This window comes from Aulonocara stuartgranti (genome assembly GCF_965226115.1).
Source record: "Aulonocara stuartgranti genome assembly, chromosome: 6".
NCBI classification, from domain to species: Eukaryota; Metazoa; Chordata; class Actinopteri; order Cichliformes; family Cichlidae; genus Aulonocara; species Aulonocara stuartgranti.
The window spans coordinates 24,452,904-24,519,637 of NC_138944.1; the positions used below are offsets into that span (position 1 = coordinate 24,452,904).

The 66,734-nt window shown below is 39.6% G+C and overlaps 4 protein-coding genes across 8 annotated transcripts; 3 read left to right on the forward strand and 1 right to left on the reverse strand.

The window, feature by feature from the left end:
* Positions 1 to 5,787: 5,787 nt before the first annotated feature.
* Positions 5,788 to 27,866, reverse strand: papss1 (3'-phosphoadenosine 5'-phosphosulfate synthase 1). 2 transcript variants are annotated; one of them, XM_082535973.1, is made up of 12 exons: positions 27,624 to 27,866; positions 23,378 to 23,492; positions 23,044 to 23,279; positions 22,705 to 22,843; positions 21,202 to 21,320; positions 20,737 to 20,850; positions 20,503 to 20,614; positions 18,466 to 18,671; positions 14,509 to 14,644; positions 13,829 to 14,097; positions 10,915 to 11,144; positions 5,788 to 6,789 (listed from the first exon to the last, which is right to left on the reverse strand). In XM_082535973.1, the coding sequence occupies exons 1-12, from the start codon at positions 27,681 to 27,683 to the stop codon at positions 6,651 to 6,653; spliced, it is 1,875 nt and encodes a 624-aa protein (XP_082392099.1). In that variant the 5' UTR covers positions 27,684 to 27,866; the 3' UTR covers positions 5,788 to 6,650. The 2 variants fall into 2 exon arrangements, with proteins under 2 accessions (XP_082392099.1, XP_082392100.1); XM_082535974.1 differs by lacking the exon at positions 27,624 to 27,866 and adding an exon at positions 23,577 to 23,765.
* Positions 27,867 to 28,030: 164 nt separating this feature from the next.
* sgms2a (sphingomyelin synthase 2a) lies at positions 28,031 to 40,090 on the forward strand. 2 transcript variants are annotated; one of them, XM_082535984.1, is made up of 6 exons: positions 28,031 to 28,512; positions 34,307 to 34,810; positions 35,459 to 35,576; positions 37,302 to 37,455; positions 38,458 to 38,624; positions 39,307 to 40,090. In XM_082535984.1, the coding sequence occupies exons 2-6, from the start codon at positions 34,362 to 34,364 to the stop codon at positions 39,490 to 39,492; spliced, it is 1,074 nt and encodes a 357-aa protein (XP_082392110.1). In that variant the 5' UTR covers positions 28,031 to 28,512; positions 34,307 to 34,361; the 3' UTR covers positions 39,493 to 40,090. The 2 variants fall into 2 exon arrangements, with proteins under 2 accessions (XP_082392110.1, XP_082392109.1); XM_082535983.1 differs by having other exon boundaries at positions 28,031 to 28,516; positions 39,307 to 40,089.
* A 733-nt stretch (positions 40,091 to 40,823) lies between these two features.
* cyp2u1 (cytochrome P450, family 2, subfamily U, polypeptide 1) lies at positions 40,824 to 46,887 on the forward strand. Of its 2 annotated transcripts, none has more exons than XR_014277209.1 (6): positions 40,824 to 41,705; positions 42,393 to 43,043; positions 43,535 to 43,696; positions 43,851 to 44,018; positions 44,100 to 46,474; positions 46,699 to 46,887. XR_014277209.1 is itself a non-coding variant. In XM_082536020.1 (6 exons), exons 1-6 carry the CDS (start codon positions 41,309 to 41,311, stop codon positions 46,742 to 46,744), a joined length of 1,548 nt encoding a protein of 515 aa, XP_082392146.1. In that variant the 5' UTR covers positions 40,824 to 41,308; the 3' UTR covers positions 46,745 to 46,887. The 2 variants fall into 2 exon arrangements, 1 of the variants encoding a protein (XP_082392146.1); XM_082536020.1 differs by having other exon boundaries at positions 44,100 to 44,223.
* On the forward strand, positions 46,817 to 55,975 carry hadh (hydroxyacyl-CoA dehydrogenase; the record flags this gene model as incomplete). Of its 2 annotated transcripts, XM_082536022.1 has the most annotated exons (8): positions 46,817 to 46,933; positions 47,685 to 47,813; positions 47,911 to 48,068; positions 49,548 to 49,674; positions 50,085 to 50,174; positions 55,294 to 55,366; positions 55,466 to 55,582; positions 55,683 to 55,975. In XM_082536022.1, 8 exons carry the CDS (start codon positions 46,817 to 46,819, stop codon positions 55,799 to 55,801), a joined length of 930 nt encoding a protein of 309 aa, XP_082392148.1. In that variant the 3' UTR covers positions 55,802 to 55,975. The 2 variants fall into 2 exon arrangements, with proteins under 2 accessions (XP_082392148.1, XP_082392147.1); XM_082536021.1 differs by having other exon boundaries at positions 55,294 to 55,582.
* Positions 55,976 to 66,734: the final 10,759 nt, after the last annotated feature.

Genomic DNA, 66,734 nt, shown 5'->3' on the forward strand with positions numbered 1-66,734 from the left:
ATAGACTCTTACTTCCTCCATAGTCTATAATCAAATGCAGTCAGTTGGTCATCAGCAAGTGTGAGCTCTTGTAAAAAGCAGAGGTTTTGGCAGTTTGCTGGTCTCGTGCATACAGGGATGCCTGTATGCTCGATGCAAAGGAGGAAAGACATCAGTGATGATCTTAGAGAAACAATCTGGGAAGTGTTATAAGACTATTTCCAAATAAATTCGAAGTCCATCACTCTGTGAGAAAGAATATTCACACCATGTGGAAAAAATTCAGAACCAATCTTCCCAGGAGTGAACGTCCCAGCAAATTCACCCCAAGGTCAGACTGTGCAATGCTCAGAGAAACTGCAAAAACCCAAGAGCTGCATCTCAGACTCTACAGACTTCAGTTTGCATGCTAAATGTTAAAGTTCATGACAGATCAATGACAAAACGACTGAGCAAGTATGGCTTGTTTGGAAGGGTTCTTCCCTCTATAAAGAACATGACAGCACAGTTTGCAAACCTGTATCTGAACAAGACACTACACAGGCAAGACCATAGTGGAGATTTTTGGTTTCTGGTGAAACCATAACATAGCATATCAGCACATAACAGCCTCGTGCCAGCTGTCAAGCACGGTGGTGGAGGGGTGATAATCTGGGCCTGTTTTGCAGCCACTTGTAACTGAGCTCCAATAAACAGCTCTGTATATAAATTATTCTAGACTAAAATGTTAGGCCATCTGTCCAACAGCTAAAGTTTGGTTGAAACTGGGTCATGCAACAGGACAATGACCCCAGGCATAGGAGCTAATCTAACATAAACTAGCTAAACGAAAAATAATCAAGCTGCTAAAATGTCCCAGTTAAAGTCCAGACCTCAACCTGACTGAAATGGTGTGACATTAAGTCAGATGTGCATAAACAAATACCCACAAACCTCAATGAACTGAAGAAAAGCAGTACAGAGTGGGCCAAAATTCCTCGACAACCATGTGAGAGACTGATAAATTCTTACAGCACATTTCATTATTTGTTAAACAAATAATAAAATGGTGAAAATTGTTATGTGTTGTTTTACACCTGGTTAGATCTCTATTACTTTAGAAGCTGTTAAACGTCAGGTGACTTTTATTTATTTAATACCTCAGAAATGATAGAGTGTACTATGTGTATTCACAGTGTTGGGGAGTAAATGGAATACATGTACTGGTGTCGTGCCAAACTAGGTATCCCCGACAGAATTTGTTTCCCCTGTGTCGGGAGCATGAACTGGCCTTTCAAAATCATGGACAAATGGTATCCCACATTTGTGATTTTTAGTTCATACACACTTCTTATAATGACTGACTACTCCAGAAATTTTGGAGATGTTAGCTCTTCATACAGTAAAGTTACAGTGGGATACAATTAATATCAAGCTGATCCTGCCACACTTTGTTCCCCCTGTCCAAAGACTTATTGCTCCTAAAATTTTGGAGGTTTTAGCTCAGTACAGTTCTGTACAGCTACAGAAGGATACAAATAATGATCAAAATGTCATTGGTTTATTTAAATAATCCCGTCCGATGTTGTGCCAAGGTGCCAACGCAGGGGAAACAAATTCTGTGGGGGACACATAATTTGGCATGACACCGAAACCCGATGTATTAGCCAGAGGTCCCTTTACTACGGTTCGGAGCCGCGGACCTGCTTTATATACACGCGGAACAGTTTTCTATACGAGATCGCTGCTCAAAGCAGCCTTACCTAATGTCCACCCTACTGTTACTCGTTTTATATTAAGATTTAAAAATGTAGTTGGTATTGGTATGGCGAGTAACCTTGAGTAATAGTAATAAATCACACAGCAATAGTACAGTCATGTAGTTGTAAAAAGCATGACAGTATATTAAGCAATCCAAAGTATTCAGACTACATTACTCTCATTGTGTAATGTAACGGAATATGTTACGAAATAAATTTTGGGGCATGTATTCTGTAATCTGTAGTGGAATACATTTTAAAAGTAACCTTCCCAACACTGTGTATTCATTATGGCATCCTTGAACAGTGGGGCCCATGGTACGTTCCCACCATACAGATTAAACAGGTCAGTAATCCCAAGTGGAGGAGGAAGGAGACCACCACTATAGTAATCCCCATTAATAGTTATATAACCTGCCGTGCAGTCTACGTTATTGCACATATAGCATAAAAAGACTAAGTGAACTGGACATAAACAATGATTTAAAGAATCTTTACCTTGATTTTCCTGATTAGACTCAATCAACTGTGGCTTTACTGTTCCTGTTCATTGATCAAATTTTAATCTACCCTACCGTATTCATACAGTGGCTTAATTTAATAAACAAAACCTTTCTAGGAGCATCATAGTCCAGAAACATATTGCTCCTAAATACGAGAACAATGCAGGATGCTAACCACATGTGAGAACTTCCTAAAAACCCACTTCGTAAAACAATATGTGAGACAGCTCACTCCACTGTCATCATCACCATCCAGATGGTCATAAAAAAAAAGTGATTTCTGCCGATGATGACCGACAGCACACAGTCAGAGCCATCACTAAGGAACACGACTCTTGAGTTTTATAGTGCTGTATTGCTGTGTGACACTTTTCAAAGTAAAGCTTGTTTTTGTCAAAGCTGCCTTTGAATGAAACTCGAACCAGATGTATGTAAACTGGAGATGAATGCAGCTTGATTCTATATAAAAAACAGAACCTTTTGGTGGTATAGGATGACATGGTAATGATATTACTGCATGTATGTATGCACAGGAGAAAGACTACACTGGTACAGTCTCTTAAGGCAGAACCAAGAATTTATATGGTGTCAGTGTTCAGTTGTTGACGTATATCGAAAGTCTTAAAGACACAAAAAGTGATGAGAGTTTGTTTGTTGTGTTTTAACTGTGTAGGAAAAAGAGATTTGGAGGCTAACACTAACAGAAACTGAATGAATTAGTTTTCTTTAGTCATTTTTATTAGTTCCATCTGAAATACACTCACTTTATTAGATACACTTGTTCAGCTGCTTGTTAACGCAAATATCTCACCAGCCAGTCATGTGGCAGGAACTGGTTAATCTCAATCAGAAGAAGGTGATAAGAGGTGAAAGTGACTTTGAATGTGGTATGGTTGTTGGTGCCAGATGGACTGGTCGGAGGATTTCAGAACCTGTTGATCTATACTGCCATTTTCCCACAGTAACCATGTGGAGTGTTTCCAGAGAATGGTCTGAAAAAGAGAAAACATCCAGTGAGCGGCAGTTCTCCGCGAGACAATACCTTGCTATTGCCAGAGGTTAGAAGAGAATGCACAGACTGCTTCAAGCTGTTGCATCCAAGGTATGCAGAAGAGCATCTCTGAATGCTCTACACGTCAGACCTTGAAGCAGAACACCACACAAGGTATCACCCAGGAACATGGAGCTGATGCTACAATTCACACAAACCAAAAGATGACAATAGAAATATGTTTACTGGTCTGAAGAGATATTTTCGTGGGACACTTTGGGCCCCCTAGTACCAATTGAGCATCAACGCTATAGCCTGAGTGTTACTGCTGAGTGTGTCCAATCCTTCATCATTACAATGAACCCATCTTCTAATGGATGCTTCTACCAGGATAACACACCATGTCACAAAGCTCAAATCATCTCAAACTGCTTTCTTGAACATCATAAAGACTTCACTGTACTCTAATGGCCTCCACAGTCACCAGATCTTAATGCAGCAGAGCACCTTTGGGACGTGGTGAAACTGGAGATTCACATCATGAGAGAAACTATCAGGACATTTGCACTTACTGGTACTGATTCCCTCCAAAACAGTAGAAACAATTCAGTTGTCATCTTTGTCCCAGATCTTAGTTCTAAGCAATACATCAAACATGCAGCTAAGTCTGAATTTTAATCACTGGGAGAATATTGCCAGAGTACAACAGTTTCTCTCTTGAGCCAATGCAGAGACATTGTTACACATTTTTATTTCCTTAGGATTGATTCGACGCCAGCTACCCCAATAGTCAGCTGCATGGGTTCTGACCAAGGCCATAAAGAGAGCACATGTAATACCAGCTTTAGAGTCTCTGCACTGGTTTCCTGTCGGAATAGATTTTAAGATTCTTATACCGGTTTTTAAGGCTCTTAATGGTTTTAATCCTGACTATTTATCGGAACTGCTTTTTAATTATGAGCTTATTAGAAACCCCAGGTCCCAAAAGGCAGAACTAAAACTTACGGTGAGACAACTATCCATGATTGTGGCCCACGTCTGTGCACCTAAGGACAGCAGACTAAAGCCAAACCAAAGACCCACATCTTTGAAACAGCTTTTATTTTAAATGATTTCCCCCTTTTACTTCTGCTCACACCTTTTATCTTGGTTTGTTTTTTATCCTTTATTCTGCTTTTATTGTGCTTTTTTGTTTTTTTAAAACATTGTTTAATTTATACATTGTGCTTCCATATTTCATGTATTTGTTTAACATTTTTCATTGGTGCTTTTTGGTCATTGATAGTGCTTCCTCATTTGAGTTTTTAATGTTTTGTATGTGTTGTTCTCAGTTTTTTCAGCAGTAATTTAAGAACATTTAGTGTTGTGAACCTTTATACATGTAAAATAGTTTTGGCATATTAAAAACTGCTGAAATGATACAACCATACATGATCACTACACTGCAAACATATTTCATATTTACACAGCAGTGAAAATGCTTACCTCGATTCAAAAGAATATATTAAAGTATGCTTTAGCACATTAAACATAAGTGTACATATTGCAAAATCTACACCTCCTTTGAAGATGACACTAAATGTGTGGTTTAAAAAAAAAAAAAAAAAGTTGTACAATAGTCCTTCAAGTCATACGAACAGCAAGTCACTCTGACAGTTTGCCATGTAGTAACACACCTTCAAAAGGGTGAAAAATTTCAAAGCAAGATCTGATTATGGTGCAAGCAAGGTGAAAATGGACCCAGAAGTAAAATACACTGAGCATGCTACAACTGAGATAACATCAAGAGGTTATAGATACACACAGTAACAGACACCTGCATCACCCAGAGAGCACTGATCCTCTCCAGACAGTTAAAAGGACAACAGAAATCATAAGCCAATCTCCTTAAGAGAGGGGGGAAAAAAATCATTTGATCATTTTCCGTGTGAAAAAATAGCTCTGCTTTTGAAGTTGCCCCAAAGTCCCAGCTTGATTACCATTTGAGATTAAACAAGATCTGGTGAAAGGTGGAAAAATTTGCTGCTGACAGGTCTCTTCATTACATCTTGGAGCTGGGTTAGATGAAATATCCAGGGTCTCTCTGACAGATCTACTCTTCCCAGGTCTGGACTTAACCCTGCAGGTTCCACTTTCACTGCATCTGGGAGCCAGCTGCAGATCATTGTATACAGCGTGGAAGTGTGTTTAAGTTTGATTGGGGTCACTAGAAGGTCTGTCTTATTCAATATACAGCTCAATATACATAATGACCAACTGGGGGGTGAACTGACGTTCCAGCAGACAATGCTCACTAAGGCAGAGAAATGTAAATCTCCAGAGTTCATTGTTCATTCAGATGACCGAGTCGATTGAAAGCAAGTGAACGCATTTAGCTGCCAAAATATAAACAGCCACCGTGAGATAACAGTTAATTTCTAGAATAAACCAAATTCCTAGCTGTCAATTAAAAAAAAAAAAAGAAGAAGAAATCTTTGAGAATATTTTATGTATATAAATCTCTTTGGTGTGCCTTAAGACGTGTTCCTTAATGTATCTAACAACTTAAGTTTAGAGAAAGAAAAAGGTACACAAATTGTTCTTTTGGCTAAAAATGATTTATTGGACAAGGAAAGATTACAAATCTGATCCCATGGTAAAGCACAATAAAATATTAGCAATACATGACATGGGAGAAAAAAAGTAAATAGATCTCAAAGCAGCAACGCTACAAACACAACACACAAAAAAGCAAAATTAAAATGGAGTGATACGTTTTTCTACAAGTTTAAGAAAGACTGCACTATACGGTAAAAACAAACAAACAAAAAAAACATAACCGCTGATCTGTTTTTCACAATTTTCTTGACATACTGGACCATTTCAATGTAAAAATACAACCAGTGATAGAAGAGGCAGGTGTCCAACTTCAATGTGAACATGTGAACTGACTTTGAGGACCAAGGCACTCAATTTTTACTTTAAACACTTGTGTACAGTAACATTTGAGCCACTACCACACCTGCGTGTATGCATACAGTAAAGAAGGAACAGCGTTAAGTCGACTCTAGTGAGTTGAGTAACATTTTAAATACTAGGACAAATTGTAACAACTTCTCCTGAATATTTGAGTACTGGTCAACAGTGACTCTTCATCATCATTTGGATGTTTAAAAACAACACTCTTAACCACTGATCAGAACTTACAGTTGTCATGTTAGTAAAGAATATCTTCTTAGTATACTGACCTGTGCTTCTACATTTCATAGTCAGAGGAGAGGTTTAGTTAAATAAAGCACATACAGCTAAAACACAGATAAGACTAAAACCATGACAGAAGCCAGAGTGAGTGAAGTTTGTGATAGAAATGAGTGAGTGGTCCCAAACCTCAGTAGAAACCACCACTGTGTTCCCATGTTTTTTGTCACGTTTTTCCTCCCCCCAGCTGAGACCTGACCTTTAGGCCTTCTCCAGTGACTTGTAGTACTCTTTCAACACGGCCCAGGCTTTGGGCGCCATGAAGCCGTCGGGAGGGTTCTCTCCCTCGCGAGCCATTTTACGCATGCGTGTGCCTGAGATGAAATCGTAATCTTGATGGCTGTAATTAAAAACAAAAAGACAGAGAGTGTGAGAGAGACACACACAAAAAGCAGGGGAGCTTTGAATAACAGATCTACTTCAATCAGTGAAAAGATGCCGATCAACGGCACGCCCAACAGAGCCAGCTGCTCTTTTACAATCAGTTGGATCAAGGAGCAGGCCAGTTAACATTTCTGCAAACCAAAAATGAAGCTTTTATGACACTCTCTTGTGACACATCCCACCCTGTGAAATTTGACATGATGATTGTTTGCATATGAGAATATATTTATGAATGACATTTCATATGCTGACCATTTCTCACAGCATGACATTCCTGCAAAATCACTCTGTGGCAGGAGAGATAATGTCACACGATCCGGCAAGCACCAGCATGCCATAGCAGTGGTGGCTGGAAAAGGAGGCCAGTGCAGCTGACTGTCAACATGTTGCGCTGTGATTTATGCGCCTGTGTTGTGCTGCTATCTGCCTCACGATAGCTGTTGCTGCAAACCATGACGAAGTGAGAGAATCTGCATTTCTTTAATCCTGGGTTTAAACTGGAAAAAGGCAGCTATGTTGGGGAAGCTTTGCAGAAAATACCAACATATAATCGCAGCTGCTTGATAACAGCAGTAACTGAGAAACGCTGGCTTTTATTTGGAGTCATATTTGTGTCCGCCTGGCCCATTGTGTTCATCGGCTAGACGATCTGATATTTGCAGTTAAGCCAGTTACAGTGAAAACAGTGGTTTTCTACAGTGAAAAAGCTCCATATGAGAGCAGAGAGAATGAATAAAAACAGCTGAAACCAGGAGGAACTGGTGGGACCTCTCTTGACTAGTGTATGGACAAATGCCGTGCGTTCGCAGGGGAAACATTTTGTATTTTATAATCAGATTTGATAGACCCTGTATTTGTGATCATGCAACATTCTTCAATGATTTGATTTTAATTGAAGCATCTTCTGAGTGAACTCACAGACCTCAAATGCATTTCCCACTGTTGCAGGGCAAACTGTGCTTACTGAGGTTCTAGAGCTAGATGCTACATGAACAGTATTAACAGTGTTTCCCCTGAGACCGCCTTGAAGGGAAGCACTGCATAAAACCTGCAAAAAGCCTAAATAAACAGGTATGTCAGTAAGCTGGATATATAAGGAAGTCTGGGTGTTAACCTAACTTGCATGTTTTGGACTTTTAGAGGAAAATGGAGTATCCTGAGAGAACCCACACAGAAAGATCCCAGTCGGCTGGCGGACTTAATTCAGAAACCCTTTTGTTGGTTTGTTCTTCCCATTCAAGAGCAAAAGGTTTAGTTTTTTTTAAAACAACACTGTCAAGAAAACGTTTTATGGTTTATATTATGATTTTGTTATTAGTTTAAACATTTTTTTTTATTTCGTTTTGACTTCTATCTTTTTAATTCAGTCAAGTTTCCAGAGTGCATTTTACTGTTGCAGTTCAGTTTTTATTCTTTAGAAAAAGTTTGGTTTTAGTGTTGTTTTCATTAGTTTCAGCACTAGTTTTAGTTTTTTTTTTAAATAGTTATTGTTGCAGGTTATATGTCAGAGGCAAGATGTACATAAAAACTAACCGTTTTACCTCAATAATTTTATTGGAGTCTTCCAAGTTCACAAAATCATTTTTAATCTTTTTCAGTAGTCAAGTTTTTCTTTTTCTTTTAGTTAGCTAAAATGATTTTTTTTCTCTCCTAGTTTTAGTTTCAATTAACTACAATAACCATGATTTGTGGCACCTTAAAATGACAGTTATTAAACTTTTACGGTTTAATGCAACCTTGACTGATTCTAATACAGATTTAAATTATTACAATTAAAGAAAAATAGTCTTTGGTCCTGGAATCCAGAGCCTGCTTAAGCATTCCCGTATTTCAGTCCAAAGACTGTTATGCATGTTAGGGTGACTCTAAATTGGCTGTAGGTATGAACACTGACAGACTGACAGCCAGTCCAGGGTGTAGCCCTTCTTTTGCCCGATCACAGTTGGGATAAGCTCGAGTCCCCTCAGGACCCTGAATTGGACGAGCGGTTAAGAAAATGGATGGATAATATAAAATAAGCATCACCACTTTTGGGTAACACACAATACAATCAAACTGTCAGACTCACTGTCTGCACGAAGGAAATGCTTTCTAATATTGAGACTGAATTCTCCTCTCCAAACGTTTTTTTAAGTATCTTTCACACGTTCTGAGATCCTCTCCTTTATATTTTTATGATTGATGGTTTCTCGCTGCACATTTGAGGTCACATGAAAAGTTCTGAACAGCGCTGTGTGAAGCAGTCAGCCAAAGACCATCTTAGACCAGTGCTTAGACCAGTGCTAAGTGTAGCCCAGGCTATCCTCATTTATAAATTACTCTGAGGGATAATCAAGACTTTAAACATCTTGTTAGCAGACATTCACACTTATCTGAAGTGGGCTCACATTCAGAGAGGGTCAAAGTTGTGCTATTTAAAACGCTAAATTGTTATCACATGAAAGCGCACATCTTGAGGCTCTGAAACATTAAGAAACAGTGAAAGTAAGGTAAAAGAGCTCCAGGCAAATTCTTCAGAGAACAAGTTAATTATACAGTGTCAAATTAGAAACAGCCTTCCGTGGTCTGAGCCATTGTGCTTCAGAGAAAGACTGAGGGGTGTTGTGATTAAAATGAGCGCCCATATTAAACCTAAAATGTGGCAAGGGCACCGTGCTTGAAAGAGTAGAAGATCATAAATCTAACTGAGTGATGACTGCAGATTTTAGAAGCTGAGTTGTGTTGAATGTCTGGCATTAGCATTAATATAAAAATGGACAAAATATAAAATATGAGGTAATATTTTGAAAAAATAAAATAAAATAAAGCCCGTTTGCTCGAGGCTTCAGAGAACAGTCAGCAGTATGGTTGCTGGAGGTTCCTGACAGTCATCAGGTAAAAATGCACTGTGTAAACAAATACACAGTGCTACTCCAAAAACCTCCTTGTCCTTGCACTGCTCGCTAACAGTTTGCTGCAGTACCACATAGTTTGCATGGAAGATGCACACGTTTCTGCAAACACCCACCAGCTACTCACTGAGCAGAAAGTGCAATACAAACAGTTCCTTCAAAGTAAAAGTTCCACATTACAGAAAGTGCAATTTTTCTGCAGACAGCGTCAAAGTCTGCAGCAAACTTTGACACGCTATGATGCGTACGGAATTGTTTCCATACATGTTCATTTAACAATATGTGGCAAGTTATTTTTTTCCCTTTGGTTTTTTTCTGTTTAGGTTATAATATAAACTGTCAGATGCTTAAAATAATTCAAGCACACATTCCATTTTAACACAAAACCTCACATTCTATTTATATAATCAGACAACAGAAATTTTCTGTCAAGTAAATGTTTCACATGCAGAGCACCAAGCCAGTGGTGTCACTTCAAAGCCAACGATTGCTTAACGAAATCTGCTGATAACATTTTAAAACAAACTATTTCAAGGAGGCAGCGTACTTCGAAGAAGAACTAGATGTGCCTGATCGGCACTTCACTTTGGACTTTACATCATAAACATGCATCATGGAAAACAAAGGCAATCTTTTGATTAGTGCTGCAATATTTAGTTTTAACGCTGCTGGCTGAACACAACCCAAGTTGCACAACCTGATGGAACAGGCTGCATCAGACTGCAGGAAAGCCAAATAAATTGCATGATTGTTGTTAGTCACAACGTGCAGTGTCCATATACAGACTGTAATTAATGGCAGGTCTCTGTAATTTTGAGCAACATCAAAGCCCGTAGTGTTGCACAAAAGCTTTTAACTGTATACGAATGAAAAACAATTGCTGTTATTCTTGGCTCAGCTTTTTAGGGCACAGAGAGAAGAAGAAAGCAAGAAAGAAAAATGAGGATTTTTTTTTTCTGCATACAAGACAGACCTAATGAGTAATTAATTTAAGGAATATAATTTCTGTTTAGGCTGCTCACTCTAATTGACCTAAATGTGAAGTATTACTCTGGACAAAATCTACAAATGTAATTTAATGTGAGTGAGCGCTGCCTGTGAACCATCTCTGTAATAAATTGATTTAAAACAAAGGAAACAAAATGGAAAAGTTTTTTCTTAAATGAAAAAGCTTCAACAAAAGTACTCACTTTTTTGGATCATAAAAATCCATTGCCCTTTTGACCTTGTTGTAAGCAGCAACCTTAAATGGAACAATTTCGAGGGTGATGAGGCCCGGAGCCATGGTGAGCACCTTGGCTCCGTGAGTGGGCTCGTACAGGTCCTTTCCTGTGGCAGGGTGAGGCATGCCTGCAGGGTCACGACCAACAATGTAGAAATTGGCCCCGGCCACCATTCGTGCTCTGCAATGCCACTGAACCTGACAGAGAGAACAAAGAAAATGCTATAGCTGTGAAACTAACACTGCTCCACTTGTGTGGGATTTATAAAGACACACAATATGTCTTTATGTGTGCAAGACTGTACTAAAACACAGCAATCTGGGTAATGAAAGCAGCAACAATGACACTGTTAATAGCTCAATCACACTAGAGTCAAAATAGCACAACAACCTTTCTGCAACTAGGAAAAACTGTTGGTTGCCAGGTGATTCTGGCAACCACAATCCTCCATCGCAAGGTGCGGGACGACTGGTTGGAGGACTGCAACATGTCTCCAAATGGTCTCAATCTGACAGAGACTGACTGCATTCACTCTCATGCAGGCTGATGAAGGTTTGCAAATATCTGCATTTATAAATGCAGACAGACTGCCAACACATTTCAATCCGAGTCAGTCTACACCAGGGGTCAGCAACCTTTAACACCCCAAGACCCGGTTTCCACGCAAAAGAAAACACTGGGAGCCGCAAATATCTTCATTTTAGATGTCAGAAAGTAACACTGTATATACTGTTTTTTACTTTTATGCTTTGTGTGAACAACTAAGGTGTGTTGCTTATGAAATCCTTGAAGTGCTACAGAGAAAGTTACATTTTATTTATGTAATTGACACATTTTGAACTCTTAATGAAATATAGCAAAAGGAAAGACACCCAGCTGAACTAAAATGATCCATGTAGCAAACAAAAAGTGTTGTGAGCCGCCACCCTTATATCGCCTTTGGGCTTTTGGAGCCTTGACCTGACTTTTAAAAAATAATTGGAAAAAAAGGACTATGCTGCTAAAAGATGAAAAATAGATATTTGCAAAATTCTGCCTAAATATGTATTTTACCTGGTTAATGTGTGTGGCGTGGCGTGGTCTGCAGCGCCGCTGCAGGGGAGGCGACGCACCTGAGCGGCACCTGCAATCAGGCCTCGCCGCCTTAATGTCTGTGCTCTCTATGCTGTTGTGTTGGTGTGTGTCGGGCTGTGAGCTGAAAAGCTACAGCCGGCTGTATGTGTACAGCAACCGTGTGTGAAAAGTGGTCAATAAAGAGATGCTGAAAAGCGTGTTCATGGAAACATCGTCGGGTCTGCCGTGATATGTTTACAATGGGACTTCTGCTCCTGAACCTCTGCGCACAGCGTCTGCAAATCGGGGCTGTACAAGTCACTTTCATCTTTACGCAGGACTGTAAGCTGTCATCTGTGAGGCGTGAGCGGTGTTTGTCTTTAACATAGTTCACGGTGGAGAAGAGCTGCTGACATAATGTAGATCCAAAGATCCATAATTGGCCTACCTGGGGTTGAAAGTCTCGATAAATGCACGGTGTTTCGGCAGGTATGCTGGCTTCCGCGAGTGTGACGCTTATTTCAACCAATGAAAAAAATAATAGAATATGATTTTATTTTTATATTTCAATATCACAATAATCTTCCAATTTAGAACTACAAGTTAAAAAAGAACATAAATAAAATAAAATACACTTCAGCTAAATACTTCTAATTTATTTTCCCAAACCACGCGGAGCCGCACTATAAGGACTAAAGGTTGCCGACCCCTGGTTTACACCAATAAGCACAACTCGACTCTCTTTGCTCTCGGGTGCTCAACTCAACTAGCTGCAGATTTTGATTATATTCTCATACAAAAGCAATGCTGCAGAGCACCATTTGGAGGAATTTCTAAATTATCATTTCAGAACTGTGAGGTTCTGGATTGACTCTGAACGTATCAAATGTCTGTGTATGTAGACAGCAACAATTGGTTGTTTTCACTGATTTATCATGCTTAATTGGTATATTATTATCACAAACAGATTGCATGTAATTGCCAACTTGACCCCATTCCCTAACTCACTGCACTGAAAGCAGACTGAGTGCAACACATTTTATTGCTGCCTTGATGCACCACAGTTACTTTGAAGGCAGCAACTGACTGCAAGTGATCACAAACCTGGTCCTTGTCTTCAAAGCAACCATTTCAAAGGTGATGGAACTGCACGTTTATTGCACACGGTCACATTAACTTTGGTTGTTGCTTTTCTCCTACGCTGTTGCTGTTTTTCATTATCAATAACATCAGAAACTGGACTTTTTGCCTTGAAAATTACTATTACTACTGCCATTAGGTTTCTACATGTTCTACATGATTTTTAGATAAGACTGAGGTAACAGCAAGCCTTTAATGGGCTAAAGAATACTTTGAAAATTGTATTAATGAAGAGGAGGTTCTACATCTCTGTGGAAAACCAAGTCAGAAAAACTATACTCAGGTTGCGACCGTGCATAGTTTTCAAAAATCTCCCTTTCAGAATTAGAAACTGATTAAATTCGCAGGCTGAGATCCACCATCCTGCAATCTGCTCTCAATAATTTGTAACATATCTTTCTGATTATCATAAATGAGTGATTAAAAGATTCTCAGCTACAATCAGTCACACACAGAGGTTTGTGTATGGCATGAAAACGTTAAACAGAGCGCCTCAAGACAACTGTAAATTTCCTTTCCTGCCATTTTTCACTCTCAGAAATTTGCAAAGAAATCATGCGACAGCCCACTTCCTTTTCTGCCTGTTGTTATTATTCAGAGCTGCAGCCACGCTTTTGTTCTCTATCACGTTTGAAGCGAACCTGATGCCTTGTTTGAAGAAACCTCAAACATTCTTGATAATCATTACCTCAGTTGGCCCTGCATACATCATGGGTGAGGGAAAAATGGCAACAATGGTAGATTCTGGATTCAGAACGCCCTCCTCCAGCACAGCAGCATGCTGCTTCATTCTCCAAGGCAGTGGCACGTCATCATCTTTGGTCCAACCTCCTAGTGGGTGGAGCAGCAGAACAGGCCGACGGTAGCCTCGCTCGATCAGACGCTTGTGGGTGTCCTGCATCAGGAGAGCATGCCCGTTGTGGACAGGGTTACGCAGCTGAAAGGCAAATACAGCATCTAGACAGAGAAAAAGGAGGAAACAAGTTTGTCAAACGGCAACCAAACACATCTGCAAAGCAAAAGCAAAGCAAACAAAAGAAAATCATCTACACACAGAAATCATCTAGCTGCTTCATGCACATGAACCACATACAGTCTGTGTATTACTGATGAAGTGTTGAATAACACTGTAGTCTTTTCTCTTGGGACCTTCCTACTGTGATGCTGTTATTTATTTACCAAATAAACAAACAAGTGAGTGGACTGAAGGCACCAGACTGCTTAAAGTTTTCCTCTTGTTTTAAAAGAGAAGGAAGGTAGCTGTTTATAAATACTGGGGCATTACCATCACTCTCCCTGGTTCAGAATGTCATCACTGGGTTAATTTAGCTCTGACAGAAAATAAACAAACAGATATTGTTCCAATACCTGCATTCATTTCTTTGAACTTCTGTTTGAGCTCAGTGGGTGTCAGTCGGTATTGGTCGAGACCGTCATTCCAACAGATCTTGTCCAGAACCTGCAGGTCACCACCGACCAGCCAGTCCCCGCTTTCCATCACCATCTGAAATAGGAGCCACAGTGATCGTGACGGTGAACGCAACACAAACATGAACCAGATTTAAGACACCGCTCTTTAAAAGTCTCACTCTGTTGGAACCACTCCAGGGTGAATTCAAATAAACCCCTCAGTTATTACCCAGTTGCAAAAGGACAAAATGAAATAAATCAAAGTCTTGGTGAGTTGTTAAACAGCCAACAAAACTCTGCTGTGCTTTCCCCTCAGCATTTGTTAATTTCAATAACAGACAAAATCAGATTGCATTCCGCAACGAAACCTGGGGATGAGCTCATGACCACAGCGCAGAGAAATTTTCCCCTCGTGAGATTCATCCAACAATGTCACCAAAGTGCTCAGGAAGGATCCAGGCAAAGGCTGCTATTGTTTCAGGCAATATCTTCCACCTGCTTCCTGTGGCACTTTTGAGACTGTAGCTAGAGTTACTGAAAGCACTGGCCTGCACATTGTTAATGTGATACAAAGTGACAAATTTCAGACCAAGCAGCAAACGCAGCACAGCTCCAGCATTTAGACTGTGAACTGAAATAAGACCAAAAATAAAAATGAAAACAATAAGTGGACAAAAAAAAAACCTGTCTGTCATTATTTTGTTGACATGTAATTTATCATCTGAGTACGCTTTGATATCCATACTTTACAAACACACTGATTCCAGTTTGAGCTGGCAAGCTATATATAGAAATCTGAATCTTGTCAGCACAGGAGTGTCTACGTGATGCGATCAATAACCACCTGCCCTCAAGTGCTCCAGCTTGTCTGCTGCTCACCCGATAAAAGTCACGACATACGCTTTACAGCACTGATAGCACTGAACAATAGGATAGGCAAATCACCACAGATTTTGCCAACATAAGTCAACAGAAAACAAAACGTCTACAAGGCTGTATGAAAGCAGGAGGTCTAAATCTGCGATGTTTACCCATTATAATTTCTCTATGACTTCATTTGTAAAAGGGGGCCCTAGCCAAATAAACCACACCATAGCTTCCAGTGCCGTGGATTTCATGTCTGAGTGACAGACAGGCAAACAGGAAGCGTGTGGATTAACAACATGTTCCGTGGAGCAGAAAAGAGCCTGGATCAGAACGTCGTAGTCATGAATGAAGGAGTGTGCTGACAGATTGGTTCTGGTGTTGGGAGTTAAACATTCACTCGTGTATACATACATACATTCTAATGAGTGAGAGCTTAATTAGAGCAGGCTGAACACATGATAAGTTAAAGTGGATAAAGAACGACGGTTCGGGAAACACAGAGCATGTGGCATGTGCCTAAATCCAGAAATGAGACATCAGGTGTTGACACTAAGGAGTCACGGCATCAATTCATGAAGCCTGCAGCTTCTAATACATCTTAAAACACATTACCATGCCAGACTCCATTATGAATAAAGTGAAAGAAGGAAATCTTTGAAAATTAAAAAAAAGAAAACTGCCAATAGTGGGGCGATATTAAGAGAGCTGTTAAGCCAGAGGTTAAAAGTAAGTCTGACCCAAGAGTGCAAAATCACTAGACACCACAAAGACTATTAATTTTGACTTAAACCTTTGCCAATAAGCAGACTGCACTAATCCACAAAACAGCCACTTTTAAAAGTTTACTAAGGTGAAATTAAAAACAAACTGTGTCACCAACACCAAAAATTTCTGCTGCTTTCCATCAACCCATTGACACTTTAAGCCAGATCATTTCAGGACATTAGCACACCAGAGCGTCTACCTGAGCCCCACAGCGCTTGATAAGAGACACATGGAAACAATTCCTCGATCTACTTGGAGATGGGCTGGGTGAGCAAAAAGGTGGAAGCTGGCAAATGAGCAGTACAATCTCAAACACATTTAGTTGAAGGCTGAGCAAGAGACTCTGGATCCAACTATAACACCTGCAATATGAGGGTGTACCAAAAAGATCAAGTGATTACACTGGGCGTCCTGACAGACTGAGAAAAACTCCACTCCTCCGCCTATTCAGTCTTTCCATAAGCAATGCGCAAAGGCCAGCTGGGATCTGTGTTCTATCAGTGCCGAATCCAGGGAGGCAGTTTGCTTTCACATGCAGCATGTTTATCACACAGTACTCTGAGACAGACAGTCTGGAGCTCTGCAGATGGTCTTCAGTAGTTTCGCCAAGGCTCAGCTTCTATACCATTTCTAACATTCTAGCCCATATTGTAAATTCAATCTTCCCAGCAGGAGAGAATTCATTTAAAAAAAATGTTTAAAAAGCCTGAACAGCCAAGGAATGATCTTTGCATTTGTGCCTTTTTTTTTTTTCATAAAACATGTACTAAATGTTATGTGTATGCATTTAATAGTTGAGTGGTTCATGGGGTGTGAAATAGTTCTGGATTGAATTATGAAAGTCTCTTCATCTCTAATATGAATAGTTACACACTAAAACTTACAGGATGGTTAGCCTACTGTAGAGCTCTCAGTCAGAATGCCTAGATTTTGCAGCCTATCATTCAATCCAGACGGACAGGCTAAAAAAAAAAAAAAAAAAAAAGACTGCACGCTAATCTGAGCTCTGTTTTTGTTTGTTGATGGGATATTACTTTTGGCTGTGAGATAAGAAACTGTGGACGTCAAGTGAACAGGGTGTGTATCCCACATTGTTCAGGCTACCCCTGCTGGAGAGCAAGTGCTAGCTGTCTATGGATATTTGGCTTATGTCTTCTTAAAACAAACTGAGGTCACCCTTGCTTTTTCTTGAAAGTGATGCCATCCCTTAGCTAAAGCACCTGGTAGTGACAACCCAAGCTTCATGGGGTAGCCTTTTTTCTTTTGACTGTGTGCAATATGAGGATACCTGCACGAATAGTACAGGTGCAGTCTATTGGCACAGGCCCTGGAAAATATCAACAGTTTTACAAATAGTGTAATATACACACGGTAAATGCATTCACTATTTCACTTCCAAGGAAACAGTGTTGAGTGCCTGACGATGGAAGAAACTGAAGTTCCACAATAAATTTTGAGAACTGCTATAAACATCAAGAAGTAAATCAAATTAATCCTGGCTGCTATTGGAGGTGCGTTTCACCTGTCTCCACTGGCATTTATGAGACAGCCCCTGGACTTACTGACTGGGCTGTGCGATGCTGATGTGATACAAAGAGACAATTTTCTACAGACTAAGCAGCAAACACAGCAAAGCTCCCGTGCCGAGACAGAAAGAACCAAAACAGAAAGGCCACAAATGAAAAGCTGAAGATGACAAAGAGAAAACCCATGTTGCTTATTTTGTTGATATGTAATTTATCATGTGAATATGCTTTGATATCCATACTTTGCAAACACCCTGATTTCAATTTGGTCTGGCAAACCATACATACAAATCTGAATGTTGTCAGCAGCACGGGTGTCTACGTGAGGCGATCAATAACCACTTGGCTCTGTTATAAGATGTTTTCGGGATCATGTTGTGATTTGTTTTCCACACTCTAATTACTCCAACCTGTCCACTGCTGACCCGATAAGAGTCACGAATGATGCTTAACAGCCTTATTCTCTGGAGAGATCAACAGCATAGGAATGTCTGTATTGATTTTCCTAACAAAAGTGAATGGAAAACATGATGTCAATGTGGATAAATCAAAGGAGGGGGCCAACATATACATACGTATCCACTCTGTTTAACCCTCTTAACTGCCCCATAATTTCACATGTGAACACAGAGTTAGCCAAATAAACAGCCACTACAACACCACAATTCAAATGAATTCTAGACATTGCCAATATCCCGCCCTGCTTCACTGAGCAAAAACTGGAAGGTTGAATGCACCACTCCTCACAGGCACTGACCTTGATGTAAGGGTGGTCCTTGCAGGTGGTTCCCCACTGCCGAGCACAGCGCTCTTCTTTTCGATGTTCGTAAAACTCGGGATTACGAAGGATGGCCACTCGCCTACCCTCGTAGACCAGGGCCATAGCTGTCGCGCCATCCAAACGCTCTTTATCTGAAGTTGACACTGGCAGCACGATAGGCACAGAGAGGTTGATCACGCCACCTATGGGGTGAAAAATGCTGATTCATGGAAAAAGAAAGAATCCACAATCTGAAATAGCCTGAAAACATTTCAGATCATTTTTCTCGTCAAGGAGTTCAAGTGTGTCCTGGTCAACTGAATTATTGATGAAGCTATCAGTGTTAATAGTTTCCCGAGGGAGTTTTTCAGTAATTACAGGTGTTGTAGAAACCTTGTAAATGACTGATTTTACTTTGGGTTTTTGATAAATTTGGAACAAAAATTCTAAAAATAGTTTTAAATTGCCAGAAATGTAAATTGTATCTGCTTTAAAAAATTTTGAAAAGTCCAAAGACACTAAGATTAGGCAACACACAAAAGGCAGGTTAAAATGCCCAGAGACTGGGAATGTGCAACAAAATATCCCGACCATTCTTGTAAAGTATAACGTTGTACGGCTTCAGGCTAAATGTGGAATATATGTTTCAACCACTGAATACAGTGAATCTTCAAGGCTGCAATTTAAGAAGCTGGAGAATAAATATCCTTACTCTACACTCTACACTGAGTGAGACCCTCTCTCACTCATGAGTTAATCCGCAGTCTTTTGCAGCATTTATTTCACCATGCACGTTGATGAAAATATTGAGACCAGCACGTTTTTCACAGATCAGCTAAAAAATATAAAATAAAATAAAAATATAAATTAAAAAAAAAATGTGTAACTGTGACTGCTGCTAGCCCCAACTCTCCCTGGACCTTCCTTTGGTCCCCTCTGTCACAAAGTAGAGCTTACAGATGGTTCCAATAAAATGCACACACAAGCCTGCCAAATGTCCAAACGAGGGAGACACAAAATGAATATATTGGGGTTTCTGTTTTGTCAACTACTTGATTAGCAGAACTTTCAGTTCTATGCTTCCTGACCAGTTTTAGCATAAATTGTGTGTAATCAATCCTCCAACTGTCAAACCTCTGGAACATGGTGACAATGGGAAATGGCTGTGTGTAGTGTTGATCAATGCACAAGCTTTGTCCTCCACATTCCAGTCCTCAGGACTAACAGCAAAGTGACTCATAACTTCTAATCTATACACAAACTTATACAGCATGCTTAAAATATGTGTAAAATATGAATATTGTGAGCATGCATAAATACATTTACTATCCACTTCATTACATACGCCTTGCTAGTACTGTTTTGGATCCCCTTTGCCTTTAGAACTGCCCTAATTCTTCGTGGCACAGATTTAACAAGGTGATGGAAACATTCCTCAAAGATTTTGTTGACATGATAACATCACGCCGTTGCTGCAGATTTGTCGGCTGCACATCCATGATGCAAACTTCCTGTTCCACCTCATCCCAAAGATTTAGATTGAGATCTGGTGACTGCCGAGGACATTTGAGTAGTGATCTCACTGCCATGTTCAAGAAACCAGTTTGACTGGTCATAACAGGATGGTCAGCAACAACATTCAGGCTGTGGTGTTTGAATGATGCTCAGTTGTTACAAAGGGACCTAAAGTGTGCCAAGAAAACATCCCTCAGACCATTACAAACACCACCACCATTATGAACTGATGAGTAGACACTTTCATGTTGTTTATACAAAATTCTGAGCACATCTGCTTCAGGTTTCCACATTCAGAGATGCTCTTCTGCACACTTTGGTTGTAATGAGTAATTATTTAAATTACTGGTTCCCTCCTATCAGCTTCTGAGAGAACTGCCACTCACTGGATATTTTCTCTATTTCAGTTCAAACAGAAAGCTATTTTCTGTTTTAGGTAATTATTGTGTCAGCATTAAACTCCACCTAATGCCCAGCCGCATGTTTAATGAGTTTCCTGTGAATATATAATAATCTTACCATCCAATAGGCAGTCAAAATGAAGACATTGCAAAAACTCTCTCTCTCTCATGAAACCATTGAGAGGAGTGGCCCAGCCTTCAGCCAGCACCTGTACCCACTGCATGTCCACCTGAGGATTAAACAGTCACATACATAAGAGAAAAGGTAAATCTATCAGAGGATACTCGGATAACAAAACGATTATCATTTAGCTTTACTTATTAAAACGCTTTGTGATATTGAGATATTCACCTTCCCAATCTGTACAGCAGGAAGTGTCTCTGCATCAGCTTTGGCCAGATCCAGTTTGTTCTCTTGAACGTACAGCTCTTTCACTTCATACGAAGCATCGACAGGAACTATATCCTGCAAAGTTTAAAATCAGGATATCAAATTAATAGGTATAAAGAAATTATTCCAAAACATCACACATAATGAAGATGCTGGTAAAGGAAATAAATATATATATATATATATATATATATATATATATATATATATATATATATGAAACAAAGTGGAGATGCATTAGCATCAACATCCACACAAATGTGATACTTTCCTGCCATCTAGTGGCTCACAGAAAAACAACAGCACTGTAATGCATTAAGTCTGAACTTATAGGCTCCAGCTTAACCTGTGATGGTGGTGTAAAAGATGAGGGAGCTAATTGGTAGAAGAAAAATAGCATCAGCACCAGATATTTCCTCTCCTCACCCTCTCCTGAAGAAGGTCAACAAGCTGCTGTATGCACTCATTCACGTTGCAGGAGTCGGTCTTCAGCACCAGCTCTGGTGCCTCTGGCTTCTCATACTCCGAGTCAATGCCAGTAAAACCTGATTACCAAAAAGAAAAAAAAAAAAAAGCACAATCTGAGCTCTGTTTTGTTTTTAAATAAAATATATTTACACCTAAGCAGCAGGTTATTTTTTCCTATTTTTATATTTTTATATGTTTGAGATGAACACAATATGAAATACAGAGCTCCAATTTAAAATTCATACTATTAAACACATCTGTGTGATAGTTTAGTTGTCAAACAGATCGATTAACCTGATAAGCTGAATCAGATCGTTTCTTATTTCAGTACAAACAAAATGCAAAAGCAAGGAAATGAGGTAGATTGAACATATTTCACAAGCAGTAGTCAGACTGTTGAAATATGTTGCATGCTTGCTTGCCTCCTGACCTAAAGAATAGTTGAGAGCACATTTTGAGCCAACATTTTAGCTCTAAAAAGGTACATGCATGAAGTGTTTCACACCAACCATACACATAACATACAATCATACAGGCAGGTAAAAAATACAGAAATGTAATATATAAATTCAAAAATTTATATCACTCAGTTAACATAAACCTCGTGAGCTACAAAAACAAGATAAACGAGTGAGCGCAAAGCTCACGCTTGGTGCAGAACTTACTTTTAAAGGAACAGTATTGTATTTTCTAAACATGTATTCTTTGTTCATTTTAAATATACTTTAAGAATTTTGTGGCGCAGTAAAACTCTGTAAAGAGTAGCATGCTAGATGTTTACTGTAAACATGTAAGTGTAGATCATAGATAATAGGTAATGATTTGTAAATAACTGGACATTAATAAGTTGAGCTTATAATAAGATGTTATACTACATTATGATATTTTATATTTTATACATTTTGGAGGTCAACTTGAAAGAAAGCCTGGTGTAAAATGTAAAAGTGAGACCAGAGGCCAAATGTGACATGATATTTGGGTGCAAATTATAATGTTATAATTACAATTCCCATATATCATTCCCTACATGCCAGTCTGTTGTCAATACAAACAATGAGAGTAAGAAACATAGTTTTCATAAATAGCTCTTTATACTATTATCATTTTGACCTTGAAGGAGAGGTCAGAGGTCAAATGTGACATGATTATTTAAATCTTTATATGGTACTTTCTGTATGTCGACAATACCAGCCACACTTGTAAGACACACAGTTTCTAAGTTATAAGTCTTTTTAAAATGTTTTCTACCAATTAATCATTAAGTGGACCTTAACTTGAATTCATTTGAATTTAATTTACCAAAATTTATTGGACTCTTGACATGACGCAGCTCTACATCTGTACAAAGTTTTTTCTGAATTCATCCAAAATATTTCAGTGCCCATGTTTGCAGACAGAAATACACATATGCAAACGCAACCAAAAAAAAAAAAAACTTCCTTGGAAGTAATCATACTGTACCTGTTATCTCCCCTGCTCTTGCTCTCTTGTAAAGCCCCTTCACATCCCTCTGCTCACATACGTCCAGTGGGGCATCCACAAACACCTCAAAGAAAGGTAGCCCAGCAGCCTCATGGATCTTTCTGGCATTGAGGCGATCCTGATGGATGATAATAACATACAAAACTATGTATAAATAGGAAAGACAAAAAGTGAGAGCAAAACTTAGCTTGGTGTACTGATGATGGTGACAAATTAAGAGCCTAATTTACTGAAATACCACTGAGATCTAGGCACACTTCTCATTGTCATCTTCTCTTTGTCTCATTCAGCTAACGCCTTCTTTGAGGAGCTACTCACCCTGCTGTAGGGAGAGATGAAACTGGCGATGCAGACGAGCCCTGCATCAGCAAAAAGCCGGGCCACTTCAGCAATACGTCTAATGTTCTCTTCACGGTCCTCTGGGCTGAACCCCAGGTTTTTGTTAAGCCCCTGACGGATGTTGTCCCCATCAAGTGTGTAGCAAGGGATACCATGACACACAAGGTACTCCTCCAGAGCCATGCTCACTGTGGTCTTCCCTGCACCAGACAAACCTTTACACAGAAGAAAAACAAAGGGTTAAACTAAGAAAACAATGACATCTTCATTAAGTCCAACTTAAAATCTCTACAAATAACATCTTTCAGCCTACCAGTCAGCCAAACAGTGCATCCTCTAAAGCCTCCTCTTGTGCCCACAACCTGCCCACGCTTGTTTCGGCTTACATGATGAGCTTGATAGGTGACATTAGTTGCCCGTTGCATTCCCTGAAATAATACAGATTTAATGTAAAGTCAGTGGAGTGAATACAAATTTTAAAGAAAAACTATTATTTGAATTATTTTCAACACCTTAGATTATGGGATAGGTTAATTGGAAAATCCAAATTGCCATTAGGTGTGAATGTGCGAATGAATGTGAGTGTGAATGGTTGTCTGTCCCTGTGTGTTGGCCCTGCGACAAACTGGCGACCTGTCCAGGGTGTACCCCGCCTCTCGCCCTATGACAGCTGGGATAGGCTCCAGCGCCCCCCGCGACCCTGAAAAGGATAAGCGGAAGCGAATGGATGGATGGATGGACCTTAGATTATGTCTTAGGCAACATCATTAGAAGACATAGCATAAATTTTCACTGCTATGCAGATGACACCCAGCTCGATCTGTCCATGAAGCCAGATAACACACACCAATTAGTTAAACTGCAGGAATGTCTTAAAGACATAAAGACCTGGATGGCCGCTAACTTTTTGCTTCTTAATTCAGATAAAACTGAGGTTATTGTACTCGGCCCTGAAAATCTTAAAAATATAGTGTCTAACCAGATTCTTACTCTGGATGGCATTACCTTGGCCTCCAGTAACACTGTGAGGAACCTTGGAGTCATTTTTGACCAGGACATGTCCTTCAATGCACATATTAAACAAATATGTAAGACTGCTTTCTTCCATTTGCGCAACATCTCTAAAGTTAGAAATATCCTGTCTCAGAGCGACGCTGAAAAACTAGTTCATGCATTTATTAGGGCTGAACGATTATGGAAAATAATCTAATTGCGATTTTTTTGCCCCAATATTGCGATTGCGATGCGATATGCGATTATTTTTTAAGGTCTTTGTCTTCTGTATTATTAAACAAAGACAAGCAATACATCATATAGTATGGCCAATACTATATTACATTAATTTTAAACTGTTCTTTCCTGGAAGACAGACCTCTGTTATGATGACATGAGGTGATGCATGAATTGATGACTGACATTTTTATTTAACTTCTTCAATCACAACAGTATATTTGAACATACACAATAGTTTATTTTTAGCTTACAAACATCTGAGCATAAAGTGCTGACAAGGAACCCTGGTGTAAACATTAAAATGAAAGTCAGTACAATGTGCAGATTGCAGAAATATACATAAACAAAATCAGTGGCTTTACCACACTCAGTTTTTCGACATCTGTGAACTACTAGACAGTCATTCAATTAAAAAATAATATTAAATAAATAAAACTAATAAATAAAAAATACACACATCTTACTGATCTCTGCAGTCAGTAACATTACACATAAAGTGCAAACATAATAGCAATTGTATAAACACACACACAAACACGCCTTTAAAATTTAAAGGCGTGAAATTGGACGGTCTAGTTCTGATTAGCGTCACCGCTGTCTCGGTGGAGTTTAATAAACTCGGCCGTCTGCTTCTTGCTATCTAAAATATAACCAGACACTGGCGTAAATTCTCGACTGTCTCATACTTCTGTTTAATAAGTTTTCTGTTTGACGTTTAGTCAGCTGTGTGAAAACCAAGGAGGAACCCACCCGGGGGATTAATAAAGTTTTATTTTATCTAATCTAATAACTTTAATCTCAGCCAAACCGATTTACTCACGAACAAACAAAACACTGAAAAAAGCCCAACAATAACATTTTTAGGTTGTCTAAGTGACTTATATATTACGTTTAACCCGAGCAGCGAAACTCCGCGGTGATCTGAAAATGATGTGCCGGGAGTTGTGCCGTTCTCGGCCGCATCAGTAACCCTCGAGCTCCCGGCTAGCTGTCGAGCTGGTGGGTAGCAGACGCCTCTGAAAACGTCGAAGCACTTTTGCAAATATGGGATATCTTGATAAACCGAGCAGATATTTGATGTTTACACAACTACTTTCTCGCCTGAAAATATTTTAAAAGTTTATTTTGTGACCCAGAAAGATTAGTATGAGTAATTTTAAAACTTAGTAGCGGCCGCCATTGCTGGAAACTGGAGTTTGGCTGGGCCGCGCTATGAATTCTGGGATATGGTAGTAATTTAGACAGCCTTCGGCGCGTCGCTGTGACGTAATCGGTCTACAAATGCGGCCTCAGGAGGATGCAGCCCATGAATTTGGACATATCCAGAGTATAATCGCAGCCTTTGCGGTTAGAAAATTGCACTTGATCATGTCGCGATATTATCGCAAATGCGATATATCGTTCAGCCCTAGCATTTATTACTTCCAGGCTGGACTACTGTAATTCATTATTATCAGGATGTCCTAAAAACTCACTGAAAAGCCTTCAGCTAATCCAAAATGCTGCAGCAAGAGTCCTGACAGGGACTAGAAAGAGAGAACATATTTCTCCTGTTTTGGCTTCCCTTCATTGGCTTCCTGTTAAATCCAGAATTGAATTCAAAATCCTGCTCCTCACATACAAGGTCTTAAATAATCAAGCCCCATCTTATCTTAATGACCTTGTAGTACCATATCACCCTATTAGAGCACTTCGCTCTCGCTCTGCAGAACTACTTGTTGTTCCTAGAGTATTTAAAAGTAGAATGGGAGGCAGAGCCTTCAGTTTTCAGGCCCCTCTTGTGTGGAACCAGCTTCCAGTTTGGATTCGGGAGACAGACACTATCTCTACTTTCAAGATTAGGCTTAAAACTTTCCTTTTTGCTAAAGCATATAGTTAGGCCTTAGTTATGCTGCAATAGACGTAGGCTGCCGGGGATTCCCATGATGCATTGAGTTTTTCCTTTCCAGCCACCTTTCTCACTCACTATGTATTAATAGACCTCTCTGCATTGAATCATATCTGTTATTAATCTCTGTCTCTCTTCCACAGCATGTCTTTTATCCTGTCTTCCTTCTCTCACCCCAACCAGTCGCAGCAGATGGCCGCCCCTCCCTGAGCCTGGTTCTGCTGGAGGTTTCTTCCTGTTAAAAGGGAGTTTTTCCTTCCTACTGTCGCCAAAGTGCTTGCTCATAGGGGGTCATATGATTGTTGGGTTTTTCTCTGTATCTATGAAGCGCCTTGAGGCGACTTTTGTTGTGATTTGGCGCTATATAAATAAAATTGAATTGAACTGCAGAGCAGGAGGTAAGGATGATTTACATTATTAATCAATGCAAAAACTTTCCTAATTTACTAAAAACGGTGTGGTCTCAGAATCTCATCTCTGCTTTTCGTGGATGATGTGGTTCTGTTGCCTTCATCGGGTGACTGTTCTTGTTTATCCATTATTATTGTTGCCACATGTTAAGCTGCAGCTACAGGATACACACTGCTAGTACCATGCTGTGACAGCGCTGCAACAGTGTGTGACATTCAAACCAGATAAACCTGCGACACACCTCCACCTCGCTTCATTTTGTCCACATTTCCTCTCAAAACTTCTTATTTCATCTTGAATACATCAGAAATTTTTAAAGATGAAATATTCATGCTGCAATTCATTTCCCGGGTTGTCAAATCAATCCAGTCCTTTTCAGCCACTTCAAATATCTCTACACGACTGTGGCATTTTATACTTGTTGCAATTTCTGCTGCCCTTTTGGCTAGAAAGAAAGGTGTTAAGATTGTTCTTTCTGGCTCAAAATAACTTTATAGCATTGATGTTTGAGACATGTTTGACAGATTATAAATTATTTGCAGATTACAGATGACAGATTATTTAGGCAATTATTTAACAATTCAGAAGCTTTAATAGAAAATTTCGGGTTGTTGTGTTTTTTTGAAATTACATTGTGTGTTCAAATGTGGAAGACGGTGATGAATGACAATACTGTGCTGCAGCGTTATGTAGCAGAGAAATTACACAAAGAAGCACAGCACAGTCTGCCTGTACCACCAAGGTAATGTTATCACACCTGGAAATGCTGTAACTCAAATCAGTCAAAGCCCCTGCATTCATTACCGGGGGTGGTAGCAGCTGATTCGTGATTACTTTTATTACCCAAAGCTTTACTCGTAAGACTAGCTTTAGCTTGCAACTAACGTGTGACAAAAGTGTCGCTAACTAGCTTACTGAGCCTGTTAGGCAGTTAGCTCAGAAGAAGCAACTTGTTTGTGGATGTGGACGGATATAATGAAACGGTGCGTTGAATTAACACATCTTGGGAGAGAGAAAAAAAACTCACCCAGCTTTCAGCAGTGTTGGTTAGCTTCTGTTTCTTGTTCGAGTTGCCGAGAGTCTCCATGCCTGGCAGCAGTCAGCAGCTAATTCAAACGGTACCTATTTAGAAAAACAACCAAAAAAAAAAGCAAATACAACACCTAACCCGGTTTATTTACTTGTAGAGGTATCTGTTCGTGGGTCAGGTGCGTCTAGCGGATGGAGGAGACCGGAGGTGAGCAGCCTATCTAGCACAACAACCGGGAAGAGGTATTTTTCCAAGCTGCCACGTCACCATCGAAGAAGTGACGCGTTTCCTCCGTCTTTGGTTGGTTCCAGAAAAACTGACCTGGTGTCAGTTCTGCTTCGTCATCGTCTCCTTTCGCGCAATAGCTGACTCGGAGACGTAACTGATCCGCAACCTGCAAGCGTGAAAATACATAAAAAAAAAACAATGTAAAAATAAATAAATAAAAGTAAATAGATGTTTTCGAGGAGTCATTTCAAATATTTATGTTTAAAAAAATAAAATAAAATCTGTAGGTTATTATTACCAACCTGGTCATGTGTGTAATTATACAAATAACAGCGCTGGCAACTGGAAAAAAAGAGGGGTTTGTAATTAAAAAGGTAAACTTAATAAAAATAGAACAGCTATTTGCAGTTGCAATCAGCTACAGGGTGGTGCGTACGCTGATTATAGGACTGCTGGTGTGATTTGAAGGGGATGCTGGGCAGGAAGCTGCTTACTGAGGCTGAATCAGTGTGAGAAATACGCGCAGCATCAGGGAGGAGCGCTCCCTCAAAAGCGAGCGGCTCTGTGGCGTAATGTAACAGACCAGACCGAGAGGAGCGGCGAGCAGACAGCAACGGGGATTTAAGGAACTGCAACTCCGGGAAGAGGCCCGAGCAAGGCAGGTATGATGCTATGAACTGTGCAACATGTGAATCTAAATACAGAGAGATCGCATTCTCATCGTTAGCCTATATGCTGGCTTAGATGTGTTTAAAAGGCTACAGTAATTGTGATGTTAACAAGCTATGTGGTGTTGGAATAAATGAATATTGCTTTAGTGATGACATTTAACTTTTCCCCCTTTTCTTGTTTACAGCTTTAGAAATGTACTGTAGGTATGACTCCTAGTAAACGTACGTGGACTGTCTCTGATGTTGTATATAGTATAGGTTTCATTTATTTCCATATATTGATGCAAAAAGTTATTTTCCGTAGATCGTTTTGCATGAGCTGGAAGGCTCCGCTTTTATATGACGATGAAACATCAGGTGACATAGGCTGCAGTGAAAAAACCAAGTCCACACAATGCAAATTAGGCGGCCTATTTTTGAAGTATACAAAGTAGTTTTGGCCTCCTTGCACCCTTGGCCTTGCTTTAATTCTATTTTTAATAATTCACTTCTCTGTTCCAAGTTGCATTAGCTTTGACTTGAAACGACAAGGCTTAATTACAGGACGTGTAATGACCTGTTGTCCCACCCAGTAGCCTTGTGTTTTAACCTAGTGTTTCAAACTGTGTGTGGGGCCACTGTGCTACACCCCAAAAGTAAACTTCAAAAAGCAGCTGTGCCGCACACATCACATGTGACAGACTGCCACCCTCTTATATATATATGGGAAGCTTGGGAGACACCCAGTCCCAAACCTGACATTACTGCCAGAATCCACCCCAAATGTGGTCAGGCAAGCCAGAAAAGTACTCTGAGGCTATTTTTACATGTGCTCTGTGGAATAGGATGTGTTATACCAGAAGTAAAACAACAATGGCTTGTTCTGTTAGTAAGAAATTAATACTTACGTGTCTCGGTGAGCAAACTGAGATGTTAAACTAGTGCTGTTTAGTAGTCGTGAGATCTATTACAGGACAGAAATGTTTCAAACATTTGCTCTGTGATTAACATTATTGGGATACCATGTTTACTAGGAGTCAGGGAGAGAGATACAGCATAGTATCACAATATTTATCTTATTGGATAAAGTAAATACTGTCAAAGCTTAGCTTTAAGGATGTTATTTGCAGTTGACAAAAGGTGATAAATTGCAATATAGGTTATTGCTATGCTCCGCATATTGCAAAATTTAAAAACAAATGGCAGTAATAAGATATCATGAGTGAAGTATTGTAAATATTAAATACTGTAGCGCCGGGTCTCTGATGATTCGCACATCTATCATCTATAGATAGATATGTACATGTTGTTAATAACTAATAGTTTACAATAACATCGTTTATTCTAAAGAAGCTTTCTTACATTTTTACAAACTTTCATTTTCCCTTCATTTTGATTGTATTTCTCTTACTTCCCAACAACAGTCATCTTAAAGTTTTTTGTACTATAAAGTAAAATCCCTACATTCCCCTGTGAGTAAGCAGTCAGCAATGGTGGGGAGGAAGAACTCCTTTTTAGCAGAAGCAAACTCAGAGAGGTGCAGCAATCTGCTGTGACAGGCTGAGGGGGAAGAGAGAAAAAAGAGGAGAAGAAATGTTCAGCACATCATTGGAAGTCCCCCAGCAGTCTTACCCTGTAAGAGCACAACTAAGGGATGGTTCAGGGTCACCTGATCCAGACTAAACTATAAACTTTGTCAAGACTTTTTAAAGGCTAGTTTAAGAAGTAGAGAGGGTGTCTATCTACCCTATCTGAACCCATTTGACATTTACTTTACTTATTCTCTCTTACTTGATGTTACACATTTCAGCAACAGAGAACTCAGTTATTTTTACTTTATTATTTTTAGTTAAATTAATTTAGCTAATAAGAGTTTATGTCACACATTTTGTTACTTCACACATTATGAATTTGTATATTGACCGTTGCAAAGCGAGTTTGTTTGGGGGCACAGGTACTTCTGAGGCTGAAGAAGCCCAGTTACCCATTAATGCATCAATACTTACAATCAGATAAATATTAATATTAATAATTAACAATTTGGGACCATTTATCTGGAACAGCAAAGACTTGAGATATGAGAGTGAGTAAATACTTAAAGAGTATTTAAACATTAATTCCGTTTGCTCATAATATTTATCTGGTTTTATCTAGGCATGATGTTGAAGGCAGTATTTCTTTTACTTCCAGTATTGAATTTTTACTCTGAGTCTGTAGTATTTCTACTCTTTTTAAAGAGCAATGAATTATTGCTATTCCAGCTACCAGTACTAACTTATATTAATATTAATTATTGTTGCAGTGTCATTATTGTTGTTTTTGTTTCCATTATACATCAGCAAATACCTTGGGAGTTTCATCAATAAGGGAAACTGGTATAAAAATAAAAACAAATAAAATATGTAGAGTTTGCTGTAGATACCCCCGTGTGAATGATTAGCTTTTTTTCCCATCATTGCAAGCCTATCTGGACATTTCTTTTTTATCATAGATTACTACTACACACAGATTATTACAAAATCTCAACTATATGAGATACTTCTTTAACACATTTTTGTGTTCATGTCCCGAAACAGTAAAGCTAAAACTCCAGAAATGCTTTACTTCTGAACACAGAGAAGCGTTTTAGTAACTTCATAACATAAAGTTAACTCCCTGGTCTCGTCCCTTCCTACAAGGCAGGGCCGCCGCTTTCCTTTATTGAAGGCTAGCTACACGATGCACAGACAGAAATGATTGGACAACAAGGCAAGCATATCATTATGACGGGCCCAAAATGGAGTTGAAAGCCTGGTTCCCCTGGAGTAAAATACAGCCTTTGAGACAACTGAGTGACTTGTCTTGAAATAGCTTGGGTGAGTACTGGCGGCCAAGTTATCCATCATGGCTTGTGACCATGTGGAATAGTTTTTTGATGCCAGGTTTCCATCACCACCCATCCCATGAGTGTTCTGGTGCTCTGGCCAGTGGGAAAATACTGTCCTTGGCACACTGGGGAGGGAAGGGGACAGGAAAACGGGTCCGCTGACACCCGTGTGCAGTGTATATAGTGCAATCGTCTAGGAAACAGAAAACCACATAAAAACATGTGTCACAGATAACAGCCCCCCTTTCATTCTTATAACAAACAAACAAACAAATAACAACAACAACAGCATTTAATATGTGTTTGCATTGTTGTTTATTGACACCTGAGACTGCTTTAAACTAGAATGAATGAATAGTTCCTTAGGGTTTGTGCTCAACCACACTGCCTCTAAATGATACAGTGAATCACGTCTTGCATTATACCAAACCAAAAGATACATAAAGCCTTGTCACTAACATTACGATGGTCTTATAATGTTTGCTTTGTCGTGTTGACCTTGTCCAGAGTCTACATTTTCATTTCATTTCATTTTCATTTATTTATTTATTTCACACTTGGTACAACAGATCAAACAAACCAACCACACTTTCTATCAACAAAGCACTACAACCATGTGTGAAAAGGAGCAGGAAGAAGAAAATATTCTTATTAAACCCTGCCCCCTATCTACAATCCAACTTATATTACAAGTGGGCACCAAAAATCAGGGAACAAACTAATATTAACATTTCTCTCCGGTCCTAACCCAAACCAAACAACAAATTTACAATCAGAATATACCACTCCACATAGTAACAACGTGAAAAATAAAATTAAATAAATAAAACAAAAAATTATAAAGTTGCAGGTTATTTTTAGTGCAGTGTTTAGTGAATATTACCAGACAGGCTAAAGGCTAAAGGTAGAGCTCACTTTACTTAGAAAATAAATGCAAGAAAGAGAGGACAAGGGAGGTAATGACTGATTGGGGGAAATTATAGTACTACTGTGGATAATTAACTTTACATGTAAAGTTCAATATAGTTTACCCATCCGCAGGAGCGATGATCGAGTCTCCTTGACCTCTCAGCAACTTTTAATCATCATTAGTTTGTGCAGTACAACCAGCCAAAGACAATGAAACTTATAACTTCCTTTCTGTACTTCACACATTACAATATCATGTGAAGTGTGACAGATCGTGAGCCAGATGAGTCAGTGTCTTTGACATTCTGGCTTCAATCAGACGGTGAATTCATACATCGCGTGTCGCTAATGTGACTTGGTTATTTAAAAGTGAAAAATGCCGTTAAATGATTAAAAACACATTTAATGTTAATCCAGGACGATGACCACAGACTAAACTCGGTAGTTTGCATAACTGTGATGGACTCTGGACTCTTGTATTTGTGGACGCTGCTATCTTAGGTCCTGGGTAGCAGCCGAAATATTGTGAGGGAGAAAGAGACGGAACTGAAAGAATTCCAAGCTGAAATATATGGGATCATTTTTTAAGAACCAAAGATGGTGGAAAAATGTGACTTCCAGAGGGTGAAAGTTTTTTCAAGACATGCTGTTTTATGTTCCAGTTAACCACTGAAATGACAGTAAATTTAGCTGTAAGTGAATAACTGTGTTTAAACTTTCAATTTGGATGCTTTGTTTTAATAGAGCTTACTTCTAGCAGCACTTTAATCCTTTGAATGTAAGAAAATGATGTTCTTTACTGGGACTTGCCAAATTCCACATTTATGCTAGCTTTACACCAGCTAAGGGCTGGAAAGCAGCTGTGATAGGTCAGGTAACATCTGCTTTTATAGAGCAGCATCCAGTTGGCTAAATCCACAAAGAGAAGTAAAGTTTAGAATCACCAGTAGCAGGTGAGCTGACCAAAGCCTGTCCATGAAGATCACAAATCTACTGGAGCTCATAATACAGATTTTTATGTGACTTATTTGTGCTGCACAGCAACACCAGAATTTAGGGTCCCCCCAACCTCCAACTGTTAAATCCCACTATAACCCTTTATTATAAACCATTAAAGCCTGTTAGACTTTGTGTTCTTCAGACCTCCATCAGTTACATAACACAGACTGAATCCTGTGTGGGTTAGTCAGAGGGCATTCTGCTCTAATGCTTTCTCTCCAGCAGTAATGTTTTCCTCAAAATTGATCCGAGGAAACTGATACTTTGGGTAGGCCTCCTGTATCCAGCCACGCTCTATTTCTATCCCATGTTTTATCCTACTGATAGGTTTCTAAGTAAACATAACATCATGTATGTATCCCAGATGACTTTTATTGTGATGCATTTCAGGGCTGATTGCAATAACCTCCACGTCCATTAAAGGAGCTGTTACCTTTTGGATGTCAAAGGATGAAAATGATCAGTGCTGTAGTGTACTCTCACAGTCATTAAGTGAAAATAGCCCAACAACAAACACTTCACTAACTCTTCTCCAGTTTTGCAAACAACAAGGTAATGTTTGACCATACACTGACTGGAATGACCATAGCAGTTGCTCGCTGAGAAAAAAAAAATCTACAGCAGTGTAATGGAAAGACTTTAGAAGTACTAAAAAAAAAAAGGATGATTGAATGTCCAAACAGAAAACTGCCTGAGTGCTTCTGGTGAATGTCCAATAAATGGAAAGTATAACTCGCAGCATTAACTCATATAACCACATTTGGCTTTGTGTCACAAACTCCAAAATAGCTTTTCAAGATTAAAATGGACGTTTTATCCAGTGGAATCCAAGACTTTGTGTCAATAAAACATTCATGTCTTCATTGATTACTCCTAAAATAAGGAAGAGCAAAAATAAACGTAAACCCGAGTGTTTTCCAGCTCTCGTTACTTGTTTGTACTTTTCTGTCTTGTACAAATGACAGTTGCACACGCTTTCCGAACCTAACCGCTTGTCAGTGTAATCCTTTTGTTTTCTCTCATCACAGCTATAAAGCCTCAGCCCAGAGCCACATTGTCTGTGCATGGACAGTGCAGGCACCCATGGCATCACAGGAGCTCGTGGATGCGAGAGACTCAGCCGCTGATAATACGAACCCAGGAATGGAGGGTGCCGCGGTGCCCAACGGCGGTAAAACTTGCCCCGTCCATGCAGCGGGTGGAGAGGATACAAAGAGGAGCTTTCGGAAAGGCATAGGCAGGCATAATGATTACGTGAAGATCTCCCTGCCGGAGTCCAAGGTCAATCGTCTGCCTATGGAGTGGTGGAAGACAATAATCGCTTTCTTTTATGCTGGTTTTAATTTGGTCCTGACAACAGTTGTAATCACAGTGGTCCACGAGAGGGTTCCACCCAAAGAAAGCAGCCCGCCCCTCCCTGATAAGTTCTTTGACTATGTTGACAGAGTCAAGTGGGCATTTACAGTAACAGAGATCAATGGGATGGTGCTGCTGACCATTTGGTTGATACAGCTGTTCTTCTTTAGATACAAGTAAGAACCAACAGCATTAACTGTATGTTGTTTTCTTTTATTTGTTTTCTCGTTTCAATTTGTTCACGATTGCTGTGTATACTGTATGTGACAACCAACCCTTGAAACTTGTCAGTGATCTGCGCGTCTGCATGTGTGATGAACTCAGGAAGTTCATCAGATTACTGAGCCTTCTGATCAAATCAAAATCATTTTCCGGCCGTTTCAACACTGGAGTTTCCTCTTGTATGGCTGTTCATTTAGAAAGCAGTCTTTGTGATTTAAAACTGAGTACAGGCTAAGTACCAGGCTATAATCATTTTAATCCAGCTGAAAAATGATGAATTTACATCATGTAGTCTTCTACATGAAATTACTTGTGGGAACTAAGACATAATTAAATTGACAGTGCAAGTAAAATCACAAGTTTTACCGTCACGGCTTAACCTCAGTTCAATTGGCTGAACAGGAGCTATCATATTTGATGCGTTGATTGATCATACGGAGTTAAATTGCCTCCAGTCATTAGCATTTTGTATACTTTGATAGATTTTTCATTTTTTATCAAAGAAGTTTACCTTTTCACAATTAATACCAGTGACTGTAAAAACTGTATGTATCAGGCAGACGCCATCATTTATACCTCTGTGTCACACTCTCTTCTTGTAGGTCAATAGCATGTAGACGGTTCTTCTTCCTCATTGGCACCCTGTATTTGTACCGCTGTGTCACTATGTATATTACCACCTTGCCTGTACCTGGCATGCACATGACCTGCGCTCCGAAGGTAAGAAGCATGCAAGCATCAGAGTGTTACTCGTCATTTCTCGCCTGTGCACTCTGATGCACTCTGGGACTAGTTGTCTTGCACAGCCACTCTGGAAAAGCAGCTATAAAAAAAAGAAGTCATTTTAGGTTTTTATTGCCTTGAGACATCAACAATACTGAGGTGCATTAGTGTCTGAACAAAAACATCTGCTCCTGGCAGTTGTTTTGGTTGGATACTGCAAAAAGGTTTGCAGGTTAGACAATTTAGTAGTTGTTCTTTTCCTAAGAATTGGGAATGTTGTAGATTGAGGGTCAAAGCTGTCAGCTGTCTTTAGGAAGGGAAACATCCTGCATAATTTGAGCAGCAGGTCTAACAGAAAAATCTAATTTACATTTACATTTATTTAGGTGTGGTTGTTGGTACTTCCTGGCTTGTGTAGCCACTAGGTAACAAAAGCTCAACACTGCGATTAGCATCGTGGAGCACTTCTGTTGTGTTTTGTACGTGTTTTGGAGTTTTTACGTGCTTAGGAGTTTTTACGTGTTTTGGAGTTTTTACGTGTTTTGGAGTTCGTACGTGTTTTGGAGTTTGTATGTGTTTTGTCTCTAGGGGCCACCGTAAATATACTTCTATTTATTCACTCCACATAAAATGTAAAAAATATATCACATAATATAAAAACCAACTTTTTACATTTCAACTTTTAACTATTTACATTTTCAGCTTTTTTTGGAGAATTTATCCAATATTTTATCTATCAGAAAATATACACTCATTGTTAACTTTGTTGGGTACACCTAGCTAGGATCAGGTTGGACCCTGTTTTGCCTTTAGAACGGGCTTAGCTCTTCGAGGCACATATTCAACTGGAAACATTTCTCACAATTTTTCATCCACATGGACTAGATAACCTCACACAGATGCTGCAGATTTGTGAATCTTGTGTCCCACCACATCCCAAAGGTACTCTGCTGGATTGAGATCTGGTGACTGTGGAGCATGGTTGAGTGTAGTGAACTCACTATCACGTTCAAGAGATCAGTTTAAACGCCAAATTCTGAACTAACTGTCTGAGAAATTTAGACTTACAGACCAGGCAAGATTTTTCCAATCTTCCGTAGTCTCAGTTTCCTGTTGTTACGAACAGGATGATCTACAGCACTACGAGAACAATGGTCTTTAGTGCAGTAGCCAATGAAGTTGTAGCGCATTCGGAGATGCTCATTTGCAGTCTTTGGTTGTAGAAGGCGGTTATTTAAGTTGCTATTAGCTAGAAGCAGTCTGGTCATTCTTCTCTGACCCCTGGCATCAACAAGGCATTTTCAAAAAAAATCCTATAGATAGTTGTGTGGAAAAGTTCCAGTGGGTCAGAAATTTCTAAAATACTCAGACCATGCCATTTGGTCCTATCAACCATATCATTTAATCACCTTTCTTCCCTATTCTGATGCTCAGTTTGAACTTCAGCAGGTTATCTTAATCATGTATACATGTCTAAATGCACTGGGTTGCCTCTATTTGATTAGAAGATTATACATGGGTGTTAATGAGGAATTTAACATGTGTACCTAACATAGTGAATGGTGAACATATATTAATACTAATAATAACTCTCTTTTTCTAGGTTCTCAAATGTGAAGATTAGCTTATTTTTCCATTTCACATTTATTCTGTAGTGAAAATAATTCCTCTGTCTCAATATTACCTCTGATCCTGTGTTTATCTCTCTCGTTACATCATCAGCTTCACGGAGACTCCCATGCGAAAATTCAACGAGTCCTGCGGCTGATTTCAGGTGGAGGGCTTTCCATTACAAACTCCCATCTCCTGTGTGGAGACTTTCTTTACAGTGGGCACACTGTGATGCTCACGCTCACCTATTTGTTCATTAAGGAGTGTAAGTACTCAAAGTAATGCTTGTTTGCTTCCGTGTGTGGGAGAATTTATGGGATTTCTCTATGAATAATACATGAACTACATTGGACTCATTCAGCTTTTATGAAATAGAGCGCTTTCTTAGCAGGAGCTAACAGGCTACATATAACTGACAGTTGCTGATTTGTTGCTTGCTTTAGTGTTTTATTAAAAAGTTTGACCACAAAAACAATCAGTATATGTTTTATTTTAAAGCCGTGTATTTCTGGATATGTACTGTATTGGTAACTAAAGGTTGATAAAAATGTGTTTGGCCAAAAAAAAAAAGGGGGGGGGGAAGTCAAATGTTTCAAAATAGCATGTGTCTTAGTTTTTACTGTTACTAAGATTTTACTTATGGAAGCAAAATAAATAAAGTCAGAATTTTAGCAGGACAATGAAGAAGCTGTTCTGAGATTAAAGTCACAAGAAAAAACTGCAACCATACTTTTCAGCACTTTGCAAGAGCAGATCAACATCATTACATTCAAAGACATTAGTGAGGAGGTGCAACAGTATACTAGATGTAAACAGTGGTATCTTGGCATTTGTCCATTGCAATTTGCTTCCTAATGAACAAAAAGCTACCATGTCATCCATCTCAGTATGTTATTCTGAATAGTAATCTCTCTTCAGGCTCTGGATGTGTATGATAATATGGTGATTCTGGTATAAAGGCCCGTTATTTCATTCTACTGTAAGCAAAATATGCAACATGCTGTATCTTTGTGGTGTGATGATGTTAATTCAGCCTTGCAAAATGAAGCAAAGATGTTCTTTGGTGGGAGGAAAACAAAAGCTTCTCCCAAGTTAATTGCTTTAAATTCACGGAATATGAGAGATCTTTTTAACCGAATACTATCCATCACCCTTGGCTCTCTAATGTTTTCCTACATTATCTTTGATAAGACTTCAGTAAATTGAAAAAACAACATTTTACAAATAAATACTGACAGCAATCTTGTCTTTCCTGCTTCCCCCGAAGACTCGCCGCGGTCCTTTTGGTGGTACCATCTCGTTTGCTGGCTCCTGAGTGCTGTGGGCGTGGTGTGCATCTTGGTGGCTCATGAGCACTACAGTGTGGATGTGGTCGTGGCATATTTTATCACCTCCCGTCTGTTCTGGTGGTACCACACCATGGCTAACTTACAGGTTTGATCAAAAGACACAGGACTCCTCAAGCATGGAGGACTGTTTTCCTAATGGCACTGGGTCCACTTTGTTGTGGGGGGCAGTGGGGAGCTATTAGTTATTACTGCTTTTGTTTATAGGAAATGATATATATTATTATATATGCTTACAATTCCTCAAGTATTTTTAAACTGTGCCAAAAGCATCTGGGTGTAATTCTATGTCATTGCACCATTACAATGATACATTACACCCTCTAATGGACAAATTTTAAGCACTGTTGATGGAATTGATTAATATGCTTGGCACACTGACCACAATTTATTGTTGTTGTTTGGCTCAAGCATTATGCTTTCTCCCTTCAGGTCCTTCATTCATTATATATATATATATATATATATATATATATATATATATATATATATATATATATATATACATATATAAAAAAATTTTAAACTGGAAATTTCAAGTTACTTTTCTCAAAATTTTGAGTTAATAACCTGAAATTTCGAGTTAAGAAGTCGAAATGTTGAGAAAATAACTCAACATTTCGAGAAAGTAACTTGAAATTTCGAGTTATGGATCCTTTTTTTTGTGGCGGAAACGGGCTTCATAGACATCAGACAATCTTCTGTCACAGACATTTGGGTGACATAATGATGTTACTCTAATGTGAACTTTTTTTCGGTCTTCTCTTCAGACCCTGAAGTGCTCACCCAATAACTACCTCACCAACACCTGGTGGAACCCACTCTTTAACTTCTTGGAGAGGAACGTCCAGACCGCAGTGCCGTGTTCATACAGTTGGCCCATAGCCTGGCCTCCTTCCTGCCTGAAGAATCCCTGTAAGAAGTACTCCATGGTACAGAGCACACGAGAGGAGTAATATGACCCGGATATGGCAGCAGTGTTGCTTGATAATCCACCGAGGTGGTATTCATTCATCAAAGTCTTGCCTACTGGGCAGAAACATTGATACCAAATGTGTAGATACGAGTATGTCTAAGAAGATAATCATACCATCTCTGTTTGTTGTCACTGTGATTTATTTATAAGTTCAAGTCCTGTAAGTTGGGGTTTTTTTTTCCGTAAATGATAAAGTTGATTTTGCTCCTGGTCAATTTCTTTTGATAAATGGACAGTTTTTATGATGCCTACTTGCAGTTTTGTTGCAGTATTTCATTTGGTATATGTACATTTTGTCAGGGTTTCTCTCATTGTGATATTAATGTGCTCAAGTCACAAGGTGCCTTAGTTTGTTAAATGTCTATAGGTGTACCAAAGCTGCCATTATCAGTCTAGGTATATTTGGGGTTTTTTTTCTCTATTATTATTAATTTTGTATTAATTTAAGTAGCATTGACTGTGTATCCCAGCTGTAGTCTTATCATTGTAACTTTGTATTAAAATGTACCCTTACCAAAGCATAAGAGTGTTGCTTTTATTTCACTGAACACTTCATCAGAGGAGATTGTTTAAAAACTCCAGGTTAACAGAAAATACTTCCTCTGGGCACATGGTAATTAAATCAAATCCACATTAAAAACAAAAACTCTCTTGTTTTTGCAAACATGAAAAATTTGAAATTCAACTTTCTGACTGATGAAAAATTAAAAAGAAATAAAAATTTTACTGTCAGACAAAGGCTGCTACGGAGCCCCGCAGGGGACATGGGAGAGAAAAAAATTAGGGAGAAAAAAAAAATTAAGACAGACTTTTAGCCGCATTCTTCGGAGGCCGCCAGCTCGAAGCCGACCGGGAGGTCGAGGCACGATGTGCCGGGAAAGCGGTGTTCCTCCCGGCTGTAGTAGGTCTCGACCTCCCGTTAGCTTCAAGCTAGTGGGTGTCAGATCTCCAAAAACATCGGAGCACTTTTGCAAATATGTGTTGTCTTGTAAACCGAGCAGGTATCTGACGTTTACACAACTACATCCACGCCTCAAAATATCTTAAAAGTGTATTTTGTGACCCAGAAAGAGTAATATTACAACTAAGTAGCTGCCGCCATTGTTGGAGTTTTGCGAGATCTCGCAAAAGTCCGTCTTAATTTTTTTTTTCTCCCTAATTTTTTTTTCTCCCATGTCCCCTGCGGGGCTCCGTAGGCTGCTAATACTTAAGTACATGTTGTGTTTTTATTTAAAAAAAAATTTTTTTTAAATAAATTTGAATTACAAGAATTACTTTTTTTACTTTTCATGATGAGGTAGTGTGTGTAGAATCTTGAGGTGGAAAATGAATTGAACTCACTATGGCATATGGCTGAAATATGAGACTATCTGGAGCTACTTTCTAGATGCCTTGCATATAAGTGTTGACAGCGCAGCTCTTTGTATACATTTGATTTACTTGCCAAAAAAGTGAAAAAGTATTTTTTTCTTTTTTTTTTCAAGTAAAATAAAATGAAAAATAAAGCCTCAAAATGGATAAAACCGAGAATTGTGCCACTGCCAAACCTGGAAGACAGAATTAATGGCTCTAAAGGCCAATGACCGCTGGCCACCAATCAAAATAGGAGGAAGCACTGTCAGCCAATAGGAAGCCAGTAGCGGTACCACGTTGTTCTTGGCCTGCCACAACAACACAGGAAGAGCGTGAGCGTCTGTCTGTAAAACAAATAAATAGCAGCTTCGTGGTGTCCGAGTGCTCAGTCCTGGACATGTATTATCAACTAACAGCTTTGAGTTAACTTGAACGCTGACGTCATGATTTCGCTCTCAGGCCTGAACGACTCCTTGCTGTTAAACGCAAACGTTGCGGCTTTAATAATAATCGCGTTGGCGCTGGTTGCTCTTTATCAAAAACAGCGGAATTTAAGATATAAAAACATTCCGCCAGGTCCGAAGCCATGGCCAGTGGTCGGAAACTTCGGCGGCTTTCTCGTACCCTCTGGTATCCTCAGGAAACGGATCATAAACCCCACTGACGGTCTGGCAGAATTGGCTAAAGTTTATGGTAACATATACAGCCTTTTTGTAGGGAGTCAACTTATCGTGGTGCTCAATGGCTATGAAGCGGTCAGGGATGCCCTCTCAAACCATCCGGAGGTGTTCTCCGACAGGCCAGACATCCCTACCGTCACTATCCTGACTAAACGCAAAGGTAAGCAAGTTCTTGTATTAAATTAAGCAACTGTTATTGTAGGTTATCGGTTGAATAAGGCTATAACCGTGTAATAATAACCCATAAAAAATCTAGTAATCGGATAAGCGTTAGAATAGAGAGGTTTCACTGCCTTTGGTTAGTGTAATAAAAGTTTTTGTTTTTTGTTTGTTTTTCTTGACAGCTGGTACAGTGTTGGAAAGCCTCACTGTCACATTCATATGTGTATGTAAACTTCTGAGCACAACTGTAATGTCTCCCCCTCAGTGTTATTACATTATGCCTAACAAAAAGTAATTACACACTGTGAGATTGAGTGCTAGTTGCTTTATTCATAAAATTATAGAATATAGCTGATCAGTTGTCTTCAAATTGAAGTTTCTCTTTAACCTTTAGGATTCACTGGAAGTATATTGCATTTACTGCAAATCTACAATTAATATGCATGAATGCACATTTGAACTTGATAAGCCTGTAACTTAAACAGGCTCTATTTACCACATTAAATTCTCCAAGCGGGATTGAGGGTCAGTCTAAACAGTAGATTTGATAGTCTCCTCCATAACTTACGAGATGTAAGTTTTTAGGTATTCTACAATTTTAAGAGTCTAGTTAAGTAGCCAAAATAACAATGACATACACGCTGACATAAGCTGTCCTTTTTTTCCTGGTATAACTGAACTTCAGGGATCGTCTTTGCACCTTACGGGTCAGTATGGCGAAAGCAGCGCAAGTTCTGCCACACCACACTCCGCAGCTTTGGTCTGGGGAAGCTAAGTCTAGAGCCTTGCATTAAGGAAGGCCTTGCTACAATCAAAACAGAGCTGCTGCGGCTGAATGAGGAGTGTGGTGGCGCTGGTGTGGACCCGAGTCCACTAATTGGCAACGCTGTGTCAAACGTCATCTGCACACTGATCCTGGGTCAGCGCTTCCACCACGAGGATCGCGAGTTCCGCACCATGCTGGACCTGATGGCGCGAGGACTGGAGATCTGCATGAACAGCCCAGCAGTCCTCATCAACGTTTTCCCGCTGCTCTACTGGTTGCCTTTTGGAGTTTTCAGAGAGTTGCGTCAGGTGGAAAGAGACATCACCGTGTTTCTTAAGAGGATTATTACAAAGCACCGCGCAACACTAGATGCCGACAATCCAAGGGATCTCACAGACATGTACTTGATGGAGATGCTGGCCCAGCAAGATGCTAGAGAGGAGGACAGCAGCTTCACAGAGGATTATCTCTTTTATATCATAGGAGACCTCTTCATTGCTGGCACTGACACCACCACCAATTCGGTTTTGTGGACTCTGCTTTATATGGTCATATACCCTGATATCCAAGGTAAAAATGGCAGCAATCAGTAAAGTCCATCCTTTGCAAAGTGCATGTGTTTGTGAAATCAAATCATTTCATTTGGACTCCACAGCAGTTTTGGGAAAATCACATTTAGTGTCAGAAATACCACTTTAAGTGTGATTTCACTGATTTGAAACAAGTGGATTTTGATAAATGACAGTGGCAACATATGTAAGTATTGTGACTAAATTTTATGTTGCCAAACAAACTTTTATGTGGGGGGAATTGGGAATCTTCTGTGGGAACCCACGTCTGGGACGCTTTTTGGTTTCAATACATGAACATGTCTGGCCTCCTTGTGTATTTAACCACTTCTCCAATTGTTGCACGTGCACATAGATTGGCACATGAAAATATGCATTTACTGCTGCATTTTACTTCAAGTTCAAGTTCTAATAAGACCGTTTTTTTTCCTGGTTTGATGTGATGTGGACTTCATCCTTAATCCTCCCTTTCTCCTGCTGTGTTGATTCAAGACAAGGTCCATGCAGAGATTGATGAAGTAGTGGGCAAAGATCGGGTGCCGTCTCTGACTGATAAGGGAAGTTTGCCTTTTACTGAAGCCACCATTATGGAAGTGCAGAGAATGACTGTGGCAGTTCCCCTGGCTATTCCTCACATGGCCTCACAAACAACAGGTAAACAGTAACTGTGACCCTTAATCTCCACATAACCTTCATACAGATCTGCACATAACTGTTCAAGCACCCTGGATCCACCCTAGCAGATGCCTGTTGCCAAATTTGTCTAATTCCCAAGCTCTAAACAAAGTGTCCTTCTTTTCTTTTTCAGAGTTTAGAGGCTACACTATTCCTAAAGGGACTGTCATTTTGCCCAACCTGTGGTCTGTCCATAGAGATCCCACTGTGTGGGATGATGCAGACAGTTTTAACCCAGAACGCTTCTTGGACAATGAGGGAAAGCTGCTCAGGAAAGAGTGCTTCATACCATTTGGGATTGGTATGCCTTCTTACTTATATGATCCATATGAGTGAAACATAAACACTGATCCATAAATTTGATTTCACTGTTGTGTCTCAGGTCGCAGGGTATGCATGGGTGAACAGCTGGCAAAGATGGAGCTGTTTCTGACGGTCACCAGCTTACTGCAGGCCTTCAAATTCAGGCTCCCAGAGGGAAAGCGTCCACCTCCCCTGCACGGACGGTTCGGACTGACACTAGCACCTTGCCCATTCACTGTGTGCGTGACTGCTCGCAACAGTGAAACTGACGTCCTGTAACAAGGAAACTCTGATGAAGGACTTCACAAAAAGTTGAAAATATTTTGATCTTATTCTCCTGGAGAGATCTAAATATATAGGAAGTTTATAGACACATTTTTTTATTAGAGAAGGGTGCTCCTGTTTGACTGAAATCCCAGATAATTTATTTTTTCATTACCATCTGGATTATGTGGATGATTTAAGCTGTTGCTGAGTGAACAGAAATTTGAAAAGTAATAACTGATATTGAGACTGCAGTACTAAGTGATGGCTTATCTCATGTAAAAAAAATATTTAAATAAGGTCAGTGTTGCGAGATGACTCTAATTTTAAAAGTCATAAGATAATAACTGTATTAATATTTATCCTTTTATTGCATGATTTGCTTTGCATCATAGAAATTAGCAAGCATAAAGCAATGTGCAAAAGTCTTGAGCCACCCCCCATTTCATTATATTTTGGTAGGGAAATGAATGCAAAGATTTAATTAGAGGTGTAAAAAGAAAGTACATGGAACAGCTGTTTATATGTAAAAATGTAATATGTACAATTCTAGCATCCTTGAAAGTCAATAATTGACAGGACCACATTTATTCTTCAACACAGTCTGAACTCTTAGGCAGCTTTCTTGTTATTTCTTTAAGTAGTCTTCACCAGTCTTCTCCAGGCTCCTTGAACGACATCCAGAGCTCTTCTTTGGATGTTTTTGCCTTTTGTTCCATTCTCTGTAAAGTTGTACATCTCTTTTGACAACCTCATATTGGTGATGGTTTGAACTAATTATTTCAAATTTGTTACCACTGATTTTCGGTCCAGTTCTTGTGTGATTTGGCATACGTGAGCCTATTTCCTTTGTTTCTATTTCATAAGAATGGCTTCTCGACAACCAGCTTTCCACTGACAACATTTCTGATGAAACTATGGCAAACAGTGGATGAAATATGATGTGCCGCATCCATATCTCCTGTGTCAGGTCTTAGCTGCATTTGTTTCCTGTTTCTTAAAAACATGACTTTCAGATACTATTCATCAGATGTTTTTAGACCTGCTGCTTTATTTGTTTGTTTGTCCTCAGCGTGTTCATTTTCCTTATTTATTTATTTTTAAGAATACACTGCACGCCATGCTACGATATGTCAAGTTTTAAGCTAATGGCTCTTTGGGAATCACCTTAGTGATGGAAAATACTATTTCTAATGTCTGTCAAACTCTTTTACCTTTTCCATTTTTCATAGATTCAGCTAAAGAAATGGGAAAAAAATATGTATTGTTACTAACAGTGCCTAAACTTAGGAGAGAACCAATTTAAAATGTATTTTTAATAAGTCGTCTATTACATGTAGCTATAACACTGGTTCATTGAATAAGTTAGATGCTGTTTTTTTTTTTTTTTTTTTTTTATCATTTAATGATACATAGGTGAGTGTTAGGTGGCTTAACAAAAATAGAAAAACACACACACATTCCACTGAAAAAGGTCGGGTATAAGGACTGTTTGTTCGACAACCACAAACTCTGGACTCAGGAAAACACAATGTGAGAGTTCATTACATATTAAATTGCTAGCTGGTGCCTTCTTCTTCGTTTGCATAAATTGAGAAATTTAACCCATAAACTGATAAACAACATGTAGAAATTAAGAATGAATGATACAGACCGAGATCGTTTCTAATGTAATCAAACCCAGAAGATGGCAGTAGTACAACTCCACGATTGCAAGCGGAACCGGCTGTGATCACGTGACCGCCAGCACTTCCGCTTGCCGCACATCTCTTTGGAAGGATGCGTTAACACAGTCGCCATATTAGTCAGGGACAATTGCTATTACTGATTAACACAATATAATTTTCAATATTTGTTTTCTGACATAGCTTTAATTAAAATACACAATTTATTTTTATGGCATAATGCAGCTTTAAACTGAGGCACGTTTCCACCAAGAAAACATCCCTATTTTTTTTTTATCTTGAATTAATATAGTTGAAATTTAAGTCAAAAGTTTAAAATTTTACTAAATTTTCGATTTACAAAGTTCCTTGGAATTACAGGGTCTCTAGCTAGTTGAATAGGATACCTAATTCGAAATTTTGAGTCATTAACTCGCAATTTCCGAATTAAGTTGGGAAATAATTAACAAAAAAATAACAAATAGAAAAAAATAAATAAAAATGAATGGCGGACTGGCAGTTTTGGGTGAGTGCGTGTGTGTGTCACTTAACAGAAATGATCGTTACTTACTGTAAAGGGTTACTCACCCTAATAAATCTAATTGAAGACTAAAATGTGCTTAGATACTCTATAGACTTGTGAAATGTATTAACTGTTGCTTAGGTTTCGCATTTCTTTTTTTTATTTAAAAAAAAAACAACAACCAGCAAACACACAAAAATTTGACATCAAACTTCTGAAATCCACAGTCTGACCCCGGAGCAAGATGGCGGCGGTGCAGACGGATCTCACTAGTCCAGCTAGGGGGCTCCTGTGCACTGATATTAGTGTGTCCTTCACTTTGGACCCGAGCGGACACCGGTCAACATGGCTTTCGCAGCTTCTCAGATCGTCAGAGGCTTCTCGTCTTCAGCTGTCCGAAATGTTGTTATTAAAAATGTAACGATCATCGGAGGTGGACAGATGGGTGCTGGGATTGCACAAGTGAGTAAGCGAAAAAGGAGCAGTCTGGCCCGTGTTTAGCTAAGCTGCTAGCTAATTTCAATGGGTTAAGGCCAATTTGGCTGTCTGCGTTATACGTACGTCATATTCGCATAGTGGCACTGTGCAGGTTGTCTAGCACTAGTTATTCAAAACTTGTTATTGTCCTCTTTTATCGCCACTTACGCTTACAGGACACTAGTGCATGCAGAGTAAACACACCGCTTTGAATTTCAGTTTGTTGAAAATATAAAAATCAAAGTGGACTTTGACTCTGTGCATTAGAGTTTTTTGCATTCTCTCATGTTTACTCTTAGCTGTGCTGTAAACACAACATCCTGCTTACGTGGAGTTATATAGCTTGAAATAAGGTACTGGGCTCAGAGCCACCTCTTGGCAAGATTGTTCATGAACTGTTTAGACAGATGCAACTTGGTGGAGAGCATGCAAAGACCCTGTTACGTTTTTGTTTGATCACTTTTCTTTTAGATTCTGTTTATGTAATTTGGTGATAGTTTTCCGGGATTTTTCATTTTTATGTTACACGTCAAGGTCAGTAAAGTTACCATATAAAGGATCCTGGTGGCCATTAAGTGAACTTTATATTTGGGTGTAGTTGGCAGGTGTTCAAGTATGTCTGCCTAGCCTAGTCAAACTAACCCACAAAGAGTTTGAATGTGTCGGATTCAACCAAGACCGATCCCCCACTGGTGGCTGCGTTTGGAACAATCTTGAAATATTTTCTTTCTTTAAGGTTGCCGCATCAACGGGCCACTCTGTGACACTGGTGGACACGTCTGACGACATCCTCAAAAAGTCCATCAAATTAATTGAAGGGAGCCTTAAACGAGTGGCGAAGAAGAAGTTTTCCGATAAGCCAGACGTGAGAGGCTGTAAATTTACTGACAAAATGAGCAGCAATATCAGCCACACCATGAAATTTGAGCAGTTTCTTAAAAATGTTGTTTGGTTTGTTTCAGGCAGGTGAAGAGTTCATCAAGAAAATTGTGCAGAAGCTGTCGACCTCGACAGATGCTGAATCTGCCGTTCAGGGCTCGGATCTTGTGGTGGAGGCCATTGTTGAAAATCTAAAGATCAAGCAGGATCTTTTCAGTAGGCTCGACAAGTTGGCACCATCGTAAGCTCTCCTTCAGTTCTGTTTATTTGTGTAAAGTGTAAAGCTTTTAGCTCTTGGCTTAGATCACCTAACATACAATGATGTGCAAAAGTCTTGAGCCACCCCTCATTTCTTTATATGTTGCTTCCAAGGAGCCAGACTTTCCTGTCATTTATTGAACTCTCAGTCTGGTGTTCAACTAACCCTGTGAACCCACGATCAAGGAGACGTAGGGTTTTCAGATTCATACTATAAGGCCTTTGACCTCAAGATCGGAGAGGTCATGATTTGCATTTCAGCCAGTGGTGTTGGAGATATTGTCAAAATGAATTATGAATGCAGAAAAGTACCTGACTGGCACCAACTTCATTTTTCTGCATGGCAATGATCCCAAATACACTGCCGTGCTGTAAAAGCATACCTGGATAAAAAAAAATACACAGTGGAAGACTGTCGTGGATCGGCCTCATATTATTGTAGCAGTGTGGGATCATCTCAGCAGAGTACAGAACAAAAGGCAGCAAACCTCCAAAGATGAGTTTTGAGTTTCCTTCAAGAAGCCTGGAGAGCAATTCCTGAAGACTACTTAAAGAAATGACAAGTAGTGTATGCACGTATGAAGACTTTTGGTGGCACAAATGTACTTTCATGGCATTTATTTTTTAAATTAAATATATAGCCAGTTTGGATCTATTTTCAACTCCCAAAGGCAATTACGCAAGCAAACTTGATGACACCTCCCACCCAGATCCAGCAAAACAAATTGGACCAGACTGATTTAAGATTGTGTGACCAGACTTTTTCATGATTGTGTGCTCCCTGTCTCTTCTATGCTGACTTATCTCTCAGAGTTCAGCATCAGCTTGCACACTCTGCCTGAATGTGAACACCTTTTGGCACAGTCAGAAAGACTTGTAGGATAGTGATCATTAAAGTGTTCACCATTAGCTTACCATGGCCAGTAAGGGGGGAATTATTCAGATGTATGCTTTAGGAAAAGCAGCAGTACCACCTTATAAAGATACACCCCACTATAAATAAAATGTTGTAAATATTATTAGCAGGTTTTAAACAAAGTATAAAAATTAAAAGAGAAAAATATTCTCCATTAGTGTAAGAAGCAGGAGTAACTTCACAGACAGCTGATTGTTTATCCACACTGTGTAATCAGTCAGAAAATACTTGTCTCCCAGCTTGCCAGGGTCTACTTTTGTTAAGAGGACTTGGAAATGCTCAAAAAATGACAAACTGTAGACTCCAATGGCTTGTAGTCAAGCCAGTGTCCAGAGACAGTACCCAGCTGTAGCCACAAGATGGCAGTAATTTACATAATGGACACCAACACGCAACACGCCCAGACGTTGCTTGCCTTTCTTGTAGTGACCATGTTACAGATCAAGTAAGTTAAGTAAGTTGATCATGGCCTTGTTAAAGGCAATAAAAGGCGTATTTCTGCTTTATCAACTGATGTCTGTGATATGTGTTGATTTCTTTCTTTAGGCACACCATCTTTGCCAGTAACACATCCTCGCTGTCTATCTGTGACATCGCCAGCTCCACCAACAGGCAAGACAGATTCGGTGGCCTTCACTTCTTCAACCCAGTTGCTATGATGAAGCTGGTAGAGGTAGGGTCTTAAGAAAAGAATCATTATTAGCACGCTCATTTTCTTTATTTAACAAGATACAACACAAATAAACATCTTTAAATACCAGGAAGTAATATAACACATTTATACATGTATATCATGTATAATTGGCTCATATAGCTGAATCCTGTTTGCAAGAACAATAAAAGAGTTACTAACAGGATCTGTCTTGAGTTTTTTGTGTATTGTACATCATAATGCATGTAGTGGCATGCAGGCACACATGTCTTTATAGGATTACTATAAGTAGCCTATCCTATAGTTACGATAGTATAGTGATCTTTGTTTAACTTTACTATAGTTATAGAATTACTATATCTTGGGCAAACCCTGTATTATTAGAATTGCACTATTACAACAAAAGCTGCTAAAGTCTCCATCTTCCACAGGTGATTGGAACTCCTGCAACAAGCCAAGACACTTTGGATTCCCTCCTGGACTTCAGCAAAGTGCTTGGAAAAACACCAGTGTCCTGCAAGGTGAGGAGTTTTTGCCTATAGCTTAAGCAATAAAGTTGCTCATTTTGTATCAGTGGCTCACGTTAAGGTCTGGGATGTGTTGTATTAGATGGTAAGAAAATGGCTTGCACATGCTCAGTGTATTGGATTGCTGTGGCCGTCTGTGTTAAATCTTGAAGTCTTGGTACCAGATACTGCAGGTCTGCTTCAAAGGTCGGTTCTGAGCTGCTGTGTTGACACAAGAAACATAACCTGTTTTCACTACACTGCACTAAACCTTACCCAATATTACCCACAGAACTATGAGGTTTGATCATAAAATTCTTCAACTCCACCCATTTAAAAAAAGACAGTCAGACTGTCAGCACTAGTGTAACTTCATGCAGCTGCTGACGGAGAACATTTGGCCCACACAACCTGAGCTGTGGTGTGTGCCACTGTGTTTTCGCCACTCCAGAAGCAAAGCTTCGCTCACCACCCTCGTTGAACCAAATCCAGCGTGCATAGCAGACACACAAGTGCAAGTGGTTACGATGAGGCCGACAGCAGCAGCTGGAAGTGGTGCAGAATTTATAGTTTCCCAAAATACTGTAAAGCAAAATGTGGTTAAAATTCAGTAAATAACAATAAGGGATTCAATCATGTCAAGCTATTTGCTAACATGCACACTGTAGTAATATGCATGCTTCATGAATCCAAGGCTGAATTTCACATGCACACTTATTTTGTGTGTATTTAAATGGACTTTTGTAGTGCTTGTCTACTCAAGAAAACACAAAGTTTTTTTTTTTTTTTTTTTGTTACTACAAGTCTTATTCACCAAACACCAAGCATGTTCATTCATAGTTTCATCTATACCTAAGTGCTTTGTCCAACATTCACACACACTCACGCTTGGGGCATAAATAAAAAAAATAAAAGGATGCATTGAGCCAGGTATTGATCCACCGATTTGTAGATGACCTGCTCTACTCCCTGAGCCGCAGGTCACAAAAGTCTTAATAGGGACTTTTAGTCTTCCTTTTTCTGCACACATTAGTTCAATTCAATTCAGTTTTATTTATATAGCGCCAAATCCAGTGTTGGGGAGTAACGGAATACATGTACCGCCGTTACGTATTTAGAATACAAAATATGAGTAACTGTATTCCGTTACAGTTACCGTTTAAAAAGGTGGTATTCAGAATACAGTTACTTTGTTGAAATAAATGGATTACACTGCGGTACTTTCCTGTTTCATATTGTCGCGGGTCAGGACTGTTTGGGTTTTGTTTGACAGCTACGTTCTTTCGTTCCAGGCGGCAGCGTTACGGTTGCCATGGTTACAGGGCGACGCTCTCTCTCTCTTTCTGCGACTGTGTGTTTCCTGGGTGAGAGAGCGCCTTTTCGTTGTTGTTGTTGTGCTAAGCTAACAGGCAGAATGCTACAAGCATAGCTCTAAAGAATGTAGCATCATGGGCAGTATAGTCCGTGTTGCAGGGAGAATGCACTGCCATACACGTTATGTGTCTGTGAGCGCGAGGAGGGAGAAAAAGGTACGAGTTGTCGTCGAGGAAAAACGGGAGCTGGAAGCATGTAAATATAATAATAACCACTGCAGCCAAGAAGAGTGCCTGACGAGCCCAGTTGTAAGTAAGCTATTAAGACTCGACTGTACACCGTGTTCGTGTTTTCCTCCGAAAACAATAAGTTCCGTTGGAGCAGCCTTTCAACGCCTCTCTCTGTCTCTCGCAAGAAAAGTTGACCCACACAACAAAGTAAAGCTAGTTTTCGGCTACGAGCCGACAGGGACCCCGCCATATTAGTCAGAGGTCCCTTTACTACAGTTCGGAGTCGCGGACCTTCAGTAATAGTAATAAATCACACAGCAATAGTACATTCACGTTGTTGTAAAAAGCACGATAATATATTAAGTAATCCAAAGTATTCAGAATGCGTTACTCTCATTGAGTAACGTAACGGAATACGTTACAGAATACATTTTGGGGCATGTATTCTGTATTCTGTAATGGAATACATTTTAAAAGTAACCTTCCCAACACTGGCCAAATCACAACAAAAGTCACCTCAAGGCGCTTTATATTGTACAGTAGATACAGAGAAAAGCCCAACAATCATATGACCCCCTATGAGCAAGCACTTTGGCGACAGTGGGAAGGAAAAACTCCCTTTTATCAGGAAGAAACCTCCAGCAGAACCAGGCTCAGGGAGGGGCGGCCATCTGCTGCGACCGGTTGAGGTGAGAGAAGGAAAACAGGATAAAGACATGCTGTGGAAGAGAGACAGAGGTTAATAACAGATATGATTCAATGCAGAGAGGTCTATTAACACATAGTGAGTGAGAAAGGTGGCTGGAAAGGAAAAACTCAATGCATCATGGGAATCCCCGGCAGCCTACGTCTATTGCAGAATAACTAAGAGAGGATTCAGGATCACCTGGTCCAGCCCTAACTATATGCTTTAGCAAAAAGGAAAGTTTTAAGCCTAATCTTGAAAGTAGAGATAGTGTCTGTCTCCCGAATCCAAACTGGAAGCTGGTTCCACAGAAGAGGGGCCTGAAAACTGAAGGCTCTGCCTCCCATTCTACTTTTAAATACTCTAGGAACAACAAGTAGGCCTGCAGAGCGAGAGCGAAGTGCTCTAATAGGGTGATATGGTACTACAAGCTCATTAAGATAAGATGGGGCCTGATTATTTAAGACCTTGTATGTGAGGAGCAGGATTTTGAATTCAATTCTGGATTTAACAGGAAGCCAATGAAGGGAAGCCAAAACAGGAGAAATCTGCTCTCTCTTTCTGGTCCCTGTCAGGACTCTTGCTGCAGCATTTTGGATTAGCTGAAGGCTTTTCAGCGAGTTTTTAGGACATCCTGATAATAATGAATTACAGTAGTCCAGCCTGGAAGTAATAAATGCATGAACTAGTTTTTCAGCGTCGCTCTGAGACAGGATATTTCTAACTTTAGAGATTTGTTTGACAACTTCTCTTTCAAGGATTTTTGATATGAAAGGAAGGTTGGAGATTGGCCTATAATTAGCTAAGACTGCTGGGTCTAGAGATGCTTTTTGAGTAAAGGTTTAACTACAGCCAGCTTGAAGGCCTGTGGTACATAGCCGATCATTAGAGATAGGTTGATCATATTTAAGATCGAAGAATTAATTAATGGCAGGACTTCTTTGAGCAGTTTTGTAGGAATGGGGTCTAAAAGACACGTTGATGGTTTGGAGGAAGTAATTATTGAAGTTAACTCAGAAAGATCAATTGGAGAAAAAGAGTCTAACTTAACATCAATGGTACTAAGAGTAGCTGTAGATAATATTACATCTGTGGGATGATTATGGTTAATTTTTTCTCTAATGATTAAAATTTTATTTGTGAAGCAGTTCATGAAGTCATTACTAGTTAACGTTAAAGGGATTGTTGGCTCAAAAGAGCTCTGACTTTTTGTCAGTCTGGCTACAGTGCTGAAGAGAAACCTGGGGTTGTTCTTATTTTCTTCAATCAGTGACGAATAGTAAGATGTTCTGGCTTTGCGGAGGGCTTTCTTATAAAGCAACAAACTATTTCTTCAGGCTAAATGATGATCCTCTAAATTTGTGACACGCCATTTCCTCTCCAGATTACGAGTCATCTGCTTTAGGGTACGTGTTTGAGAATTATACCACGGAGTCAGGTACTTCTGATTTGAGGCCTTAGTTTTCACAGGAGCTACAGTATCCAGAGTCGTACGTAGTGAGGAGGTAAAATTATTAACAAGATAATAATTTGGTTGATGGGGTAGTATTCAGATAGCTGCTCTGCTCTATGGGTACTGAAGATGCTAACAGTGGGTGGATTATATTCTTAAACTTAGTTACAGCGCTTTCAGAAAGACATCTACTTTGATAAAGTCTACTCTCCCCTGCTATGTAATCAATTATTGTAAATGTAAATGTTATCAGGAAATGATCAGACAGGAGAGGGTTTTCAGGAAACACTGTTAGATGTTCAGTTTCTATGCCATATGTTAAAACAAGATCTAGAGTGTGATTAAAGTGGTGGGTGGGTTCTTTTACATTTTGAGAGAAGCCAATTGAGTCTAATAACAGATTAAATGCCATGTTGAGGCTGTCATTTTTAGCATCTACATGGATGTTAAAATCACCCACAATAATTATTTTATCTGAGCTCAGAACTAAATTAGATATAAAGTCTGAGAAATCAGAGAGAAACTCTGTGTAAGGCCCAGGTGGACGATAGATGATAACAAGTAAGACTGGTTTCTGAGTTTCACAGCTGGTGTGGACAATGTTAAGCATCAGGCTTTCAAATGAATTAAAAGTCTGTCTTGGTCTTTCGTTAATTAATAGGCTGGTGTGAAAAATTGCTGCCACACCGCCCCCTCGGCCTGTGCTTCAAGGTTTCTGGTAGTTAGAATGACTCGGGGCCCGGGGGTGTTGATTCATTTAAACTAACAGAATCATCCTGCTGCAACCAGGTTTCTGTAAGGCAGAGTAAATTGATTTGTTGATCAATTATTAAGTCATGTACTAACAGAGACTTGGAGGAGAGAGACCTAATATTTAATAATCCTCAATGTTTTACTCTTTGGTTCAGATGTGGATACTGTATTGTTCTTTCTTTGTAATTTTTTTATGTTTAAGTTGTTTGTTGCTGGTTTTTAGTTTGTTTTTTGTCTTTTTGGGAGCTGACACAGTCTCAATGGAGATGGGTTTTGGGGAGGGTAGCAGGAGGAGAGAAGCTGCAGAGAGGCGTGTAAGACTGCAACTCTGCTTCCTGGTCCCAACTCTGGATAGTCATATTTTGGGGGGTTTAATAAATTTGTCCATATTTCTAGAAATGAGAGCTGCTCCATCCAAAGTGGGATGGATGCCGTCTCTCCTAACAAGACCAGGTTTCCTCCAGAAGGTTTGCCAATTATCTATGAAGCCCACATCGTTTCTTGGACACCGCTCAGACAGCCAGCAATTTAAGGAGAACATGCGACTAAACATGTCACTGCTGGTCTGATTGAGGAGGGGACCAGAGAAAACTACATTGTTTTGGCAATGATTTAACAGAGTACACATGTGAACAACTCTGCTTTCTGTCTTTAGTGTGGAACTAAAACCTTAATCATGTTGAACCTCTCTTCATTCAGGATACCTCTGGATTCATTGTGAACCGTCTACTTGTTCCATGCATGATGGAGGCCATCCGGTTGTATGAGAGAGGTGTGTGTACCTGCTGTTTCTACAGCTCCTTCAAGCATCCTTCAAGCTTTTCACCGATTCCTCTAACTTTGTTGATATTCTGTTTTTCTAACCTCTCAGGCGATGCATCCAAAGAAGACATTGACATTGGTATGAAACTCGGCGCTGGTTATCCCATGGGGCCATTTGAACTTGCTGATTATGTAGGACTAGACATAGTAAAGGCTGTTATTGAAGGTGAGTAAAAATCCATAGACACTGTAGTTGTTTATGTGATTTTGATTTAAACATGTGACAGCCTGTGATGAGATGGGACCATCTGTCTGTATGTCTTTAGCCTTCAAGACAAAGGATCCTAAGAACCCTCTCTTTGATTCGAGTGACCTGCTGAACAAGCTGGTTGCAGAGGGCAAACTTGGCATAAAGACAGGAGAGGGATTCTACAAGCACAAGTGATCTGCTGTGAATGTGTGCATTGATCACTGAAACTAGCTCAACAACTGATCAGACACTGGAATAGATAAGTGCCTTTGCCGTGTGCATTAAAGAGCAACTGTTTGCTAAGTCAGCCTGTCAGTTTCCTTTCAGTGTCCAGCGAATTTTAAAGCTGAATAAAGAGATTTTTAAATACTTGCTGTCTGTTGTTATTTTTAGAGTGAGAGATATCGATGACTTATTGGATGTGCAGGTATCATATTTATGAGCATCAGTTAAAAAAGGAAAATATTTTAATGGTAATAGAAGAATGATGATATTGTTAAGACAAAGACTAAAATGTAAGTGGTTGTGCCATAGAAGGCAGCCCTCAAACTAAACTTTTGAAGTTGCTATGATGGATACTTTCATACTGGACTTTCAAGTCAACTCAAGTGGCTTTATTGTCATTTCAGCCATGTGGAGTGGCTGAAATGACAGTGAAGCGAGACAGCGTTCCTCCAAGACCGCGGTGTTACATATAACAGACAATCAGCACAGGACTACATAAAGTGCAAGTGTGCAAAAATTGCAAACTGCAAAGAAAAAAAAGAAAACCGTGCAACACAGTCGTGAGTCATCAAAGTGAACAGCAGTGGGCTGAGCACACAGCCCTGAGGGGCTCCAGTGCTCAGTGTGGTGGTGTTCCTGATGCTGTTACCGATCCCAGCTGACTCAGGTTTCTCCGTCAGAACTTTCATGATGTATCCAAAAGACAAAAGGTTTAAATAAAGCTTTGTTTGCTAAAAAGTTCATAATATCATTTTAAAAGTTGATAGCATAAAAGTGTTGTTTTCACACGGTCTTTGACACTATTACTAGTGATTGCTGTGTGCACAGAACAATGAAATAAATTATAGAATGATTATTATAATAATTACAGTAACACTGCTTTAATGTATTTTTTTTTAGGTTTTGGGGTTTGTTTTAGTAACGGACATAAAGCCACTCAACCTTTGAGCAGAGTCTGACTCTGTCTGCCCTGACTGGTGCAGAATTCATATGAATTCATACTTTTGGATCCTCAATTCTCTTTTATGGACTGATTTATGTTTTTCACAGCAACTTTGGGAACAGAAACAGGTATCTGAGATGCTTTCAGACATTTGCTGTTATGACAGCGGCCAACTCTCATTAGAAATAAATGCTCATAATGTGCAACTTTGCTCTGCGCACACAAGAATTACAGTATGCACACTGATGAAAGAAAGACATAGGACTTTTTAATTCTACTTTTGATTTGGAAGTTGGATGAATAAAATATACTACTCACAGAGAGGACATTTTGTGTGAAAGAACTAAATTATTTTTGAATAATTTCATAAAACGGGCCTGAAAGACAGCTTCAGGCTGGAGAACTATTCCTGAATACTGCTCGAAGAATAGATGTGATCATACCAAGCAGTAAGTCAGCATTGGGTAAAACATAAAAAAAGATCCTGTGTTGCTCAAGACTTTTGTACACTACTGTATAGTGTATAGGCTATTCCTACAACAAAAAATATTCTGGGAGTGTGAGTCACTGATAAGTGGTGAGAAAGATGTCAAGAAAAGAAGAAAGTTGTGAACACAGCACTTCAGTAGTAACTTTTTTCTTACAGCTAGTCCCAATCACTTGCGTTTTCTTCCTGTTGTGTTTTCACCACTAAACAGCTTTGAGTTGTACTATAGATTTATTTAATTATTTGATTTCACCAAATGCTTCATTGATCCCCAATCATGATCAGGATTTGTTTTTCAGACCACATTTCTTCGTCCAAGATAATGGTTCACTTGCAGGGTTTTTTGTTTCCAGGTAGGCTCTTTCTATTGTTGTTTACCCAGTAAGCAGCACTGGAAAATATGTACACAAGAATGAACTGGCAGTGTACAACTTATCATGTCTTTGCAGTTCCTGTTGCTTTCTTTTTTAAGAAAAGGGAAGCTATTTTTCCTCTTCTGTGTGTCCTCTGCATTCTACAGAATTTAATCTACATCATTTTTCAGTGCTTACTCTTGTGTTCTTATGCTTTGCCTAAAGTAAACACTCCACACGGTGCTTCAGTTGAGTTCTCCGCATGCTGTTTGCTCAAAATGCACAGCAATCTGCTTACATGGCGTTTGTATATCTGCACAGTGCCATCTGTCAACAAGGTTATGTAAAAACAACTAAGACAGATTTAATGTAAAGGAGCCATGAACTTATCATCAAGGTCACTTTTCTTCAAAGTTTTATGGTTAATGTTATATTAATATTTATGTTGATCACGTCTCCTTCCAAAAATAACAAGCAGCGATGGCTTTGAAATGATCTTGAACCGTTTTCTTTAAAGGTTGCCACATCAACGGGCTACTCTGTCACACTGGTTGACGCGGGTGACAGTATCCTCAAAAAGTCCATTAAAACAACTGAAGGCAGCCTCAAGAGTGGCGAGAAGAAGTTTAAGATAAGGCAGAGGTGCAGTTAACAGGCTACTGTTCACTGGTTTCACCAGACTTAAGCTACTGTGCAGAGGTCTGGGGCAACAACTATAAAACAACATTACATTCACTTTTTACTCTTCAAAAAAAAAAAAAAGCAGTTCAAATCATCCACAATGCAGGTTATAGGGAACATACAAACTCACTATTTTTGCAGTCTGAAATATTGAAAATTGCTGATCTAGTGAAATTCCAAACCCCACAAATTCTATTCAAAGCAAAAAAAAAAAATTCAGAGTATGTTTTCTTTGAAAGAAGTAAGTTATAATTTAAGGGGTTTTTGTGACTTCAAAACAGGGAAGGTACGTGCTACAAGAAAAAGCTTTTGTGCTTCTGTTCATGGAGTGAAACTGTGGAACAGTCTGAATATGGAACTAAAGCAATGTCCAAACATGAAACAGCTCAAAAAGAGTTATAAAAATATGATCTTCTCGAACTATAAAGAAAGGGAATATTGAAATTGAGTGAATGTCTCTATTTAAAAAATTTCATGATGTGATATTATAGTATATAGTATATATTGTATTCAGATATCTGTTCACTATTTTTATTACAGATTATATCAGTAAGGAAGCTGACTAAATATTAACTGATAACTTATGGCAAAGGGGTGGGATTAAATAAGTGTGTACTTCTTCCCACTCCCTTTCAACATGTAAATGAACCAGAACGGTAGAAATATTGAAATGTATTGATTTTGTATAGTATTTCTTTTTTTTTTATCTCTTATTTTCTTTACCAAATGTACCTGTATATTGTTTACATGTTTGAAATAAATTAACAAAGAAACAAACAAGCAAACATGAACAACCAGATCATTAATCCTGTGAAATGTGTGCAATATCTGGATAACGTTGGGTTTGGTTTGTTTCGGGCAGGTGAAGAGTTCATCAAGAAATGTCGTTGCAGAAGGTGTCGAGCTCCACAGACGCTGCATCTGTGGTTCAGGGCTTGGATCTTGTGGTCGAGGCCGTTGCTGAAAACCTAAAGATCAAGCTTTAGATCTTTCATCATAAACTCTGTCTCGGTTCTTTTTGCTGTTGTAAGCTTCGGCTCTATTGAACACATAAGATATATGGACTGTTGCAAAGCTGCAGATGGGCCTGTTTTTGTTTTTTTAATTAACTATCTATCTATCTATCTATCTATCTATCTATCTATCTATCTATCTATCTATCTATCTATCTATCTATCTATCTATCTATCTATCTATCTATCTATCTATCTATCTATCTATCTATCTATCTATCTATCTATCTATCTATCTATCTATCTATCTATCTATCTATCTATCTATCTATCTATCTATCTATCTACCTACCTACCTACCTACCTACCTACCTACCTACCTACCTACAGTGGGGCAAAAAAGTATTTAGTCAGCCACCGATTGTGCAAGTTCCCCCACTTAAAATGATGACAGAGGTCAGTAATTTGCACCAGAGGTACACTTCAACTGTGAGAGACAGAATGTGAAAAAAAAAATCCATGAATCCACATGGTAGGATTTGTAAAGAATTTATTCGTAAATTAGGGTGGAAAATAAGTATTTGGTCACCTCAAACAAGGAAAATCTCTGGCTCTCACAGACCTGTAACGTCTTCTGTAAGAAGCTTTTCTGTCCCCCACTTGTTATCTGTATGAATGGCACCTGTTTGAACTCATCATCTGTATAAAAGACACCTGTCCACAGCCTCAAACAGTCAGACTCCAAACTCCGCCATGGCCAAGACCAAAGAGCTTTCGAAGGACACCAGGAAAAGTATTGTAGACCTGCACCAGACTGGGAAGAGTGAATCTACAATAGGCAAGCAGCTTGGTGTGAAAAAATCAACTGTGGGAGCAATCATCAGAAAATGGAAGACATACAAGACCACTGATAATCTCCCTCGATCTGGGGCTCCACGCAAGATCTCATCCCGTGGGGTCAAAATGATCATGAGAACGGTGAGCAAAGATCCCAGAACCACACGGGGGGACCTGGTGAATGACCTGCAGAGAGCTGGGACCAAAGTAACAAAGGTCACCATCAGTAACACACTACAACGGCAGGGAATCAAATCCCGCAGTGCCAGACGTGTTCCGCTGCTGAAGCCAGTGCATGTCCAGGCCCGTCTGAAGTTTGCCAGAGAGCACATGGATGATACAGCAGAGGATTGGGAGAATGTCATGTGGTCAGATGAAACCAAAGTAGAACTTTTTGGTATAAACTCAACTCGTCGTGTTTGGAGGAAGAAGAATACTGAGTTGCATCCCAAGAACACCATACCTACTGTGAAGCATGGGGGTGGAAACATCATGCTATGGGGCTGTTTTTCTGCCAAGGGGACAGGACGACTGATCCGTGTTGAGGACAGAATGAATGGGGCCATGTATCATGAGATTTTGAGCCAAAACCTCCTTCCATCAGTGAGAACTTTGAAGATGAAACGAGGCTGGGTCTTCCAACATGACAATGATCCAAAACACACCGCCCGGGCAACAAAGGAGTGGCTCCGTAAGAAGCATTTGAAAGTCCTGGAGTGGCCTAGCCAGTCTCCAGACCTCAACCCCATAGAAAATCTGTGGCGGGAGTTGAAAGTCCGTGTTGCTCGGCGACAGCCCCAAAACATGGTAAATGGCCTGCATTTGTATAGCGCTTTTCTAGTCCATAGGACCCCAAAGCGCTTTACACTACATTCAGTCATCCACCCATTCACACACACATTCAAAACATCACTGCTCTCGAGAAGATCTGCATGGAGGAATGGGCCAAAATACCAGCTACTGTGTGTGCAAACCTGGTAAAGACCTATAGTAAACGTTTGACCTCTGTTATTGCCAACAAAGGTTATGTTACAAAGTATTGAGTTGTATTTTTGTTATTGACCAAATACTTATTTTCCACCCTGATTTACGAATAAATTCTTTACAAATCCTACTATGTGGATTCATGGTTTTTCTTATTTTTTTTTCACATTCTGTCTCTCACAGTTGAAGTGTACCTCTGGTGCAAATTACTGACCTCTGTCATCATTTTAAGTGGGGGAACTTGCACAATCGGTGGCTGACTAAATACTTTTTTGCCTGGATGGATGGATGGATGGAAAAAAAACACAATAACCCAAGAATCTCATTTTTTAGGTATACTCTTTCAGTTCTAGGAGGCAGGAATGTGTTGCATGCCATCCGTTGGAAAAAAAGTGCAACACAGACCGATGACTCTGTGTCTGTGTGTTAGACGAAGTGTTACCTACAATTTACTAGCTGGGCTTACATCCTCATTTTAAGTTTGACAGGGTTTCAGTAGGTAAAGGTAAATGCTTGGACAAGAATTGAGCTGCAGTTTGGGGAAGGCCTCGAAGGGGGCTGGCAGATCCCCCTGTACTAAATAGGAGTGAAGAAGTTAAAGTAGGGATGCACCGATACTGGTATCGGGTATCGGGGCCGATACTGTAAAATGTGTGCGTACTCATACTCGTAAAAGTTAACCGATACCATGAACCGATACTAACTTATTTCATTAATTAGAGGGTGGCTTGTCATTTCTGTTGCAGTTTTTTAGATTGGCCACTAGGGGAACATCCCGCGCTAAACAGGCACAGGGTTAGGCGAGTGAGACTGGTGGCTCCAGATAAAAAAGAGAAACTGGAGGCTGCTGTAGCAAGGCTAAACAAAATGTCAGCAGTGTGGACCGGAACAGCCAACTTTAACTCAGGTTTTGGAAAAGCGATGAAAAATGTCAAGAGAAAATCCACGGGCAGTTAAAATAACAGTCAAAGTCAAGTCAAAGTCAACTTTATTGTCAATTCTGCCACATGTACAGGACATACAGAGAATAGAAACTTCGTTACTCTCAATCCCTAGATAAAATAGAAAATGAACATTTAAATATAAGAGTGATTAAAAATGCAAGTAAAATATTTTAAAGTAAAAAAAATTAAATAATATAATACAATTTTACATATAACAAGAAAGCTATACAATATACAATATAAGGGTAAATGACATTGAGTGCAAACCAGGCAGAGTAGTGCAAATAGGCAAATAGTGCAAATGGAGATTTGGTAATGTACGGTATGAGATAGTGTAACACAAAGTCTTATGAGGTAATGGCAGTCCAATGCTCCACAAAGTGACTGGTAACTGGTGCAGGCCAGTGAGTGAGTCAGAGAGTGTGTGTGTGAGTGTGTGTGACAGAGTTCAGTGAGACCGTGGAGGAGAGAGGGGAGAGGGGGCAGAATCGGGAGGGAGTTAAGCTTCCTGACAGCCTGATGGATGAAGCTGTCCTTCAGCCTGCTGGTCCTGGCCTGGAGACTCCGCAGTCTCCTCCCCGACGGCAGCAGCTTGAAGAAGCTTTGCATTGGGTGCGTGGGATCAGCCGCTATGCAAAGGGCTTTTTTAGTGAGACGGGTGCTGTAAATGTCCTGGAGGGAGGGGAGAGAGACACCAATGATCCTCTCTGCAGCTCTCACTATGCGTTGGAGGGTTCTGTGACAGGACGCATTGCAGGCTCCAAACCACACAGTGATGCAGCTCGAAAGGATGCTCTCGATGGTGCCTCTGTAGAAAGTGTGCATGATGGGGGCTGGTGCTCCTGCTCTTCTTAGTTTGCGGAGAAAGAAGAGACGCTGCTGTGATTTCTTGGCCAGTGCTGTGGTGTTGTACGTCCAGGAGAGATCCTCTGTGATGTGCACACCCAAGAACTTGGTGCTGCTCACTCTCTCCACAGACGCTCCGTCAATGGTCAGAGGAGCATGTTGGGTGTGCATTCTCCTGAAGTCCACAACAATCTCCTTTGTCTTCTCCACATTCAGAGAGAGATTGTTGTCAGCACACCACGTGGCCAGGCGTCTCACCTCACTTCTGTAGTCGGTCTCATCCCTGTTGCTAATGAGACCCACCACCGTTGTGTCGTCCGCAAACTTGATGAAGAGGTTGGAGCTGTATGATGGAGTGCAGTCATGGGTCAGCAGAGTGAAGAGGAGGGGGCTCAGCACACATCCCTGCGGGGCCCCCGTGTTTAAAATGATGGTGCTGGATGTGTTACTGCCGACCCGTACTGTTTGAGGTCTTCCGGTGAGGAAATCCAACAGCCAGTTGCACAGTGAGGTGTTGAGCCCCAGCTGGACCAGTTTTTGAGTGAGCTGTTGGGGGATTATAGTGTTGAATGCTGAACTGAAATCTATGAACAGCATTCGAACATATGAGTCTTTTTTGTCCAGGTGTGTGAGTGCTGAGTGGAGTGCAGTGGAGATGGCATCATCGGTTGAGCGGTTGGGCCGATACGCAAACTGGAAGGGATCCAGGGAGGGGGGCAGGACAGTCTTGATGTGTTGCATGACTAGTCGTTCGAAGCACTTCATCAGGATGGGAGTAAGTGCAACAGGACGGTAGTCATTAAAGCAGGAGGGAGATGACTTTTTTGGAACCGGAATGATTGTGGTGGCTTTAAAACATGTGGGGACGACAGCCTGGATGAGTGATATGTTGAAGATGTCTGTGAAGACATCAGTGAGTTCCACTGCACAGAGGCTCTGACTCATTTTATCGCTCTGGATGACCAGCCAATGCCAGTCGTGGAAAATCAGGGAGATAATGGTGCCAAAACTTTCTGAAGAGGTAAAGACAAGCAGTGTGGTCATTTTTATTAAGATTTTATTTTTTATCGGCAGATAATAAAATAAAACCTGTCTTCCAATTCATTGCATTTGTGTGTGTGTGTGTGTGTGTGTGTGTGTGTGTGTGGTAGAAGTATCGGTTTTTGTACTCTCTATCGGCAAGTACTCAGATCCAAGTATCGGTATCGTATCGGTTTGAAAAAATTGGTATCGTTGCATCCCTAAGTTAAAGAATTGAGAACAAGGAGGGACGGAGGGTGGGGCACGTAAATGAGAATGAACAGCTTGCAGAACTGAGGGAACCTATATAGATTACAACCGGAAGGAGCGTGCTTGGAGGCGTGGTCCCACTCCTGAAATTCCGATACATAATCTCCAATAGTTAAAAGACATGATCATAAAGTGTAACTTTGGACCGTTACTATTTTAGTTCTGGCTACTTGCAAGTGCACTTCTGTGATTCTTTTGTTTTTTCCCCACTGTCTTAAAAGTTTTACAGACCGCAATCATCAACTTGCATGGCCTTTATGTTGATGACATAAAAGGACACTCAAAAAAAGTTGCCTCATGGCTCTTTACACTGTAGGGTACGGACTCTAGAATATTAGAAAAAGAGCCCTAAGACTTAGAAAATCCCCTACGAGCTAGCACTAGGTCACGTCAAAGGAAGAAATCCATATCTAGTATAATTTAGTGCATGAGGGGGAAATGAAGAAGAGCTTAAGAGAGAAAAGACAAAAGTTAGAGATGTGTAGTAATGGTAATGAAGGCTCTCATTCTGTTTTTGGAAACTCCAGGAACCACAATGTAAGCCTGCAGTCTGAGAGTGAAGCACTCTATCTGGATAATTTGATACTGTGAGGTCTTTAAGGTGTGATAGGGTCGGATCATTGAAGATCTTCTCCATGACCTCAAAACACCTGGAAAATGCAGATATTTTGTAATTGGGGTTGAGGGTTTTGGTTTTCTGTTTTGGTTTTCTCCACTTCATTCAAGACACTTCATTCACAACTAGCGCTATATTGGAAAGTCTGTGTGATATTGGAAAGAATCCAGGCAAGAATATTAGTGCTGCAGATAACATCACAGGGAACTCACTTGCTTCACAGTAGCACAATTAATTCTTGTATCTTTCTTTTTTAAATTTAAACCCATTAACCATTTGATACCATTCTCCTCGCTGGTTACCCAGCTCACAGCTACGGCTCTCGAAAATCTTGTTGTTTATGTGGTTCAGGATTTAAAGGTTGTTTATGATTCAGAAGGTCAGTGATTCGATCGCCACCTCCTTAGTTTGTTGCAGAGTCCTTGGGAAAGATGCTGGGGAGTTGCTCTAAAAAGCAGCTTTCTGCCAGTGCAGGGGATCTGACAGATATTCCAGGATGGCGAAATGATTTGTGGGTTTGTAGTGCTGATCTCTTAAACTTAAGGCTAGGTTTGCGGCATAAGTTACCATGGAAATTTATCCCACTAACCACCTTCACAACCCTGAAAACCCAGTTAATCCTGAAGTTACCTTGCTAAGCACTTAATTCTCATTCATAGTACAGGCTTTAGGTGAAGGAGAAAGTGAAGGAGCAAATATTGTTAGTTTAGATTAAATCCACTGCAACATTATGCTATCCAATTTGTATCTGGATGTTTGTTTGCCTGTTTGTTTGTTGTTATTTTTTTACACTTGGAGAACATCACATATGCAAACAAACATATTAGATTTTTAAAAAATTAAAAAGGGATGGGGGGTATGGTTCTTCTAGTGAATTTAAATAATTCACTTGGTAAATAATTCACTCATCATTTAATTGCTTTGCTAAGAAATTTATTAGTGTTTTATAATACAGCAATTCCCATTCATACCTATAAATGTAAGTACAGTGGAACAGAGTGATAACTGTTTTCAAAGGAGAAATAAATGACAGTGTTTTTGCAAGAAATGGTTATCTACAGTGTATTTTAAAAGAATCGAGGCACAAATTATGCTATCAGAATACAAAGTAAATGTTGGTAAATTCGACCAAAACTTGTGGGCTATATTACTGCTCCACCACAACCCAAAGGTGCTCTACTGGATTGAGATCTGGTGACTTCATTGTCATGTTGAAGGAACTAGCTTGAGATGATCTGGCCTATCATCATGTTGGAAATGGCCATCCAAAGATGGCTATACTAACAGTGTCAGCAGCAACACTCAGGGAGACTCTAGAATCGAATAACTTTTCTTCTGTATTTTGATGCTCGGTATGAGCGACGGTAGGGCAACTTGACCGTGTCTACATGGTTAAACGCACTGAGTTGCTGCCATGTGATTGGCAGATTATAAATGTGCAGATCTGCGTTAATAAGCAGTTGAACAGGTGTACCTAACAAAGTGGCCAGTGACAGCTGCCAGACTACACTGGCTACATCTTACACAGTTAACTGTTTTTAGGCTTTTAGTGATTACGTGGGTTTGCTGTCATTCCCTTATTTTTATTATTCACAAATGTATTTTTATTGTATTCATGTATTCTGTTATTCACATCTTTTGTTTTAATCTTGTAGCTATGTTTTGAAAAGTACTGTACAAATAAAAGACTACTTTCACATAAAACTGTGGACGTTTTTATCCATTTTAAACTCAAATGAATTGTGAGCACAAAATGAATACTTTGCAGATGCTGTCATAATGCACTTGACACATTCTCAATCTTTTCCATGTCTTGTTAACCCAACACAAACACAAGGTGGTGCTGTTTCACTTGAAATGGTCCTTGATGAGACTGCAGGGTCACAATTCGGTTCTTTGGATTTAAGACATTTCAAATTAATCAAAGGGATCGATTTACTTTAAAAATGAATTTTATCACCATAAGAGT

Coding starts and splice junctions, on each gene's coding strand:
- cyp2u1 (XM_082536020.1), top strand. CDS start 41,309: ATGATTTCGCTCTCAGGCCTGAACGACTCCTTGCTGTTAAACGCAAAC. Junction 43,697..43,850: donor CATGGCCTCACAAACAACAG/GTAAACAGTAAC, acceptor TTTCTTTTTCAG/AGTTTAGAGGCTACACTATT. Junction 44,224..46,698: donor CCACCTCCCCTGCACGGACG/GTTCGGACTGAC, acceptor TGAAATCCACAG/TCTGACCCCGGAGCAAGATG.
- sgms2a (XM_082535984.1), top strand. CDS start 34,362: ATGGCATCACAGGAGCTCGTGGATGCGAGAGACTCAGCCGCTGATAAT. Junction 35,577..37,301: donor ACATGACCTGCGCTCCGAAG/GTAAGAAGCATG, acceptor TTACATCATCAG/CTTCACGGAGACTCCCATGC. Junction 38,625..39,306: donor ACACCATGGCTAACTTACAG/GTTTGATCAAAA, acceptor TCTTCTCTTCAG/ACCCTGAAGTGCTCACCCAA.
- papss1 (XM_082535973.1), bottom strand. CDS start 27,683: ATGGAGACTCTCGGCAACTCGAACAAGAAACAGAAGCTAACCAACACT. Junction 18,672..20,502: donor TTTTGACTGCCTATTGGATG/GTAAGATTATTA, acceptor TTCACCCCATAG/GTGGCGTGATCAACCTCTCT. Junction 14,098..14,508: donor GTTCAAAGAAATGAATGCAG/GTATTGGAACAA, acceptor TTCTCTGTCTAG/ATGCTGTATTTGCCTTTCAG.